At 52.2% G+C, this 70,962-nt stretch overlaps 1 protein-coding gene and 1 long non-coding RNA gene across 6 annotated transcripts; one reads left to right on the top strand and one right to left on the bottom strand.

Moving 5' to 3' along the window:
- The first annotated feature begins 10,917 nt into the window (after positions 1–10,917).
- On the top strand, positions 10,918–14,979 carry RTL1 (retrotransposon Gag like 1). The gene has a single exon (XM_063090176.1). It carries the CDS (start codon positions 10,918–10,920, stop codon positions 14,977–14,979), a length of 4,062 nt encoding a protein of 1,353 aa, XP_062946246.1.
- An 18,035-nt stretch (positions 14,980–33,014) lies between these two features.
- On the bottom strand, positions 33,015–64,435 carry LOC134373329 (uncharacterized). Of its 5 annotated transcripts, none has more exons than XR_010022963.1 (8): positions 64,329–64,435; positions 63,356–64,112; positions 61,665–61,774; positions 57,210–57,338; positions 57,006–57,121; positions 56,764–56,867; positions 48,027–48,099; positions 33,015–33,349 (listed from the first exon to the last, which is right to left on the bottom strand). It is a non-coding gene; the product is annotated as an uncharacterized LOC134373329 (long non-coding RNA). The 5 variants fall into 5 exon arrangements; XR_010022961.1 differs by having other exon boundaries at positions 63,394–64,112; XR_010022965.1 differs by having other exon boundaries at positions 63,394–64,112; positions 64,356–64,435.
- Positions 64,436–70,962: the final 6,527 nt, after the last annotated feature.

The raw sequence follows: 70,962 nt of genomic DNA, 5'->3' as shown, positions 1-70,962 counted from the left end.
CAGCGGGTGTCTGCAATGCACCCATGGGGGAGTGCTTTCCTTTTTGGTCTTTAAGAGGCCCTGAAAGCTAATGCCCTGGCTCATCTTCTCGGGGATTAGCCGACTGGAATGAGAACTCCAGGGGAATGTGACATGAGATAGGTCCGGCCAAGGGGACACAGGCCTCTGGAGAGCCACGGCCCCAGCAGCTCTCGTGCAGCAACAGCCAAGCCAGCTTGCTGGCAAAGAGCCGGGGCCTTGCTGCGTCCCCTGACAGCTTGATTCCTGTGCAGAACACACAACTGCCATGTTTCCTCCCGATTCTAACTCAGAGGGGCTGTGGCTAAATGGTGCTGGTATTTCTAACCTGTCGGCTCCATGAGAAAGGGAAGCTGGTCTTTGCCCATCCTCAACATGCAGGGTAGCACTTTCCCCAAGGCACCCCAACTCCTGCTTGCACACTAAGCCTCAGACCCAACTGGCCAGGCCCCTGCAGCTGTCGCAGGCTGTCAAGAGTCCCCAAGCAGGCATAGGACTACGTGTGCAGCAAGGAGGGGATGATCCCTCTCCCATCTAAAGAGAAAAACATTGAGGCTCAGAGACAGCAGCCTGAACCTCGTCCTATTCTGTCCCCGGGGCAGCCTGAACCTCGTCCTGTTCTGTCCTGGCCACTAATTTCACAGGCCCGTTTGTTTCATCGGTTAACCATCTCTCCTCTCACTGAGCTAATGCAGACAAGACCCTTTGAGAACTTCCCTCCCTTCTACCAGGAGGAGGCCTATTTTCAACCATGACTTTGTGTGGAAGAAATGTGAGACAGGTCAGTTAACCAGTCCTCTGCCCGCATGCCCAGCTCTTAATTGCCTTTCCCGCACATGAGGCTCGGTGTTTATTACATAGCGTTTTATTTGGGACTGGGTTTGGTCCTTGTGAATACCTTGAGGTGACTGTCATAGTTTTGCAAATACAAAATATTTTTTGGATAAATAAAAATAGAATGCTTTACCCAGATTGAGGTTACCTGCATCCGACCTCCAGGCTGGGGTAATTCGACATGGTGACCCACACACCGAAGCCTACATAAATCTAGGCAATGCGAAAGAAAGTTATATCGCTGCCTCAAGAAAATGCCTTCTGGCACCCAATGCTTCCCCCTCCCCAATCCCTCATCTTCTCTCTGAATTCTAAAAAATTTCAAAGGGACCATTGAGGGCACAGGTTTACCTAAAATAAGAGCCATTTTTACATGTGTTGAACACTCCCCAAGTGCCAGGCATTTTAAATTTCATTTCATTTAAGGCATCAAGGCAAAACTTGAAAATTGCTGTCCCCATCCTACAGAAGAGGGAGAGAGTGATTTATAGTCACATGTCTAAGGTCACTCATCTCCTCTAAGGGGAGCCTGCCTTCTGTGCCCTGAGTAGACCCCTGGACCCCAACATAAACACCTCAGTGGATGTCTTTGTATCATGGCGATAGATATTAACGCCTCCCTTGGTTAGGAATACCAGACAAACAAGGGTAATAGGGTTATTCCAGATTTGTAAATTATATTACTGCATTAAAGTGGTATAATCTCCACTCTTGTAGGGCCCTACTTCCCAAAAGATGCTGTTGGGTTTAACAGAGAAGGACGTACGTACCTGGCAGGGCACCAAGCGAGTCCCGGATGTTGGTCTTTGCCAAGGTCAGCCAGGCACTGCCCTGGCCTGGGGAGCCCACCGACTCACTGCCCATCCAGGGGCAGTGAGCCTCAGCTGCAGAATGAAGGGATCAAGTTAGTTCTATTCTAAAGAACCTACAAATTTGAGAGTTGTATAAGTTTAAACATTCGGGGGGGAAAAAAGATCATTTTTCAGACCTTTGATTCAATCCTGGGCCAGGCATCGGCTCTTTCCGGGGAGAAAGCAATCATCTCACCTCCACGCCACCTGTGAGGGGGAGAAGAGAAACTGCTCACCAGGTTTAACAGCCAAGGTGCACCCTTCAGCCCTTGCCCCAGGCCTCAGCTGCTGCCAGCAGCCGTACTGTGTGCTGAGGGAGGATGGGACAATAGAGTAACAAGTGCAGATTGACACCAGGAGCAGTACAACACACAGTGGGGTCCCTGTGGACAGGGGTCCAGGATGAGGACTTACTCAGGGTCCCACAGAGGGTCACAGACTCACATCAACTCTTATGTCCACTTGCTGGAGAGCAAAATAGGGGTCTACCAGGAGCAGGGGGCCTAGCCAGGAGCTCAGGAGTAAGGCTCAAGGACAAAGGCTGGACACAAGTAGCAGAACAGACACTAGGTAGGCTGACGTTCTTTCTGGCTGAGGCTGACAGCAGGTTAGGCCTTGCTCTAGTCCACAGGAGGTGGAGGTATGGCCCTGGTGCCCAGATTCCTCCTCTGAGAAATGGAGATCATAAAAGTAACAACACCCTCACAGCTTGTTGTGAGAATTAAAACATATAAAATGCTTAAACGTGTGCCTGGCACATAGTAAGAACTCAAGAAATATCATGGAGGCACCCAAACATAACAACGTGGACAAAAGAAGCTCGTGATAGCAAGTCATGTGAGGAAAGTAGGCTGAAAGACTGTGTGTGTCCCGTGCTTGCTACTGTGGAAAATGCACGCGTGTCAAAAAGGCTGGACTTTCATAATGAAAAAAACTAATGTATCCCTAACTTTATAGGAAGAAGTGAGGTTCCAGTCAAACAGGACAGGAGGAGATCCACTTGGACACTTGCAGCCAAGGTAAGACTTGGGGCAGGGGTCCCAAGCTGACCTCTCCTGGGGGCATCTGGGAGTGGGGTGTGGACTGTGCTCAAGCAGAAAAGTTAAGGGGCTGTTTGTCTGTGGGAAACCATGCCATGGTGGGGGTATTCGATCCCTCGGTTCAAACACTTGAGCAGCTATAATTAGCAGGTCCTGGGCCAGCTGTCCTGTCCCTCCCTCCACCAATACCAAATAAGCCAAAATGAGCTGGAAATGACAGCACAAGCCTTCTGGGGAGATGGAGGCAGACGCTGAGGCTCCCGGTCCCATGATCTGGCCACCCATCCCATCACAAGGCCGACCACATCTACGTCATGGAATGAAAGTGACCTCTCTGGCTCTGAGGTCCCTCTGGGTCCCCAAATGGCAACTGCCCACCCCACCCTGGGCATCTACTCTGTCCTCGCCATCTCCAAGAGGAGGGGGAGAAAAGCTTGGCTTTGAACCCTGCCTCTGCCTCTCCCTTCCCACAGGACCTAGAGCCAGAGGCAGCACCAAGCTCTTGAAATCTCCATTTAAGTCTGTAAGAGGCAGTAACATACCCCGTCTCATAAGGAGCAAATTTGGTGCTCAGGGCAGGAGGCTAGGAGTGTGCCCGCCACAAAGCAGGCACTTGGAAGATGTCAAGGTGAATAAGTGAGCTCCAGCTCCCCGCCTGGGCCCCACCTTGTGCACGTACCAGCCATCCTCCTTAGCTTCAGTCGTCCGCCGGCCCTGCCCTGGGGGATGTCCAGTGGCCCAGGTCCGCGTGCCACGGCCACTGGTAATTATGGCTTCTGAGCAGTTGCTTCACCCCCCGGGACTCCAATTTACTCACTTTCAAAGCAGGGCATGGTCCCCTCCTTGGGTTAATGGGAAAATTAAAGTTGACACCGTGCATGAAAGCCTGTCTAAATCTTCACCGTGACGATTACAGTGGTGTTCTAAAAGTAACAATCATAAGAGCCATGATGGCAATAAATTGTTCATAGAATTTTACAGTCCACAAAGGGTTGGATGTGCCCGTCTCCCCTGGGAAGGAGCCAGCCTCTGCCTCCCGCTCCAGCTCTGGTTCCGATGGCCCCAAGGCGGGACCCTCCTCACTTTTTGCGAAGTCTCCACGTTCCTATTCTGAGAATCACCCCACTCCCAGGCCTATAACCTCCTGGGCCCATCCACACAGCAAACCAAGCACCAGGCAAGGAGGGGAGCCCACCAGGGACAGGAACCGATTCCACTCTTGAGACCCTGCTCAGCTCAGTTCTAAAATCAAGACAAAGCTAGAAACCAGTCTGTGCTTTCCACCATAGCTTAGACAGGGGACCTCTGTTTAAATGAAATAATTTGAGGACCCAAATTTATAGGAGCAGCTGGTGGAACTGAGGCAGAGACGGGGCCCCTAAGCTCTACCTGCTCAGTGAGTCCCTCCCCCTGCCAGTGCTCCCCAAGTGCAACCTTCAGGCACCTCTCAGGAACCCAAGAGCTACAGGAGCAGATTGAGAAGACCACCGCCTAAGCCCTCCTTGCAGACATGGGGAAACTGAGGGCCCAGGAGAGGAAGGTCATGGTAGAAGTCAGCGCCTGCCCAGGCCTGGAGGCTGGCGCAGGCTCTGTCCCTGCCCACTTGCCTTGAAAGGCAAGAGCGGCCTCCAGAGCAGCTGATTGGCTCCAACTTGGGCAGCCCAAAGAAGGAGGACACACTCCTCCGTGACCCCACTCACAGCCCCTCCCGCAGGCAGCACTTTCCCCCTCCCAGGGTTATTCTGGGCAGAGTGATCCAGCTGCCCCCTGGAGCTGCCAGTCAAGTGTAGAGGGGGGGCAGGGACAGGCTGCAGGGACATTGCTGGTCAAGGGTGCTGCCTGTCACCTCAGTGGCTTAGGGAGGTGAGGGGTTGGGGTCCCTCTCCAGGAGGCCCCTTACCCTGCTGGGTGGTTTAGAATTAGAGAAGCCCTCCCCAGCCCTCCCCAGCCCTACCGTAACTCACTGTCTGCCCTGAGCCATGGCGTTTTTCCAAAGACTCAGCTTCCCCATCACGACAATGGTATCCGGGACCCGCTGAGGCCTGACATTCAAGGGCCTCTGTCGAGAGCACAGGAGAAGACACAGGAGCCCCTCTGAGATGGGGCTTCTCCAGGCCAACATGCAAAGGGCCTCCCATCTGTAAGGCCCAACTTGCCTTGAGCCACAAGGCAGGCACCCCAGGACAGAGGGACCCCAACAGACTCCATGGTCCACTGGGACCCTGGGATCAACCCAGGAATTCCCAAGTCCACCACCTCCTTGCCCACTGGCCCCTAGCGAGCTGAATGTGAAGCATGACCTGTCCATACCACCCATCAACACCAGGAAGCCAGGAAGAATCCCAGCCGTAGCCTGCCAGGCGCCATCTTGACCTTGACAAAATAAATAAATAGCAACCACCTGTGGACAACCTCCCAGTGTCCTTGCAGGCCCAACCCCGTTGTGATGCTGACCCCCATCCCTGCCACCGGCAGGCCAGGGCAATGGGGAAAGGAAATGGGGATCTTCATTTCGAGGCCCCTTAGCCCTAAGACCTGCTGGCTGTTGTCCCTAAACCCAAGGGGCTCTGAGCACCACCTATAGGGAGGCCAAGGAGGACTGGAGTCTTCACCTAGTGCCCATCCCAGCTGCCTGAAAGGCCGGGGTGCTCCAGGTGTGACAGGGCTAGTGTCTGAGAGGCCAGGAGACGGGGTCTGAATGGCACAGCTGAGAGTCCACATTTCTCCCTCGCTTCCCTTTCTGTCCTCACACCCCCCTCTCTTGCCATCTTTACCTTCCTCCTCAGGGACTCAGGCCCCTGCCCCCCTCCCCTGTCCTCACCTCTTCCCTAATTCCACCCCCCTCCGCCCCCCGCTCAACTCTGCTCCTAAATATCCTCTCATCTCCTCTTCCAAGCTCTATTTTTAAAATCAGATTTCCTTTACTGTACAGGCAAGCTGACAGGGGAAGGTATTCGCTGAGGGATTTGCCCCCCCTGCGCCCCCCCCAAACCCAAGCCTTCATAGACACACGTTGGCAGCCCTGACCCCGTGGCACTTGCTCAGAGGCAGGCAGAGAGCTGACCCGACCAAGCTCTGGGCACCAGAGGTGGTGAGGCTGGGGTGTCTGTCTCTGAGTGTTGGGGGGAATAGGGTCCCACTCAAAGACCTCCAGGGCAGTTCGGACCCCAAATCAGGTGCACAACATTCTGGGGTTTTTTGTTTTGTTTTGTTTTGTTTTGTTCTGTTTGGTGGGGTGGAAATTTCCAAATCAGTAGATATATCTTAAAGAAATTGTCATGATCTTACCGAACACTTAGGGAGATGCATTGGAAGGACTGAGAATATTACTTCTGAGGAACCCAGAGGAGAGACAGGGCCTGGGCCAGTCCCAGGCTCTGCGGGTGGCTGGTGGAGGGCGGGAGACAGACAGGAAGCCCAGAGTGACCCTCTAAAGCACAAGTGGGAGGACAGGATGAAGGCCCCAAAGATGCCCAAGTCCTCCCAGAGGGGCAGACATCTGAGCTGAGCCTCAAAGGAGATTCTCACCAGGTGTTAGAGGGATCCCCCTCCCGCCTTGCCCCCAAGACCCCTCGCTCACCTCCAGAGGGGCAGTTGTCTCAAGGGTGTGGTCCTCCTCTCCGCACTGCTGACAGCCTGCGAGGCAGGGCTGCCTCCATGTCTTCAGGGGTCTAGCACAGTGCCTGGCCCAGAGAAAGAATCAGGACATGCTGCTGTATAAATTAATCAATTATGGGCAGAGGAACTTGCTTTTTAAAATTAAAAAGACCTGGGGACAATAAAATCGAGACTGGGATCAGGGACTGAGAAACTCCATCTTTCTAGAGAGAAGCATGAGGAGGAACCAGGAACTGAAGCTGGTTAAAACTGATGGCTTCATGCAAAGGAATTTAAGCTTTATATCCTAAGTAATGACGCGCAATTTCAAGATTTTCTACATAAAAAGTACTGGGTCCAATTTTCATTTCATGCTCAGGCATATAGATTTTATGTTGTGGACATGAAATCTGAAAGGTTTGACACTGAGAATACCATGATTAAATTGGATGCCATGCTAAGATGTTGGGACTTTTTGTCAGTGATGAAAATACATTAGATTTTAAGCGGGAATTTCAGGAAAATGTTTGGGTTGATGGTAAGAAATCTGGACTTTATTTTGAGGAGTGACAGGATCGAAATTTTAAACCATGCTAACTAACGAGTGTGGATATTCACCAAAGGGTTTTAAGAAATGTGATGGTGAGATTTTTGCTTGTGGGAGATAAGTCTGCAGAAAAACATGATAAAATATATTTTATGGCTAACAGCTTTGGACTTTATATAAGAAGCAATGAGGAAACATTGAAACATCGTAAATAGAAAAGTAACAGCCACAAATTTAAGGATCATGCTGAAACGTTTTGACTTTATATGCTGAGGTAGTGCCAGAGTGTGACTTGTGGAGCACTCCAAGGAGATTTGATTAATGTTGACACCAAAGTTAAAAGATTTTAATCAGAGGAGTTGTATGATCGCCATTGTGAATACGCAAAGAAATTGGGCATTTATTCTGATGCTCTGACATGATTAAATTTTTGCACATGCCTAGGAATTTGATTTAGCCAATAAAAAGCTCTATCAGAGTGACATAGTAAGTTTTTTCTGTGTTTGATAAATAGTATGCAGTGAAATTACAAAATAAAATTCACATTTTATGCTAAGAATTTGGACCTTTATTCAATACACAATTAAGAGAACTTGCAAAATTTTAAGGCAGAGTTGCAAGATCAAATTTATATATATATATACATTGTGCTAGAAAGTGTGAATTTTATTTTAAGGGATGACATGATCAAATTTTTATATCATGCTCATAAGTTTGGATTTAAGCCAATAAACGGCTTAAAGGAGTGACAGGGTGAGATTTGGGGGTTTTTATAGACCAGCCTAAAGATAAATTGCTTGGTACAATGTTACAGTTTATGTTAAGCAGTTGGAACTCTGCGTTACAGGCAATGAAGAAACTTTCAAAAGTTTTAAACTGAGGAGTTACACGTTCAAACTTAGGCATTTGGGGATAGCTGAAAGAGTGGATTTTTACGGTAAAGATAATACGATCCAATTTTTATAACATGCGAAGGAAATGTGATTTTATGTGAGTTGAAGCATTCCATTTGAAGGAGGGGGGATGATCTCATTTTTGAATCCTCATGCAGAGGCGTTTTGGATTTTGGCCAGTAAAGGGTTTTAAGGAGTGAACTGATGAGAGTTTTGTCTCCAGAGGAATTAGATGGTAAATACATTTTATGCTAAGGTATGTAGATTTGATGAACCAGCTGACGAATAAGGACACACCGCTCCTCACAGAGGGCACCCCCTTGGCACAAGGGCACGCAGTCTATATGCTGAGGACAGGGCAGGTCTTCTGCAGAGAAGTTATATGATTAAATTTACATAGCATGCTAAGAAGTTTGGACACTATTTCGAGGACTGACGGGATCACATTTTTATGCCATTAGGAATTTGGATTTCGGCCATTAAGAGATTTTCAGAGAGTGACATGGTGAAATTTCTGTGTTGGATAGAGCAGTCTGCAGAGAAACCGTAGAGTAAAATGTATTATTTTACGCTGAAAAGTTTAGACCTCATCTCACAGGTAATTAACAGATATTATAAAGCTTTAAGCAGAAATTACAAGAGCAAATTCACATATCTTGCAAGGAAGTATGACCTTTTATTTTGAGAAATGATATGGTCAGATTTTTATCAGATGCTGAGAGGTATGGAATTGAGCCAATACAGGGTTTCAGGGGTAGTCCAGTGAGATTCTGGGTTTTGTATTGATCCATTGGCAAGTAAATTACATGGTAAAAATTTTTATTTTATGCTAAGTGGTTGAAACTATATATTATAGGCAATGTTGTATGTTTTAAATAGAGAAATTATAGAATAACTACTATTCTTCTTGCTAAAAATGTAAACTTTAATGTTAAGGAGTATCAAGATTTTTTAACATGCTAAGAATATTAGATTTTAGGATGAAGACAGAAAAGTCGGGGGATTTAATCATTTATATAATTAAATTTATAAATATGTTAAGTAGTATAGACATTGTATTAAGAAGGTGTATAATCTAGTTTTTAAATCATCTTGCTGAGGAATTTAAATTTTAGCCAGTAAAGAGTTTGGAGGGAGAGACATGCTGAGATTTTTATTTCTGATACATAAGTCTGCACATGAATTGCTTAGTCAAATTTTGTATTTCAATTAGAATTTTACATTATGACTGAGAATTTACAATAGTATATACCTTAGAAAACGTGTATGAAGAGGAAATGAGTTAATTTATGCAATGTGCTACGTATATGTTGCTATGATGATGATGATGATGGTGATTTTACCTGATTTGTATATTTGCTAAAAAATGTGATCTCTACCTGAGGAATGACATAATCAGAATTTTATATTATGCTAAGGCCTTTAAATTTTAGCCAAAGAATGGTTTTGGTAAGTTTACATGTCAGTTATGTTTATGCTAAAATGTTTGGATTTAATACTGCAGACGGTAAATAAACAGTGAAAGGCTTTAATCAGAAGAACTGCTTGATCAAATTTAAGTGTCATGCTAAGAAGGGTGTACTTAATTTTGAGAAAGATCAGATCTGAATTTTGTATCCTGTTGGAAAGTTTGGATTTTAGTCAATGAGGAGGTTTACATGTGGGAATACATGTTTTTTTGTAGATTGGCCTGGTGGCCAAGAGAAAACTGAGAAGTAGCAAAAGGTGTTAAATTTATAAAGAGCAGTCACTGTGCAGCTGACCTATCGAATAATCAAAGCTCAATTTGCTCTGCTCCAGCAGAGAAACAATGTGAAAATAACCCTAACCAAAACATCTCTTTAAATTCAGTTTCAGCTCACTAAAAGGATCCATCACTAGATTTTCAAAAATCTATTCTAGGACACTCAGATTTCAAGATATCTCATGCCCTCCCTGGACCCCTACCCCCAACTCAATGTCTCAGCTCTACTAGATACACCTCTATGTTGGGGGAAAACCAACCAGTAACATACAGAAGCGGATATTTACTAGAACCAGGAGGCCAGCCCCACCTGAGTAAAGGAGACCTGGTGAAGATAAGACTGGAAAGGTGTACAAATACATTTGCATGTGTGGAGTTAGGCCAGATGTTTGAAGTTCCAGAAGCCCCCACAAACAAGAAGGGCAATCCTGGGACAGTAGAGATTTTAGGAGGGGTGGGAAGATTATTTGAAGATGTCCTCAATAGCTCAGAGCTGGGGAGAACATAACGTTGAAAAGAGATCAAATCGAGAAAGAGAAATCCACAAAAAGTCTGAGTTAGAATCAAGTAACTACCATGCAAGTGTCCAGCACATAGTAGGCATTTTATAAACAATTATAGGAAAAAAATTAAAAATAAAAACCAGTACCCACACCTCTACACCTCCCTCCTCCCCCCCACCCTCCAAATTTTTAACTTTGCACTGGGGAAGGAAGTTAAGAGCTATTTTGAGCTGCTGGTCCAACCAACAGGAGAGCAGCCAAGTGCCCGTTTCCTCCTCTTGCACCGAGCCTGTGGAGCAGTGGGCAGCTTTGCTAGAGATTCCTGCTTCCACAACCAAGGAGGCTGGGCTTGCTCCAGAGCACCGAGCCTGCCAGGGGCGGCGTTGGATGGCGCTCAGATGTGACCTCTGTGATTTTCGAGTGACTAAAGAAGGGAAGGAGGATTGACCAAGTACACGTGCCAGGGTGAAATGAGGCATCCTGCCGGATGCCTGCCTGCCACGGTGGCCACTGTGGGCCAGTCATGCCACAAAATTTATGGGCTGTGAATTTCTCACATCCATGGAGGAAGCAGACAGGCCAGGCAGACTCAGATTTAGACCTGGGAGGCAGGACAGGGGTTGACAGATATTTTCTCCCTGGGGGTGCCCCAAGTGACCAGCCAAGGAGGACCCAAGATGGCTTTCCCCAGTTTCTTCCTGCTCTCTGATTAGCTGGGCATCTGATATGCCCTTGAGAACCTGACCCTGACCTCGTAAGACCCTAAACGACTGCCTTTATTCCCCACCCCCTACTCCACCCCCAGGTTCTGAGCTTCACGGTCCCAGTTGCTGACCGGACAGTCCACAACCTTCCCAGTCTTCAGAAAACACTCCTTTCCAACCGACGAAATGATGGAACCCTCTGAAGACTCATTTGAGACGATGATGGAGCATAAGAATCCATCATCAAAACAAATGGAGTCCTCCGAGGGCTCATCCAACACCACCGTGGCGACATCGGGCAGCGGAGTGCAGGAGGCGAAGGAGCCAGCCAGTGGCCCAGCCCGGGAAAAAAGAGAGCCACCCAGTGGCTCACTCCAGGAAATGGAAGAGCTGCCCATTGATCTACTCCAAGACATGGAGGAGCCATCCAGTGGCCCACATAAGGAAATAGAGGATCCACCCAATGACCTACTCCAAGACATGGAGGAGTCATGCGATGGTGCACGCCAGGCAATGGAGGAGCCACTCAATGAAGCATCTGACAGAATGAAAAAAGCATCAGTAAACTCACGGGGAGCCCCAGAAGAGCAAGAGGGCAACGCTGACCTGAAAGAGTCGGGAAGGGCAGAGAATCCTGAAGAAGTGCAAAACCAGACCGAGCGCTCTACCACGGAAATCATGGGCATGATGAGGTCCATCATCTCGCTGTACTTCCGAATGGAAGACCTCAAAGAACAACAAAGAGTAGCAGAAGAGATCATGGTAAGAGGGATCAATGCAGGCCAACTGCCCACCCCAAAACACTTTTCTGGCGACCGCAGAGAATACCACGAGTTCATTGTGCTCTGCCAACTGATCTTACAAAGCTGCCCAAGAATGTTCTACAGTGACCGCCTGCGAGTTAGATATGTCATCAGCCACCTCTCTGGGTTGGCCTTAGAATGGGCCAATGCTCTGCTGCAGGCAAACAGCCCCCTGATTGGAGATTTCCCAGGCTTCCTGGAGGCCATGTCAGAGGTGTTTGAGTACCGGCAGGCACTGCGTGTGGCAGAAGAGGCCATGTTCAATATCAGACAGGGGAATCGCTCCACCACCGAGTACATCAATGAGTTCCAGAGCCTGGTGCCCACCTTAGGCTGGCCAGATGAAGTCCTGCAGGCCCACCTGTGCCAGGGGCTCAACGAGGATATCAGGCATTATCTATTTCGGGTCCCTCAGCCGGATTCCCTGGAGAATCTGATTGTGCTCATCCTGCAAATAGAAGAAAAGCTGGCAGAGAGAAGAGCCATGCTCAGGCTGCCCCCTGAGTCCCGCCCACGGAACCTGACCTGGATCGACTCACCTGCTCCAGAGAGGTGGATGGTTAACAGCTGGCTGCCCAGCGAAGTCCATCCGGACATCAATCGCGCCCATCTCTTCCTGTTGCTCTTGGTGAGAGTGAACCCCTACCACAGTGTGGCGGTCCAGGCCCTGGTCGATTCCGGAGCAGAAGGCAACTTCATGGATGAGAAGTTTGCCCAAGAGCACTATGTTGAGCTCTACGAGAAGCCCTACCCACAGTCGATCCAAACCGTGGACGGCTCACTGATTGGCGACGAACCTGTCTGGCTCTACACTGAACCCCTGGTGTGCATTCACCAGAACCACCAGGAGTCCATCGAATTTGACATCATACCTTCACCTAACTTCTCCGTGGTCTTAGGCATCCGCTGGCTCCGAGTCCACGCCCCCGAAGTTGACTGGGTCAAAGGTCGCTGCACCTTCCACTCTCCCTACTGCCTGAAGAACTGCTTCCGCCCACCGCCCCCATGCATCGCGCTAGAGAGACACGGCATGAGCCTGCTCCCCGGACTGCCACACCCATACTCAGACCTGGCCGACGTGTTTAACCCGAAGGAAGCAGATGATGAGACTTCCGACCAGCCAAGCTCAGACGGATCCGATGATCTTTCTGAATCAGAGCCCTCTGAGCTTCAGCAGGCTGGAGACAGTGATCACAGCGAGATCTACTACGAATGTTCCTCGACCGCGCCTTGGGAACCTGTGGGTGCCGGGATGCAAGAAAGAGCCAGGCTACAAGATGATTACTGGAACCTGCAGGACATGCTGACCGACAAACAGGACTACACACAGATGATTCCGGAACTGTTTGAGCAGTTACACGGAGCTGCATGGTTCACAAAACTGGAGCTGCGGGGGACCATCGTGGAGGAAAGCGTGAACGTACACCGAACAGAAGATGAATGGAAAGCAGCGTTTGGTTTGGAGCTTCAAGACGACATGAAGAGCTACCAGCCCTTTGCGCTGTCCCCAGACCCTATCATACCGCAGAGCGTGATTCACTTCATCCTAAAGGACATGCTAGGTTTCTTTGTGCTGTCTTATGGTCAGGAGGTCCTGGTCTACTCAATGAGTCAGGAGGAACACCTCCAACACGTCCGCCAAGTCCTGGTCCGCTTCCGGCATCACAATGTCTACTGCTCCCTGGACAAGAGCCAGTTCCACCGCAAGACGGCGGAATTCCTGGGATTCATCGTGACCCCCAAAGGGGTGAAAATGAACCAGAGCGTCATGAGCATCATAACAGGCTACCCTAGCCCTGGCTCCAGGAAGTCCTTGCAAAACGTCATCGAATTCGTCTTCCCCTATCGCCACTTCGTGGACCGCTTTGCCATCATCGCAGAGCCCCTCGTGCGGCAGCTGCTGAGCACCCAAGAGTTCTACTGGGGGGATGAGGAGCAAGAGGCCTTCGAGTGCCTGAAGAGGGCTTTCCGCAAGGCGCCCCTTCTCCACCACCCCAAGCCCCAGAACCCATTCTACGTGGAAACAGGCATCACCGGGTCGGCCCTGCATGCCTCCCTGATCCAAATAGACGACCAAACTGGTAAGCGAGTGGTCTGCGCTTTCTACTCCCGCACCACCTCGCCTATCGAGGACGAGTACTCTCAACTGGAGATGAAGATTCTTCCAATACGGGCTGCCTTCATGGTGTGGTGCCGCTACCTGGAGAACACCGAGGAGCCCATCATGATCCTTCTCAACACAGAGGATCTAGCCTCTCTGAATAATGACAGGCTCACCGTACTTCTCCCCGGGCATTGGGTCTTCTTCTTCTCTCACTTCAACTTTGACGTCATGGAGCTGCCAGAACAAGATGGCAGCCGACCTCTGCCACCCCTGAGAAACTGCAGGCAAAGAGCTTTCCGGAGAGCCGCCGCCACTCGGCCCCTCCTGCTTTTTGCCACAAGAGATCAAACGACAGAATCCGGGGAAGAAGACGGTGAAGACACACCAGACCAGGATGAGCTACATGAGCAGACCCTCCTGCAAGAGCTCCTGGCTATGATACCGATTGACCAAATACTCAACAGCTTCCTGGCCCATTTCAGCAGGGCCCAGATAAGGGCAGTCATTCTGCATTTCTTCCGAGGCCTGCTGTACTGGAAGAACGTCCTGGCCCTGGCAGCCGTCCTGGTGCTGCTGAAGGTGCGGCAGCGCCCCTCCCTGCTGCCAGTGCCCGCCATGCAGGTGGCTCGGCCGCAGCCACGGCGCTCCCTACGGCTCATCCTGGACTCGTCCCTCATTGCGGGCAGTGGCATCGCGACGGCCATCGCTCAGCTGCTCACCCAGATGCCCCCTCTCGTGGGCGCTAACGCCGTCTCAGCCCGGGAGCTGGCAGAGCTGTTCCTGGGCCCTGGCCGCTGGCAGCGAAATGCCCTGCTCCCCCAGACCAACCGAGGCCTGCAATTCACCCCTGGGTTCTGGCTGACGCTGTGTGAGTTCTTCGGTGTCACAGTCACCGGCCCAGAGGGCAGGCAGCCCACCCCACGTGAGAACCGGTACTTGGAGCTGCACGTCGTTGGTGATGAAGATGTCGTCTTGCGAGAAGCCCTGCAAGACGACCTGCAACGTTACCGTCAGTGTGGCCTGCATGACGGCCTGCAAGACACCTCGCAGGACGCGCAGGAAAACGACGTGCAGGACATGCCCACCGGCGTGGCCGCAGCCACCGCCAGCCCCCCACTCCGCCCACGAAGTCTGCTGGACCCCGAGGTCCTCGACTTCCTCAATAACCGCCTGCTCTACATCCACAGCGCCGACGGCCAGCTCCACCTGCTCAGCCGGGAGGAGGTGGCCCGGGCCCTGAGCCGATTCTTGACCATGATCCAAAGGCAGGCCCCACCCGCCAGCGGGGGAGCGACCCTGGAAGAGCTGCCCGATGATGACGGAGATGCTGACCTCGACTGAAATGCCTCTTCTCCAACCACGAGGCTCCTCCACTTCTCTGACCCCCAGCTCCCCCCCGAGTCTCCTGCCACCCTCCCCGTGCCTCAGCCTGCTTCGCTCAGACCCAGCGCCTCCTTCCTGCCGCTCCTGACCCAAGGGGAACCCACTTGTGAAGGGCAAAAAATTCTTCAACTCATCAACCAGCAATGTCATCTGTGCTAATGGACCCAGAGCCAGCTCAGGGCTACCCATCCCGTCTTAATTCTCCAGGTCCCAGGCCCACAACTGGGGTGAGATCAATGAGGAGAAAGCAGTGATGAGCAGGACATGACCCCATGACCCCAGGCCAGATGAAGAAGCAGGCACAGCTGACGCAGCCAAGCAAGCAGATGCCAGGGACCCCCCACCCTGGAGTGGCGAGCGGCCACCTGTGCATCCTGGGACACTGACCTCGGGTGCTCCACTGACTTCTTCTACCTCCACCACCGGTGCTCCTGCTCCCCTGGGCTCCCAACCCCCACCCCCGACCCCCCACCCTCCCGGTGTCTCGTGGTGCGGTGCCTCCCCCACCCCCATCCCACCCTGCAAGCAAGCCCACCCCCACCCTCTGGTCCGCCTCTCCTGACACTGACTCCATCTGACCCTGAACTCTGTTCTTACCTGGAGAAAGCGGCTCCATGGAGCATCCCGACGTACCAGTACCACTTACCGGACTTGTCCATGATGGACAATGAAAGGGCCAACTACACCCAGGGTGGCCTCCCTCCCCGTCCAACACTGACAGTGAGGGGACCCAAAAGAGACCCTTGGGGTGCAGAGACGCCCAGCAGACTGTGCCAAGGAGCTGGGAGTGCTCGGACCAGACCAATGCTTTTTGCCATGGGGAGGACATGCCCTACCTTTCCCCCCCAAACATTTCTTCCCCCCCAAAATAAAGCAAAATAAAAGATTTCTGACTCTGTGGTTTGTTCTAAAAGGTGGGGGTTGGGGAGCATGCAGGATGGTGGGGCAGGACAGGGTGGGGGGCTGGCATATGAGGCCACAGGCCTCGCCTCCAGGACTCTGGGCACCTCCTTCTGCCCTGGGAAACCACCCACCCCCAGAGGCTGCCACTGATACCCATCACCCACAGGCTCATTTCAAGGAAAGCTGGGTGGGTGCAATTGGGGAAGGGTACATGGGGGAGGGCTGAGAGCTGCCTCTTCCTGAGGGCTCCAGAGCAGAGAGCCCAGAAATCCAAGTCCCACCTCTTGCCACATAGGAATGAGAGGTGGGCAGGCTATGGTCTGCACTCCCAGGTCAGAGGGTCTGCAGGCCCTGGTCTCTAGCAATGCCTGTCCCCCACTCCCAGTGGAGAAAGCCTGGGTCCCTTTCAAGGATCACACTGCTCTAAAAGTGGCTACACGGCTGTTTTGAGGGCACAGTGCCCTGGAAAGGGGAGGGGATCCTAAAGGGATCCAGGTAGGCAGGGGAGGGTAGCATAGCCTCACTCTGGGCTCACGCACTCCACAGTCCAGCACACACTGACCCCTCTGACCTCCCAGAGCATCCGCTCCACTCCACCCCTCCACATGTGGAAACTCTGCAAGGAGGCAGAGGGGAAGGAACCAGGAGCACTCCAGTATGACCTTGACCCTCAACTGGGAGGGGGGACAATACTGAGGCTCTGTGCACAGGGGTCCTCACACACCAGGGACACAGGTGGGCGGGGAATCTGCCCCTGACAGCAGCACTGTGAGACCACTGGACAGATCTCAGGTTCAAAGGTCAGGGGCTCTGCAAGGGCCTAACTAGTCTAACCTAATAGTCCCACTCCCCTCACAGGCCCACCCCACTCCCTGGTGGCCTTAGGAAAGCCGTTTCCCTCGCTGACTCTCGCAGATGGGGTTCTCATCTCCCATCTGGCACAGTGTGACTCCCCCTCCTGCTCTCCCACCGTAGCACTAGAAGCTCAACCACTCTCCCCCGACACCTGCCCCAGCCCCACACAGGGCTCATTGAGCCCTCACAGGTCCCCAGGGGTGACTGGCCATCACCCACCACACACCTATCCAAAAAATCTACCCCTGACAGCAGCACCAGGAGACCACGGTCAGGATCCCAGGCTCAAGGTCAGGGGCTCAGCTGTATCTTGGGCTCCCCCTGCCTCTAAAGGAAGTTACTCATGGCCCCTCCCCCACCTGGCCCCCCACTGACTGACTGCAGGAAGATCCCTCCCTGCCTCAACTTCCTTATCTGTCACTCGGGCCCTTGAGGCCTGCTGTGAAGATCGGAAAGGGCCACAAGTAAAGTGCTGGGCACAGTTGGCACACAGAGTCCCTCTTCCCCACCCACCGTGGGCTTTTTATGTCATTTATTCAGGAGAAACGGGGAAATAAAGGCCCAGAGAGGACTGCAAAGGGGCTGGGGACAGATCCAGGACTGGGGTCCCTCCCTGGTGGCCTTTGCCCTTTTGCCCTGGGTCACTCCATCTATGCCACCTACAGTCACAGGGCCCAACAAATGACCCCTACATAGAGCCAACATCATAGCAGCCCCACCGTTTCTGTCTGTCCACCGAGCACTCTGTCCCTGACAGGAGTACGAAGAGAAGACCCCATGGGTCAAGATCAGGGGCTTAGCCACAAGAACTCCAGCATGCCCCTGAGTGACCTAAGGTAGTGGCTGTCCATCTTTCAGCCTGTTGTCCCATCAAATGGGGGATGCAGTGAGAGGGGAGAGGAGTTTGAAGAACACAACACAACCTCCAAGGGCCCTTGGTTCCAAAAATTACTGCTGTTTTGATATGGCACTCTTCTTGGGGCTCCCAAATCCCTTGAAGTGAACAACCTTGGGTGGGAGCCTGGGATCATACTATGGAGACCACTCCCAGCCTGGGTCACCTGGAGGCTACCCCTGGGGGTCCCAGAGGCTGGATCTCAAGGGCAAACCTCTCTCCCTGCTTGGTAGGGGCTTCCCCTCATGGACCACCACCCTTTCCTGCTGAAGGTGGAGGGACACACAGGATGACTTCGCAGGCTAAGCCAGACAGAATCTGTCACAGTCAGTCCTGCACTGCCAGGGGGACCAGACGTCCACTGCAGTGGGCACATTCATCCACACCTCGCACACACATGCCCACATAGACTGGGGGGCTGCCAGCACAACAGCAATCACTGCCCCCACACTCCAATCCAGCCAGAAGGGGGCTGCATCCCTGTTTACAGAGAAGAGAGGCAGCCCCAGGCCAGAGCGTCACTGACAGGGCAAAACCATGGGGTCAATATGTCTCTGCCTTCCAGAAAAGGAATATAAGAAAACACAATACAAACCTTTTTTTCTCCTGAAAAAGAAAAGAAAATTAATGTTAGTGTTATGACATCATGGCTACTACAAAATAAGGTGACAACTCCTGATGAGCCTCTGGTTACTCTGGACAACAGGCTGCCCAGCCTGGAGAGCCCCTAACACACAGGCCCACGGCCCAGATGGCCAATGACTGAGGCCTTCTCTGCCCCACCCCAAGGTCACTAGCATCCCAAGAACTCTGATGGCATCCAGGGGATGAAGGGAAACCAACCCCAAGTTCCACCCCTGTCGAGCGCCCTCCCACCTCCTTTCCTCTCCCAAGGTGCCCAAGCACGCCAGTCTCCAGGCCTGGTGCAGCCCGGGCCTATTTCTGGAACATGAGCATCACATGCTCCCCAAGCAGCTGACGGCTACTCACCACTCAGGTCCGGATTTGCTCCTGCAGGTGGTCGCTGATCCAATTAGGGAGCCCTGACACAGGTCCCTATGCTAAGAGCTTTGCAAGCTCCTAACAATCTGGCTGGAGCAGAGGCATGAGGTCGCCTCTCCACCTACCTGGGTGGGCCCAGTCTGCCCCCAACATGAGAAAAAGGAAGACAACAGACAGAACCCATCAACCATACCCCAAGATGCCCCCACCCACCCAGAGCCCTGCTACTGAGCGACGGGCACTCTTGTCACACCCCAAACCCATCAGAGGTGATCTCAGACACAAACAGTGACCCTCGTCTGGACCTCTGCCCACCTTCCTGAAGTCAACAAGGACAAGCATGTGCATCCTGACACCATGAAAGACGCAGGTGAAAAGGTAGGCAGAGGGAGGGACATCGAGAAGGGGTGGAGGAGGCAGGGTAGGGGTGGGAGGAGCAGGAGAGGGTGGGAGGAATTGAGAAAGGGAACGGGACAGGGTACCATGGCTCCCCCGGTCCTGCTCTAATGGCTTCACTCTGCGGCCAAGGCCTCCCCGCCCCAGTGGCCCGACGCTTGTGCCTGGGCTGGCTGTCGTGGCTGGGTAATGAATAGGGTTAATGGTAAGTATCACAGAGGCTGGTGCTGGTCACCTCCCGCCATGCATAGGACCTGAGTTAGTTGGGAATGCAAGAGGCAGGCCCATGGACCAAGGGGAAGAATGGGGTGCCTGCTGACAGCTTCTGGGGGACCCAGAATTAGGAATCCTTAGGAAGCTGGGAAATGTCTTGGGCACAGGTGTAAAGAGAAAGTAAGAGGCCGCCTGTGAGGGGCCTCAGCCTCCTGGTCACAAAAGAGTCCTGAGTAGAGGCAGAGACCCCTCAAGGAGACCCTCCTCCTGGGGCCCTGGGAAGGGTCAGCCTGTTCTGTCTAAGCCCTGCCCCCCAGGCCTGGGGATAAAGGGGCACCATCTCTCCCACATCTGCCCATCGGTCCTGAGAGCCAGGTCTCCTCGGAGGGCTCCCTGTAGGAGCACAGCCCCAGCCCCCGTGGTGGGAGAAGTCCTGGGGTGCGCCCCGACCCCACCTCCGGCCTGTCTGCCCTTGACTGCAGAGCTGGAGGGTGGCCCGGGCCCAGCCCTGGGGAGTGTCCCACTGGGGGCATGGCCTTCCCCTTCGAGCAGGGGGCCTCGGAGATGGCCCAGCCCCAGATCCTCCCCTCCAGGAACTCGAGGAGCTGCGGAAGCGAGAGAGAGAAGAGTGCACAGAGCATGCCAGGAAGAGGCCTAGGGCAGGGCAGCGGCAAGTGTGAGGACACGTCCCATGCAGCCAAGGATGCAGAGGAGGGTCCGGAGGCTGCGCGTGGTTGAAGGGGATGAAGAAAGGCATCATATAGGAGCTGGATAACTGTGCATCAACTCCTGTATGAAGCCGTTCCCACCCCCCAACTACTGACTACGGGCCGAGACCCTCCTCCCAGAAGTGCAGTGCAAGCGCCCAGATGGCGGTGGGACGCCTGCTGCTAGTGGTTAGAGCAGAGACAGCGAGGGACAGCCAGCCCAGGCAGCGGGGCCCCCTGCGGCACCTGCGGCACTGTGGCAGCTGCCACCCCACCTGGCCTCGCCTTGCCCTGCCTCCTCTGGCCAGTGCCTGGGCCTCCCTTATCTGGGCTCCCAGACAGCCCCGGGGCACTGTGGAGCCAGGCCAGGTGACAGAGGGTGGGGATGCGAGGTGGGAGGCAGGCCTGACGCTGGCGCGGCAGCTGGGAGTGGGTGTCTCTTACTTACTCCCTGGCACTTCCCCAGTCTCTCCTTCTGCATCTGTGAAATGGGGCTACAATAGGCACCTCTGGGAACCCAGTGAGGACTCACAGAGCCCAGCGGGAACTTGGAGAGTTTCCCAGAGACAAAGTGTGGAGGTGAGGCCACCTAAGGAGGGACGGAGGTAGGGAACGGGAGTGACGGCTGCAGGCCACGGGGTTTCCGTGGTGAAAATGTTCCAATGTTCTTAGGAACGTTGACTGTGGTGATGGCTGCACACATCTGTGAATAAACTAAAAACCATGGGTGCATTGTGTTTATGTGGACTGTATCTCAATAAAGTTGTGCAAAAAAAAGACCCTCCCTGGATCCTGCACATTTTTCTCAGCCGCCACTTCTGCCTTCCCCCACTGCCCGCCTCACCACACACAGCTCGACCACCCACACCATTAACACATATTCACACGGATACACAACCTGGCACCAGGTAGGTGTTCAAAAAATACTTGTGAATAAGTGACCTAATAATAACAAATTCCCTGGAAGAGCCCATGGAGGGAAACTTCCAGGGTGTGGGGTTAAGGCCTTAAGAAGTAGAGGGGGGAACAGTATGGAGGTCAGAAAGGGGTTCAGAGTGATCCATGGCTGGGGGAGAGGCTCCGTGTGACATGTGACTGGAGGAGACACTCAGTGTGATGTATGAGTGGAGGTCTTGGTGTGACACATGATGGAGGACGGGCTCAAGGTGACATAGGAATGGGGAAAGGATTTGGTGTGAAACATGGGGGGGTGAGGGGAGGGCTCCATGTAGCACACGAGTGGAGGAGGGGCTCAGTACAACACATGGGTGCAGGGACGTGCTCCATGTGACACAGGTACACAAGAAAGGAAAGAGGCCCAGTGGACCATGTAGGGGCTGGGAGTGACACATGGGTGGGGGAGGGGCTCCATGTGATACATGACTGGAAGAGGCACTCAGTGTGACATATGGGTAGGGGAGGGGGTCAGTATGACACATGTTGGAGGCCCTCCATGTGACACATGGGTAAGGGAAGGTGTGACACATGAGAAGTGCTTAATGTGACATGTGGTAGGGGAGGGACTTGGTGTGAAACATGGGTGGGGGAGATGCTCCATGTGACAAGAGTGGAAAAGCTCAGTGTGACAAGGGTGGGAGAGGGGCTCGGTGTGAGACATGAGTAAGTGGGGGGCTCAGTGTGACAATGAGGAGAAACCTTATGACACATGGATGGAGAAGGGACTCAGTATGATACATGCATGGGGGAAGGGACTCAATGGAACACGCAAGAAGAGGGAGGGGCTCCCAAGTGACACATGAGCGAGGGAGAAGCTCAGTATCACATGGATGAGGAGGGGGCTCCATGTGACATAGATATGGAGGAAGGACTCAGTTCAACACAAGATTGAAGGGCCCAGTATGACGCATGAGAGGAAGAGGGGCTCAGTGTGACACAAAAATGGGGAGGTTCAGTGTGAAACACGGGGCTTCATGTGACACATGGGGGGAGGAGGTCAGTGTGACTCGTGGGAGGGAGAGGGGCACCACATCACACGTGAGTGAAGAGGAGGTTCAGTATGACACATGAGTGGGGGAGGTGCTCCATGTGATGCATGAATGAGGGAAGGGCTCGATGCAACATATGAGGGGGACCCAGTGTGACACATGAAGAGGGAGGGTTCCTTGTGACACAAGAGTGGGGAGGGACTCAGTGTGACACGAGTATGGGAGGGGCTCCATGTGACAAATAGGTGAGGAGGTGCTCAGTGTGACACACAAATGTGGGAGGGGCTCCTTGTAACACATCAGTGGGGTGGGCTTGATGTGACACGTGTGAAAGAGGCTCCATGTGTCACATGAATGAGGACAGAGTGCTACATGAGTGGGAGAGGAGCTCTCTTGTGTCATCTTGAGTCCATCCATGTGATACGAGAGGGGATGGACTCAGAGTGACACACATGTGGGGGAAGGGAGTCCATGTGACACATAAGTGGATGAGGGACACACAAGGGTGCTCAGAGTGGCATGGCTGTATGAGGGCTCCATGTGACACATGACCCTTGGTGTAAGACATGGTTAGGGGTGGGGCACTGTGTGACATATTAGAGGGACTCAGTGTGAAACATGGATGGAGATGAGCTACATGCGACACACGAGAGGGTGAGGAGCTCCGTGGGTCACATGGGTGGGGGCGGAGCTCCATGTGACACAAGTGGGGAGAGACTCAATGCAACGCACAAGTGGGAGAGGGCTCAGTGTGACACAAGACCCTTTGACGTGATACCTAGGTGGAGGAGGAGCTCTGTGTGACACATGTGCAGGGAGTGGCTCTGTATGACACATGAGTAGGTAGGGGCTCCTTGTGACATGTGAGTGGAGGAGAAGTATGATGCAACACAGCTAGTGTGACACATGGGTGTAAAGCAGGGCTTCACGTCATCAGACAGGGTGAGGAGCCACATGTGATACATGGGGGGGTCTCTGTGTGGCATATGGGAGGGGAAGGACTCAGTACAACACAAGAGGGAGGTTGGTGTGACCCATGGGTGGAGGAGGGGCTCCATGTGACACATGGGTGAGGTGAGGGGCTCAGTGCCACACATACTGTGGGAGGAGGGTCTCTGTGTCACACACGGTGTGGGAGCAGGGAGTCCATGTGATACATCAGTGGTGAGGGGCTCAGTGTGACACACGAGGGAGGCTCAGTGTGACACATGACCCTGGTTGTGACACATGAGTTGGGGAGGAGCTCTGTGTGCTACATGGTGGGGGAGGGTCTATGTGTGACACATTAAGGGGTCTCAGTGTAAAACACTGATGGAAGAGGCTACATATGACACATGAGTGAGTGAGAAGCTGTGTGACACATGGGGGGGTCTCTGTCACATGGGTGAAGGAGGAGCTCCCTGTGACACCAGAGAGGAGGAACTCAGTGTGACACACAAAGGGGGAGACTCAGTATAACACATGGGTGGGGTGAGGTGTTCTCTGTGACACATGGGTGGGGGAGGGCTCCTCGTGACACCTGAGCCTGGGGTGCTTTTCACCCTCACAAACTTCTAATGAGGTAAGCCCCTCTCAGGGGTAATGATGGGGGTCCTGGGTTGAAGGGGATAAAGTCAAGGGGCCACCTCATCCCAATAGACCCCAAGACATGACCACATGCCACATAATTCTGATTCAGAATGAAATAAAACATGCAACTAAACCACCCTAACAGTTTACAGAAGCTCACCCACCAACAGTAGCATTCCATTAACAAACCTGGAACAGCTCCCAGAGACCACCAAGGTCCCCATTACCGAGTAACTCCAATCCTTAAAGGGGACCTGTAAGACATCTGAGCCCACCACCCCCTCCCTGAAAGCCCACATCCCTTCCCCCAGGAACGTCCATAGTGTCCACACAGACACCAGAGGATCCTGGACTCTGGCTCAGCAAGACCTAAAAATTTCCAAAATGAGTATTGAATGACCAACACTTGGCCAAGCAAAGACATTAAAATCAACAAGACAAAATCATTCCCTTCCTCAACCACCATCATTTCACAGCACAAAAGTACATTGTTAACAGTCCAATATCCCCCGGCGACGTGGACACAGCAGGAAGGCTGACCCAGAGCCTGGAGTGCAGAGGAGGCGAAGGCGAGGCTCCTGGAGGGGCAGGAATCGCCAGGGGCCCGGGAGCAAGGACCCTGGGAGTATCTAAGAGGGCTGGAGCTCTTGGCACCATTACCACCAGCAGGGAAGAAAGGGAGCGTGAGACCTCTCCTTCCAGAGCCCGCTCAGCAGGGCCACTGCTGAGCCCACCCCTCCACCCCGCCTCCACGCCCTGCAGCCAGCCTGGGCCTCCTCTGCACCGCAGTGTCCACGCAGCCCTGGCCAGGCGCTCCTGCTGTCCGCCGGCTTGCATGCGTCTCCCCGAGGCGTGCACTCCCAAGGGCAATGTCCATCTACACGATGCCTGGCGCAGGGCCTGGCACACAGTAGACCTTCACCGAATGTGCAAACGAATGAATGAAAGCCTACCATGTACAAGGCCCTGGAGGCCAGAATGAGCCCCGAAGCAGGGACGATGGAGGTGAGGCAGGTGACGGAGGCTGGGATGGCCAGAGATGAGATGCTGTGCCCAGATGACAGAGGCCGGATGGAGGAGATGGGAGCCATGACGATGGAGTCCATGGTGACAGACATGCGTGAGATGGACCCCCCCAAAGACGAGAGGGGAGGGGAGGAAGCCAGGGCCCAGTGGCAGGGCCTGGAAACCTCTGAGGGTCGAGGTAGGACACAAAGCATGAGCCTTCACAGTCGCAATCCCACAGCCCTGCCCGCCCGCTCGTGTTAACAGAACATGGACCTTGTGTGATGCTCAGAGAACAACCGCAGACCAGAGAAGCTTGCTGGTGAGGAGGGGTGCGCACCCCGGAATGAGGGTCGGCAGACATTTTTACTTGCAGACCCCGTGAAGGTATTTTGGAAAGCCACCCATCTCCCGCTCCCCCAGCCCATTTTTAAATTGGCAACAAAACTTTCATATCAAGTTTAAAGTGTTGCAATGATGTAGCCTCTGTCGTTTCATATAACATACATGTGGCTGATTATCTGTCTGTCAAAACCTCAGAGCTGCAGATTAAGCTCATTCGGTTTGCCCACCCTAAACCTCACTGGCAGACCAATAGGACAAACAGACTTTTCTCAGAAAACATCTGGTGTCATTTTTGGCATTCTTCATTTCAATCCATGTGTTCATGTGCATCACAAAGACAAACATTTCACCTCTGATTCGGAATCTCAGGTAGATACATCACTGGGATGACAAAGGATGGAGTACCATGGAGCACGACAGGAACTGACCTGGAAGTTGGGGGGACGGTGCAGCACCTGCAGAGTGCACGGGGGCACCAGCATCATCTGGGTCCGAGGGCGTGGTGCAGCCGCCAAGGTCTGGAAGGCACCATCTGGTCCCGAGGTTCCCCAACCAGCACCGCAGGGTGGCAGATACCACAGGCAGCAGCAGAAGAGGCTGGGGGGCGGGGCACACGACCCAGCCTGCACCTTGCTCTACCCATTCCTGTCTCGTGAGCTGCCTCAGAAGCTGGAGACTAGGGGCTGGGGCTGGGGCGGCTGATCAGTACCCCAGGCAAGGGGGTAGGAGCGAGAGATGGGTGGGGGGGGACTCCACTCCAGGACAAAGAAGGGAGAAGCTGACTGGGCAGAGCTGGGGAGGAGGAGGGTTTCAGCCGCTCATAAGGGCAAGGTACCCCCACCCATGGCAGCAGCCCATGTCTAACTCCAGCTGCTCTGCCAAGAAGAGGTAGTGGGGGAGGCAGGGGTGGGACGTTGAAGGGTAGGGGTTGGGGGCCAAGACTGCCACTTTTGTGCCCACTGTGGAGGAAGTGGACAAAGCCACAGGGGTCACGTGGCCTGGTGAATTCTGAAGTGGGTCTGGAGGAGAAGTGGATGTGGAGGGGCTGCACTCAAGGCATCTGGGGTTAGGGAGAGAGCCACTCTGGCTCACTTCCAGTCACACGCCTCTGTCTCTCTCTCACATGCACATACACACAAATGCACTCATACTCTCTCTCTCTCCCTCACACACACACACACACACACACACACACACACACACACACACACACACACACACAGAGGCATGCTTCCACCCCCACCCCGGTGTGAGCGCAGCACACAAACCTAGGCCTAACCCATTCACCGCACACCAATCGGACATCTACCTAGTGCTGGGAGCTATGCAGGAGCTGGGTTGAAGGGGTGGACCAACCCCCAACCAGGGTCCCAAGTTGCAGGAACCCTCTGGAAGAGCACTTCTGCAAGTGTCATGAGCACAGGGATGGATGGAGGGTTTTGGCTAAAAACTGGCTCTTTGGGGAGTCATAGTCAATTCTGGGGAAGGGAGCAAGTCCCAGCCTGGGCAATTAAACACAGGCCCCAGAAGGTCAGGTCTGGGGTGACCCAGGAGCTTCCCTCCTGGCAGGGTAGCCTGTGATTCTTGGAGACTGAGGCCCCCAGCCATGGCATCTCAGGAAAAGCCCTTCCTGGCCCCCTATGGACTTGAGAATCCCCCTCTCTGAGCTCAGGGTCTCCAGCTCCTACTCCGGGTACTAACGAACTCTCAGATCACAGACAGGCACCTCCATTCATTCTTTCCATCATCGGCCAACAGCAAGCAAACAGATAAAGTGCTTTGTAAAGTGCAGGTATATAGGTAAGGTTCCAAAACACCCTGCCAGCTCCCACCCCGCCCCCTCTGCCAGCCCGGCCATCAGCCCTCCTCCACTCAATCAAGGGCCCCGTGCACCCTGCAGAAGGCTGCTGGCACTCTACCCAGTCTATCTGCCTTGCTGCCTGTCTACCCCATGACAGTGTCACCCCCAGTGTATCAGCACACAGTAGGTGCTTTATAAATGTCTGCTGAGCTAAACTGAGCTGCCACCAAAAACCCACCCCACAAGGGCAATCTGGGGGTCCTAGGGGCTTTGCCCAAAGAGGCCCCTGCGTTGCAGGAAGGCAGCTGTGGGGCTGAGGGCTGTGTGGCAAGCCACAGCTATCTAATGAGCCAAATGTACTCCACAGGGTGGGGCAGGGGCTCCCCCTCCTTTGCTGATTAATTGAGTAACATGTGGCTTGAATCTGGCCTGACTCACTGGGCCAGCTCACTGGCCTGCCCATCCCATCCTCCCCACCCACCTCCACCCACCCAGGCCATTGACCGGCCCGGCCTCCACAGAAGGCACCTGCTGCTATTGGGACTGGAGGCCTTCAAGGTCTGAGCTGGATGTCCAGTTCGGTCAAATAAAATGTTCTACAGGATGATTGGGTGCGAAGGCGGGGTAGAGTCCACAGTGTCTTCTGAGAAGCAGCTGGCAGACAATTAGAAGCAGTACCTCCTGCTGGCCGCGGGCACATGGGAACAGCCTCTGTTTCAGGGAGCTTGAGAGACAGCTTCTGTGCACAGCCTGCCCCCACATCACTCCAGCCCCCAGCTCTGAAATGGCAGCCACTGATGAAGAGGGGAAATTACAGTCATCCGGAAGAAAATTGCAGCACAAAGCATCTCCTTTCCCTGATTCTTCTACAAGCTGAGCTGGGAGCATCAGGGAAGTGTGGGGCCCAGTGCAGCCAGGAAGAAGAAAGCCACGATTTTCATCTCTCAGTGCTGATTGCCTCCTTGCTTCTGGTCCGTTTTGCCAATGGCCCCACTCAGAAAGCTCGCCACACCTCGGGGTTAGTCACCCGGAGCCCACGGAGGCCAGGTGAGCAGCACAGAGAGGTGACTCCATACCTGTTGGAGAATATCCCTCCAACAGGTTAGAGAAGCACAAAGTGAGTGATGGGGAAACTGAGGCTGAAGGCTGAGTCAAACTGGCTGGGCCTGGCAACCCAGACTCACAGATGGGGAGGGGCCGTGTAAGAATCTCTGACCTATCAAAAGGCAGGGGGCTCTGCCTCGTGGCCTAGAAGTTCACCCTGTCCTTGTCTCCACTACCCCAGTCTACTTCTGCACCTTGCTCCCTGAGGCTGGTGACTTTCAGAGCAGATTTCACATTTTCTTCGCAGACCTCACAAGCCCAGCTCACCCGTTTCACATTTGGCTTTAGAATCTGTTGTGGGGACTTCTAGGAAATCAGCAATGAGTGATTCTAATAATTGCTCGTTCTTGGAACTCTCCTAAAATAACTTGGCCAAACAAGGGTGGGGGTGAGGCGGGGCAGTCCTCTAAGACAAGGTTTCTCCTTCAGTCCATCCCAGGTCTCAAGTTCCAGTTAGCCGTAAAAGAAGTTCTTGTGTGCATAGTTCCGAATTCTAATGAATTTCAAGGAAATGTCACCAAAATTATGTTGGCATAGTTAGGGTGTGTTTTTCAAGAATTCTTGCTAGCTGCTCCCTTTCCCTCCAGACTCCAGCTGAGTAAAATAAGTCATTTTCTGGTACGTATTATTGTAGCTATGTTGGTCTGACATAACGGATGAGATCGGATTCTCAGAACCCCCAAGTCTAGAGATTTCAGAGTTCACACATGCAGAATAACTTTCAGCACTCTCCCCTCCCAAAGCCTACATTTTTCATTGCTTTGACTCCCTTTCCCCAAGACGTTCTCGAGGTTTGTGAACAAGTCAATACTTTTGGCCTTACTTCTTTCATTGTCATCTCTCTGCAGCTTAGTGGACAGTCTGGTGTCAACCAAGTTCCTGGAGGAAAGGGGTACCACCAAGGTGCTCAGGGCAGGGCTCCAGCCTCAAATGCAGCTCCATCAGGGATATGAGCATCTATGTCCCCACATACTGGGGGGCCTCCTTTGCCATTTGTGCTCTCTTCACACCCATCACAATGGCCTGGCTTTGTATCAGTCCCAATCTTGATGAACTTGCGTTGCTACAAGTACACAGCCAGATCTGACCAGCCCCAAGGTCACGGCTTCTCGCCGGGCTGGTGAATGGGTGTTTAGCACCTTCCGCTGGAACAGGAGCTAAGCCGCAGAAACTAGCTTGGGTTACATTCCAGGGTCCAGCCAACTTGGCAGCCCCATGGGTCAAGGCTGATGTGCAGCCAGCCATGAGTTCAGCACAACTAAAAGGCATAAAACGGCGCCTCACTGCGGTGTTACGTATTCTTTTGCAGATGTCATCAAAGGCTCCCATCTACAGTCCACAATTTCTGCTGCCATGCTCTTCTAGATACTCTCTCCAATCAAATGTCCACTCTCAACATCCTTCATTATGCAACTGGAACTCATCTTTCATGCTAGTGTTTCTAGTGAGGAATGCTGCAGGCCACAGGGGGAGTTCAGAGTGTCATCTGCCCTCTCCAGTCTCAAATAAAACCTTGGTCATACCCAGCCCTTGACAGGCAAGCCCATGGCCTAGAGGCTTTCTCATCAGTTCTGAACTCTTGAGCTTGATCACAGGCTGCAGCTAGAATCCTGGATGTAGAGCACCAAGGAGGTCCTTCTTTCTGGACATCTGAGATTCACTGGAGGCTGAAGTTGAGTCTCAGATCTAGAATGTCAAAGAGGTCCCTCTTTTTGAACATGTGACCTTCACTGGAGGCTTGAGCTGAGTCTCAGTTCTAGAATGTGAAGGTCTATCATTCTGGACATCTGAGCTTCATCAGAGGCTGAAGCTGAGCCCCAGATCTAGAACATCAAGGAGGCCTCTCTTTCTGGACATCTGAGCTTCGTTAAAGGCTGGAGCTGAGTCTCAGGTCTAGAACATTAAGAAGGTCCCTCTTTTTGGACATCTGAAGCTTCACTAGAGGCTGGAGCAGAGTTTCAGATCTAGAATGAAAGAAGGTCCCCCTTTTGGACATCTGAGCTTTACTGGAGGCTGGAGCGGAGTCTCAGATCTAGAATGTAAAGGAGGCCCCTCTTTCTGGACATCTGAGCTTTGTTAGAGGCTGGAGCTGAGTCTCAGATCTAGAAGGTCAAGGAGGCCCCTCTTTCTGGACATCTGAGCTTCGTTAGAGGCTGGAGCTGAGTCTCAGATCTAGAACATTAAGAAGGTCCCTCTTTTTGGACATCTGAAGCTTCACTAGAGGCTGGAGCAGAGTCTCAGATCTAGAATGTCAAGGAGGTCCCTCTTTTTGGACACATGAGCTTCACTGGAGGCTGGAGCAGAGTCTCAGATCTAGAATGTCAAGGAGGTCCCTCTGTTTGGACACATGAGCTTCACTGGAGGCTGGAGCAGAGTCTCAGATCTAGAATGTCAAGGAGGTCCCTCTGTTTGGACACATGAGCTTCACTGGAGGCTGGAGCAAAGTCTCAGATCTAGAATGTCAAGAAGGTCCCTCTTTTGGGGCACATGAACTTCACTGGAGGCTGGAGCTGAGTCTCAGATCTAGAATGTAGAGGAGGTCTCTCTTTCTGGACATCTGAGCTTCATCAGAGGCTGAAGCTGAGCCCCAGATCTAGAAGGTCAAGGAGGCCCCTCTTTCTGGACATCTGAGCTTTGTAGAGGCTGGAGCTGGAGTCTCAGCTCTAGAACATCAGGGAAGTCCCTCTTTCTGGACATCTGAGCTTTGTAGAGGCTGGAGCTGGAGTCTCAGCTCTAGAACATCAAGGAGGTCCCTCTTTATGGACATGTGAGCTTCATCAGAGTCTGAAGCTGGAGTTTTGGCTTTAGAACCTAAAGGAGGTCCCTCTTTTTGGACATCTGAGCTTCACTGGAGGCTGGAGCTAGAGTTCCTGCTTTAGAACATCAAGGATGTCCTGCGTTCTGGATATCTGAGCTTTCTGGAGACTGGAGCTGGAGTCCCAGTTCTAGAACATCAAGGAGGTACCTGTTTTTAAACATCTGAGTTCACTAGAGGCTGGAGCTAGAGTCCTGGCTCTAGAACATCAAGGAGGTACCTCTTTCTAAACATCTGAGCTTCACCAAAGGCTGCAGCCAGAGTCCCAGCTCTAGAACATCAAGGAAGTATCTCTTTTTAAACATCTGAGCTTTATCAGAGGCTGGAGCTTGTTCTCAGCTCCAGAATGTCAAGAAGGTCCCTCTTTCTGGATGCCTGAGTTCCTCAGTCACTGGAGCTGGGGTCTTGACTCTGGAACATCAAGTGGGTCCCTTGTTTAAGTATCTAAGCTACATCAGAGGATGGAGCTTGGGTTCCAGCTCTGGAAGAGCAAAGAGCTCCCCCATTCTAGATGCCTGAAGTTCATCAAAGGCTGGAGTTCCAGCTTTAGAACATCAAGGAGGTCCCTCTTTTTGGACATCTGAGCTTCAGTGGAGACTGGAGATGACATCTCGGCCCCAGAATGTCAAGGAGGTCCCTCTTTCTGGATTCCTGAGCTTCCTCAGAGATGGGAGCTGGGGTCCTGGCTCTGGAACATCAAGTGGGCCCCTCATTCAGATAGCTTCATTGGAGGCTGGAGCTCAGGTTCCAGCTCTGGAACATCAAGGAGGTCCCCCATTCTAGATGCCTGAGGTTCATCAGAGGCTAGAGCTGGAGTCCTGCCTCTAGAACATCAAGGAGTCCCTCGATCTTGACATCTGAGTTTTGTCAGAAGCTGGAACTGGAGTCCCAGCTCAAGAACATGTATGAGGTCTCTCTTTCTGGAGTCCCGAGGTTCATCAGAGGCTAGAATTGGGGTCTCAGCTCTGGAAAATCAGTGTGAGGGCTCATTCTGGATGGCTGAAGTTCATTATAGGGTAGAGCTGGGGTGCTGGCTCTAGAATATCAGTGAGGGGTTCATTCTGGATGGCTGAACTTCAGTCCAAGGCTGGCACTCTGCTCACCCAACGCAGGAGTCTTCTGGACTCTTGGCTGGGCACGGCCTCTGGAGGCCATCTCCTCCTCTTCTCACTGATTCTCGGACCATTGTCAGTCAGCACCATCTGTGTCATCTCCATCAGCGGCTGGGGTCAGGTCTCCTTGTCTGAGTCGTGGTCATGGTCCCCAAGGTGGTTCTTTCACTCAGCAAAGAGGCCAGGCTCAGTCCCATATACTTACCATTGGACCTGCCTGCTCTTCTCCCAAGGCTCCTCCCTTCAAGGGGGACAGAGGGGGAGAGAAAGAGGAGGAGGAAGGAGGAGAAGGAAGGGGGAGAAGAGAAGGAGGGAGGAAGGGAAGGAAGAGGAAGAGGAGGAGGAGGAGGAGGAAGGAAGGGAGAAGGAGGACAAAGAGGGAGAGTCAGAGGGAGGGAGAGGAGAGGACTGAGGGGGAGGAGAAAGAGGACAAGGAGGAGGTGGCCATGGCAGTGGCAGTTGTGGCCACAGTGGTGGTGGCTGTGGCTGTGGTCTTGTGGCAGTGGTTGTAGCAGTGGCAGTGGTGGCCGTGGCCACGGTGGCAGCTGTGGTGGCCATTGCAGTCAGCCTCTCCCTCGTCCCGGGGAGCCAGGTGTGTGGACTGCAGGATCCATCCAGACTCGGGCCCAGCACCCCTCCCTTGCTCCCCAGCACCTCCACTCACCTGGAGGGCTGCTGCTCACACAGACTCACCCTCCTCCGTGGGGAACGGGGCACAGGCTCCTCCCCAGGCCTGGCCCGCACTCCCGCCACCAGGCAGGGGCGTCTGAGGCTCTGCCTCTGTGGACCACATGGCACCCTGCTCAGGCACCATCTTGAGCAGTAAGTGCTGGCCCCAGGGTCCCGACCATCCACTGCACATCAGTTCCAGCATGAGATTGCCCAGCCAGGCCCCTGACAAGACCCTGGGGGACGTGTGAGGAAGAGGATGACTCACAGCCCCCGGGGCATCCCCTCTGGGGCTCCAGGGACCAGGGTGGTGAGCTCAGCCCAGAGCCTCTCTTGGCCTCCAAAGCCAGACTTCCTCTACCTACCACTCTATATTTCTTTCTGGAAAGAAACCTGGCATCCCAAGATCATTAGAAGATGGGGGCCCCAACTGGGGCTAATTCACCCAAACATGCATCACCCCAAGGACCTCCACGAGGCCAGCTCCAGCTTTGCTTTGGTGCAGCCCCAATGGGCAGGGGACAGGCAGCTCTGTGAGATTTGCATTGGCTTCCCTGCCCCTCCCCACCCGTCATGTGCCCGGAGGGGGGGAAGCCCCAGCAAGACAGGATGCCCGGCATTCACCATCCTCATATTAGGAGCACATCCACCACTGCTTTTGTTAAGACAAGAAACACATTTATTGAGAGCACAATGGGGTGTGCCAAGCCCTCTGTTTTTGAATCACGTCACAACGCTCCTCACAACAGCCCTGTGAGGTAGGTGTCTGCGCCCATTTCACAGATGTGGACAATGAAGGCTCAACAGCTCCCCCAAGTCTTGGGGTTCATGGGGGGTGGGCAGGGGTCAAGCCCACGTGTCTGACCCCCAGGCCCGCGAAGTCCATCAGTCACAGGGTGGTCTCTACTCAAAGGGAGGCCCCGGGTCCAGAGTCTTTGGGTCCAGCCTGTCCCGTGGGAATGTATGCAGGGCGTCCCCGTGGCTGTGGAGGCTGAGAGAGACACAGTTGCAGATGAAGGCCACCTGCTCCCGGTCTCACTGGCTGACCAGAGTTCACATGCAGACAGGCAGGCCAGGGGAGGGAAGAGGAGGCCAAAGACCTCTTGCGCAGGAGATTGGGGCAACAAGGGAGAAGGCCCTGGCTCTGGAGCAGCCGTGGGGGGGGAGGGAGCACCCAGCCACCTGCTCAGCCCACCCACCTAGCACCTCCCACCTCTGGTGCCCCGTGTGCTATCCTGCACTCCTCCTACCTGCAGACCAGAAGCATAACTCTAGCCCACACACACCATAGCCAGGAACCTCTGGTTTCCTTCACCTCACTCACCCAGAATCTAGAACTGATGGCCTTTCTAAAAACTATCCCAGCTCTCCTGCCCTACCCACTACCTAGTCAATTTAGGTGATTTTCTTTAAAAAATCAGCCTCATCCTTTTCTGGGGATTTTCCAAAAGTTCTCCCTGATCCTCCCACTTCTGCCTCAACCCTCTCCCCTCCAAACCTGCTGGCCCTCTGCATTTAAAAGCAAACCCTTCCCTCCACTGTCACTACCTCCCCGCAGCAGGCTGGGTACTCCCCATGCCTTCCCTCTGCCCCAGAGCCATCTGGGCCAGCACAGCTCCAAGGAGCACAGGGGTCTATAACCAGCACCCGCAGGCAGCAGCCAGGCCAGGCCTGCCAGGAGGACAGGGGTGAGGGCACCTGTGGGCCAGGTAGCAAAGCACCTATTTTCACATCAACAATCTTGTTGAATCCCACAATCAAGGCGCACCAGGCAAGTGTGACTACTTCTGGGTTACAGGTGAGTAAACTCACCCAGGCCACACAGTCAGTCAGGAGCTAGGAGGGCCTTGACCCCAGACCCTGATTCCGACGAGGTACAGACCTGGCGTTCCCACTGCCTGCAGCATTTCCACAGATGGGAAAACCAAGGTGCAAGGTGGTTCTAGTCACCTGCCCAAGGCCACCAAGTTGGCACATGGTAACACCAGAACCAGAACCCAAATGTATAAGACCTCTGGAGCCCACCCCTGGGCTTTGCCCATGCACTGTTCTTTGGGGGGGAGAGAATAAATAATGAAAGGAATCACTGTTTGGGGTTTGGCACGTGCCTCACAGGTCAGTGCTGTCACCAATGGTGGGGACAAAGACTCTTCAGGCGGAACATCCTCCCTTCCCCTAGGACACAGGCTTCCAGGACCCACAGCCAGCCTCAGAGATGGCGTGGAGATCGCCAAATGCCACACTATCAAAGTCACCCAGGCCACAATACCAACCCTGAAGAAGTTTTATTCTAGATATAAATATTGCCAAAATTGTGCTTCCATAGGGAGGGGCCCTCCAGTGACCACAGTTTCCCTGGAGGTGAGACCTCAGTGCGGGCTGCCTCCCTCGGTTTCCCCTGAAGAGCCTTTGCTGAGCTAACACACCTTTCCTCTTAAAGAAAGACACGGACATCAGCCAGGCGGTCCATTCAGCCCTTCTCGTCCACTTCAACTTGCCCTTGGTCAGTGAGCATCTATTAGGTGCCTACTAGTGCAGGAAGACAGACTGTGAAGGGTCAGAGCAGTAAAGGCCTCAGTGCGGGAGGCTTAGGACCTCCCTAAGCCTCTGCTTTCTCACCTGCCCTCAGGAGACAAGGCCCAGCCCTGCCCACCTTGAGGGACACTAGGCCCCTGAGAGAATCCTTCATCCCTTGGTCTCACGCAGGCCAGGCCAGAGGCCCATCGAGCAGCAGACACTTAAACACAGACTCAAAATCCCCTGAGAGGAGGTCCCTAGGTACCTGTCCCTACTGCGGGGCCCCAGGGAACAGGAAGTGGACATGGTGCAGACACCAAAGGCTACACTGCAAGCCCACTGAGCAGTGCCTGGGGAAGGCACAATCTGGGAGGTTATGCTAGGGCTCCTGGGTGGCAGGCAGGGCAGGGGGAAAGGGGCGATGACCAACACAACACTAGAGGCTCAGATGGCTGCTGGAGAGACCAGGTTGACAAGACCAAGAGCCATAAAGGCTGGCCAGAGCCTGGCCACGGAGGCGGTGAACACCAGAGGCCAAAAGGGGACAGGGGAAGCTTTTGTGGGGTGGGGGTGGGGAGCAGGATGGATACCCAACTCAATCCGCCACCAGCTGGCTTTTGGGGCTGTGAGAGCAGAATACTGCTTCCCCACATGCCAGAGACAAAGGCCGGAAAAGGAAGTCACTAGTCTAGTAAAGAGGCCCCCATCCGAATGGGATCTGCATGGGATGTCCCATGTGACTCTTGCCAGAGCAGCAACCACATCCCCACATCTAACTAGGCACTCCGGAGGGGCGTGGCCTCCTTCCTCATCCCTGCATCCCCTCTGCAGAGCGTTGCTGGGCACACATGGCGACGGGGACACACTGGGGTGCATTTGCTGAGCTCTGATGGGCTGAGCCAGAGTAACTTGTTTGGTGGAGTCCAAAGAGCACAGGCCACTCACACAAGACTGTGATATCCTAGCTCTGATGCCCATATCCCTGATTCTCAATTTGCTCATCTGTAAAATGGGCCCACAGCCCAATTAGCATAGGGTAAAGTGTCTAAGAGCCCCAAGCTTGGCACCAAGCTCACGGAGGATGTTGAAGACTGATTTCTTTTTGTTCTAGACAGGGAAAGGAGGAAAGGCAGAATGAGGACATTAGGAGCACCAGGCCTCTCCGCTAAAAGGTAGACGGGGTTTTAGCCCCCCAAACCCTGCCTCATCTTCTCTCTAAATTGCCCCCCCCCTTCCTCCCTAACAAAGTAAACCAGGGGCCTATGGGAGTGTTCGCAGAAGTGCCCACTGACAGGTGCAGCAAACCCAAAGCGTAGCAAGTCTGGCAGCTCCAACCTGCGCAAGGGAAGTGACGGCCTGTGATGGGGGGCGGGGGACCTCCGAGGAAGGGAAAAGCCATCTCTCGTCAATCAACCAAATATCTACCCTAGGCCCACATCACTAGACACTTGCAGAGGGCCCTGCCTGTGTCGTACAAGATCCACTGACTGTGGAAACGCAATCTCAGGATAAAGTCAAGGCTGTCTTTTTATTATTCACTTGGGACTAGGAAAGGCATTGCTGATGCTTTCGAGACAAGCCCCAGCGTACGACCACTCCAAACGAAAGCCAGCATCCGCATAGCAGCTCCTGGCCCTCACAACAGCCCTGTGAGGTAGGCTTTCTGGTGACCCACAGCTTAGAGAAAAGGAGACCAAGGGTCAGAGAGGCGAAGTGATTTGCCCAGCATGGCACAGTTAAGTGGCCCCAGGGCCTTCCATATTCTAAAGCCTCGGATCTTCCTAACACAAAACACAGACTCTCATTGGACAGCTGAAGTTCCATCACGTGATACCCAAAACAAGAATCCTGGTTTTCAATCAATACATGGCATACAAAAGTCCGTAAGATACAATATAAATTGTTAACAGGTTAATTAAGAGCAAAATACAATCTCGTAGAAAAGGCTGTAAACACCTGCCGCTTGCAGTTGGTTACAATTTCGTTAGCTATTCATCCATTCAGAAAAATAGAACGAGCCCCTACTGCTCCATAGGCACGTGTTAGGCACCCAGACTGTTGGCATTGGAGCCCAAATGTCATCAGCGGGGAGAGGGGACATCAGGAAGGGGACAATGCAGTGTCTTTGATTGACCACTGGTACCTAATAATTTTTTTTGGGGGGGGGCCACCACTGGGAGGAGCCTCTTGAAAAGGGACACATGTAGAGGCCGCCCACAGGCCAGACACGGTTAAGCACTGCCCAAAAGCCAGAGAGCAGGGCCGACCTTTCGTAGAGGTGAGCGGACACGTATCCTTGGGGTGTCCAGGGGCATTGCCCAGAGTCCACCAACCCCTAGCGTAAAAGTACCTGCCCAGATTACTCCAATCCAATCTTAAAATGGCATACAAATTTAGCATTCTATCCCGCAATAGACCCCTGCAAGTTTAGAAAAAGTTATCTCCCACTAAGCTGCCTGAGTGAGGCAGCCCCTCCCAGCCTTGTGTCCTCACTGCCCTGGAGCACCCCGGGGACACGCACATCACCCTTTCAGAATCGCAGCTGAAAGTCATGGTTACATTAATCCTCACAACAGCCCAGCAAGGTGGGTGTCGTGGTCCCCCAAAGAGACAGGCTCAAGCTTTCACAGTAAGTTAAGTCACACAAGTTTGTCCAGCTCCAGGGTCCTGGCTTGCCTGTCACACTTCCTCTCCACACAATGTAAAATTCATAATTCCAGGTAGAGCCCCCAGGACACTGTGTCCTCCCACCCAGGCAGCAGGGGGCTCAGGGAGGGTCTCACCTGGCCTGGGACCTGCATGAACACACAGGGCTGTGCCCAGAGTTTGCAAAGTGCCCTGTGCTTTGGACGCCCAGAACTGCCAATGGATTTTTCTGTGCAGACTCCTGCCCAGGACGTGATCCTTGTCCCCCACATGAACAATCATTCCCCCAATTTTCTCTAAATGGAGCTAAGCATTAACTATCTTGAAAGGGACAGGAATGGCTCTAAGATCGCCTCCGGGAAAGGTCAGAGTGCTGTAATGACTTGAAAGCCTGCTCACTGCTGGAGTCAGCCGCTCATCCAGACCCCCCAGCTCTCATCTGGGCCTCCTGAGGATATGGGCTATGATTTCTGAGCACCCAGGGAGCACAGTCTGCTGATTACTAATCAACCTCATTTTACAAGGAACAAAGTTGGAGAGGGTAATCAAACTTGCAGTAGGGCTCAGATCTAGAAGTCTGAGACAAATCGAAGATCTCATCTTATTACCAACAAAGAAACTCAGCCCCTCTGCAAACACGTCCACCTTTCCTTTCAAAAGGCGATGTCAGGATGAGTCCTTGCGAGCTGGCTCCAGTATAGCACTAGCTAATTTTTTAGATGTGTGTTGACTGTGAGTGAAGGAACGGAGGGAGTGGAGGGATGGACAGATGGGTGACAACCACAGCCATCTGCTGGAGGATACGGCGAGGCTGAAGGCAAAGCTTGCGGTAGGGACCAAGCGCCAGGCAGGGCGGGGCCTTGGGAGACATCTCCACTCATAAGTGGGAGGGCTCGGCCCCAGGCCGCTCTGGGACCCTGACCCTGGGTCACAGTCATGGGGTGATGCATAGGAAAGCACCAGGGGCAGAAGCCGTGGGAGTGACAGTGGCAGATGACATCCAGCTGGGACGTGCTCCGAGCGGTGACCCCAGAGGAGGAAGCGACAGATAAGGGTATTCCCTTCATGACCATAGCCCATGGCACTCTACAGCCCGCCCAAAACAGATAGGTTTGCTCTCAGGAAATGGAAAGGCCAAAAGCACCAGGTCGAGAAATGTAGGCTGAGAGTATGGACGGATGGATGGATTCAATTCATGTTCAGAATCATGACTGGCCTCCCAGGCTCCAATGCCGAGATAGACATGGGGGTGAGGAATTCGACACAGGCAAGCAGCACTTGGTGCTATAGTAAAGGGTCAGGGGAAGAAGCCCTCCACCCAGAGAGGAGGGTGTTCTGGAAGGCAGGGGCGAGCCCCCCTGGGTAATGTGCCCTCCCCAGATGGCTGTGACTGACTGTTGAGTCCTGGCTAGCTGTGGGGTAGGACATGAGGGGAAGGACATGAGATCCATTCTGCTCCTAAGATCATGGGATTTAATTGCCCCAGTTGAAGAAAAATTGAAGGACAGTCTCCATGAGTCCTGATCCAAAATGTCCCATTTGTCAACTAAACCTCAAAGACCACCATCAAGGCACTATGTGCAGGCCAGAACACAGGGACATCTGACACATCGCAGGGCCCTGGGAACCCAATTCCCCGAAGAGGTAGGAAGAGGGCCTGGCTTTCTTGAGGTACAATAGGGTGGTGACTGGGCTAATGAGAAGCCACCAACTAACTGGACAGGGTGCTGGGCGTGGGTGTCTGGACCTCGGGGGAATCAAAGAGCTATTCCTGTCCCACAGATGAACACAGGGTGAGGTTAGTTTATAGACCATAAGTGCACGAGCACACCCAGGGGATACAACCTCAAATGTCCCCTACCTGCCAATGCACCCATTTCCCAGGGACGAGCAAACCCTAAAGTCAAACAGACATGAAAGCCCAGCTAGTCCAGCCCCACACCACTACTACATCTCCTTCAGGCTGCCCTCTCTGAGGGGCTGCCTGCCTGGTTCCCTGAATGCCTCCGGTGACAAAGGGGCTCACTACGCCCCCAGGACACCCTTGACCATTCTTTTCAGAAAGCCATGACCCGGTGGACTTGGACAAACAGTTCACAGAAAGTAAAATGCAATTTGTAAACAGACATAGATGAAAATGTTCAATCTTCATTAGTAATCAAAGCAATGCAAGTTAAAATGCGACAGAAGCACTTTTCAACAGCGATTAAATGAGCGATAGCCTAATAAAATACTCATACATTGCTGGACATTGTAAAATGCTCTAAGCCTCCTGACATTAATCAATATCCATACAAAAATCCCTGGCCTTTCTTTCAAGAAGCCCAACCATAAAAAATTCATTCATCCATTCGCCAATCCATTTATCCATCCATCCTTCCATTCTCTCATCCGTCATCCAACACTCAGTCACCCACTCACAGCTCCATCCATCCTTCCAGCTGCTCATCTAACAAACATTTATTTAGCATCTACAACATGTTGGGCATTGCAGGTGCAAAGGTCAACTCAACAAGCTCCTTGCCCTTATGGGGCTCACAGTCTAGCAGGAGAAACTGACACCTAATGAGGCAGTGATAATGTCAGCATGTAAGAAAGTAATTCATAAGAATAAAAAGAAAACGTAGGTGAGCTAAGCCATTAGTTGTGGCATAATTTATAATATTGAAAAAAGATAATTTATGCATAACAATAGCAAAATGGTTTTGCAAATGACACCATGGCCACTCAATAGGATGCAGCCGGTGGGGTTAGGAAGACTGTGGAACAAAGAAAAATGGTAATGACAGAATATTAAATGAAAAGGGCCGGATGCAAAAAAAGCATAGTGGTGAATAACGGCAATTAGGTTGAACAAAAATGGATGCTAATAAGAAAAAAAAAATAGATGCCCATTTTAAAAAAGAAGTGTACCCATAAGACAAATTTGAAGGCAGAACAAAAGATGGGACATGTCGTGCTGAGGTGCGGAGCCATTTCCTCCTGCTCTGTGTAGGCCATGTGCTGTCCACGCCATTTGCATTAGGAACACAAGGGGGACCTTGGCCCATCTGTCCCAGAGGCCCATCCTCCACTCCATCCTCGGGAAGGGTGGCCCTGAGGCCAGACTTCCTGAGGAAGGAGATGGGGGGTCGCAGGGGGAGGCCAAGGAGAGTTACAGCTCCCAGTGTCACCAGGAAAAGGATTTGCGTGTGAGGTGTAGGCAAACATCAAAGTCAAGAGAGAAAAATCTGTCCTCATTTTTAAAAGTTCAAAAAAAGAAAGAAAGAAACCCACACTTAAGACAGGCCCTGATCAGGCAGGAGTGCTGCGATCCCAGCTCAGACCTCGTGGGTTATGAAAAGCAGCAGGTGGGGAGCATGGCAGAAGGTTCTAGCCCTGGCTTCCATGCCATCAGGAGACCTGTCCTAAATCGCAGAATCCTAGAACCCTTTGAATTCCCAGAGCCAAAGCCCCTAAGAGCCCTGATCTGCCCCTCCTGGTCTCAGCATAGAGAATTCATCAACCCAAACCCACCAGCCCTCCAGGCCATTAGTGGGTCTCTCTGGAGCTTCTCCCATTGGCCGGGTTTGACCCACTGCGACCCCTCGGGGCAGCCCCCCGACAGCCCCTGATGTTGGGAGAAGGCTCTCCTGGATGCTTGCTTGTTTCCTCTCTCCTCTTGGAGCATTGCCATGCCCCCTCTTTCTCCCCTCTGCACCCCATTCTTCATGTCTTCTGGGTCTTGTCTGACTTTTCAAACAACCGCACATGGGTTCTTCCAAAAGACTCTCCTGGTGGCACTCTGCCCTGAGCCCCTCTGCCCCACCCTCACCCAGCAGCAACCTTTGGGCTCATCAGGGAGAATCCTCAGAGACCCTGTGTTAGCAGGTGCCCCTAGGGATAGTAAGTGCACCCCCAGGCCCCAGGCCAGCTGAGGCAGAGCCCAAAGCTCCCAGATTCCAAAAGAGGTGGCACAGAAGAGTGCTCCTGACTTGTGAATTTCATGCCATTCATATCCTAAATGCTGTCGCCATCCATTCAGGACCTGTGCTAGAAGCAAGAGAATCATCCCTGGTCTTCCTCCCTCCCTGCTGTCTACAGACCCTGTAGCTTTGAGTCCCATGCCCCCCACTCTGTGGCCCTCAGCTCAGCCCTTCAGCATCTGCACTAGAGCAATAGCCCCACCTGCACCTGTGCTGCCACTCCCTGCTCCCACCCAATGCCTAAAAGTCACTCTGAGCATTAACCCCCCACACCCGACCCTCCTGGTCTCCACATGCTCCCTGCCACATATCCTGGGTCAAGCCAAGCTGTGCTCCTCCTGCTCTGGGCATTTGTTAAGAATCCAGTTTTTTAAATGTCTCAAATAGGGACTGAGCTGTCAAGGAGGACTGTTTTTACAGACACACACAGGCACCTGACACACAACTGCACATGACACACACAGGCACATGACACACAGCTGCACAGATCCTGTTCATTACAGAGAGAGGGGACTCGACCGAAGTGGGAGTCCCTCAGGGAGGAACATCAGGAGCAAACAACTCTCCAGGTCTCCCCACACAGCCCCCGGAGAAGACACCTCAACACAGTGCAACGCACTTTCTGTCAAAATACAGAACACATCATGAACAGTTGAGAAGACAGAGAGGCCTTGAAACGGGCTCTGGGGATGCCACGTCAAGGGGGCCAGGATCCCAGGACCACTTGTGCAACCCTGGGGGCTGAGGTGCACTTGCCCAGGAGCCCTGAGTTGAGAAGGGTGGGCACCCTGCCCCATGGAAGATCAGGTTGGAGGACACCAGGGCACACTTCAGGGAGTTGAGAGAACAAGGCTCCTGGTGATTTGCCCAGGGCTCCTGGGTCCCTGGGTTCCTGGGTCACATTTCTCATGCACTTCTGGCCACTTTTTCGCCTTTCCCCTGCACCAGCACCTGGATGTGACGAGGCGCCACCCAGGATGGCAGGCAGTGGGCGTGGCCCATGCTCCACCCAGGGCCTCCTGCTCCCTAACCCTCTGCTGCCCCCTGGCGGGAAAAGCCTCCCTCACAGGGACCCCGCAGGTGACCCATGCCCAGGGAGGGGCAAGATGCCCACCGGGCTTCACACCACTTGTTCACGCAACCTTCTACGGGGCCCAGGACCTGGGCCCTTCCCGCCAATACAGGGCTATGCATAGGGCACTGCCAACAGAGATGAGCATTTACCCCCATCATCAACCCAAGCAGGGAGCTGATGCCATTCCAAGTTTACAGAAGGGGAAACTGAGGACGAGAGAGATGACGTGAAATGGCCCACATAGCTAGGATGTGGCAATGGCACTCCAAGGTCAGGGTCTTCCCGAGCCAGCTCCTCCCTGCCAGGTAAACTGCCCATGACAAGCACATGCCAACGGCCCTCCCTTCCTGGTAATCGCTTCATTCAGCTGGCTAGAACACAAAACTGGCAAGAAGGTTCCTTCCTCCCTTCTGTCTTTCCTTTTGTCCTTTCTTCTTTTATTCCTACCTTCTTACCATCCTTTCTTCAGTCAGTCATTCATTCATTTAGATTTGATTCCTTTGAGTACGTACTTCAGTAGTGCAGTTCTAGATTAATCGGAACCCTTGGTTCATGAAGCCCTCCCTTCACAAGTCCTATTTATTTCTTCGTGTGCTGTTTTTATTCCTTATTCCTGTCTTCTTTCTTTCTTCCCAAATTTCACCTTTCTCCTTTTACTCTTCCTCACAGTCTCATTCTTAGAAACTCAGGTGCACAAAATCAGATGAATCAGGACCCGCGTACAACAGCCTCAGCCCTGGTTCGGGAGGCACCGTTTCTCTCTCTCCTTTCATTCATTCACTCACTCATCTGTCTTTCCTTTCTTTCTTATTCTGGGTAATTTTGTCACTTATTAGTCTCCTGTGAACATAATTGTATCAGTCAAGATCCCACGTGCAAAACAAACATTGCTGGAGCATGTATTTATTTGCATTTTGCAACCTCTCTTCCCTGCATCTAGTCACCTTTTACAGTTAAGCATTTATTCTTTTATTTATGGACCTCAATTGCGTGCATTTTATTTTATTGTTGGAAGATGCATGCAGCCGTGTTTTGGGGGCCAGGTATGTTCCTCTATTTTTTATTTATTCTTTGAAAGGTGTAATGTATTTATCTCTTTAAGGAGTATGTATGTGAACCAATTATAACCCCTGTTCAGACAACCTCTCTCAGCCATGCATTTATCACTTCGCTTGGTTGTTCACTGCATTTCCTTTTTTCTCTTTTGCTTCTTTTTTTAGTCTCTCCATTTTTCCTCCCCCTAGGAAAACGGGGTCTGGATTATCTCATCAATCTTTAGGATTAATGACAACCTCATTACTAATCCTAACAGATCTTTCCCTTACAGATACACCCATGTATGGGTTACCTTTTACAGGTTTTTTATTTTTCCTTTCCTTTTCATTGAGTTTCATTTTGCTTTTCCTTATCTCTTTTTTTTTTTTTTTTTTTTTTTGACAATGACACCTTCTTTCTTGCATCTTTTTTCTCTCTTAGGGACCTTGGGTGCCCTGGGCAACACTTCTCTGCCTGTTCCAGGCATTTCCATTTCTAGTTCAGTTGCCCATGTGCCCATTCATTCTTTCCGTCACCCTTTTATTTCAATATTTATCCTTTTATTTGTGGACCTCAGGTGCACAGAATTGGATTAACCGTAATCTGTGGTTCCCGGAGCCTTCTCCACACCGGTCCATGAGGGGCTGCTCTTTTGTTCATTAATTCCCTGAACTGCTGATTAGGTTTGGGATTTATTTCACTATCTCAGGAGCTCAATTTTGAGTTAGTCATAATTCTTGCTGCCTTCCCTCATTCTTTGTCCTTGCATGGACCTCTCTCTCACATACTTAATGTATTTATTTATTCATTCAGTATGTTTTTATTGCTTATGTCCATCTTATCGTGATGTTCTATATTCCCTCTTTTCTTGCTTTCTCTTCTTTGCATTCTTTTATGTCTATGAGCCTTAAGTGCTAAAGTGAATTCATTAAAATCAGTGTTCCTCATTCACCCATTCATCCGCAATCCCTCCTCCACTTACGCTTTCTTTTAGGAATTCGCTCTTTTATTGATGAACCTCAACTTTTACTATTTATTATGTTTAATGGACAAAGTATATTCATTGTATTTAAGTACTTATCCAGGAAGTGCCTTTTCTTCCATATGTCTATTTTAATTTCTTTTCCTACATCTTCCTTTCTCCCATTCTTTCAATTTTTCCAACTCATTTTCTTACATTCTTATGGAAGGCATCCCCTCATTCCCTCATTCATTCTTTTACTGGTGGTATTTTTTATTATTATTTATAAACTTCAAGGCCGCAGATCTGAATTCATGTGAACAACTTGTGTGAACCAGCTCCCTTTCATAGATTTAATTGTTCCCGCTAACTTATTATCTGTTTCACTTTTGCCGTTTTTTTCCGTTTTTATTTTCCCCGCCTGATTGTTTGTATCACTCTTTGTCCTTTTCTCTCTTGCAGTCTCATTCTTGTGGAGATCAGCACACAGAGGGATGACCCTCACCCTCTCTGCGACAACCTCCTCATCGGTCAATGCAAATCTTTTTCTCATTCACTCACTCATGCGTTCACACATCCATTCAGTCTTTCTATTTAAACACTTACTTTACACTTCTAGAGGGCAGGTGCGCCTAATTGGATACATCACAATCTGCAGTTAATGGCCCCATTGAAGTCGCCCCTTGTATATTTTTGCTTTGAACCATCTCTTGGTTGAGTGGGTATTTGTCCATCTCAGAAACACAAGTGTGAATTAACCAGTGTGCTTGGTTCACACACCCGTCCATTCCTGTTCCCAGCATGGCTCTCTCTTACGTCTGTATTTATCTATTTGTTAATACACTGCCTTTCTTCTTTTTTTATCTAATGTTTACATTTTTTTTCCCCCATTTTTCACGATTTCTCTTTCACTCTCTCCCGCTTTCTTGCATTTTTTCATTCTTTGGAGCTCGGTTGCCATGGACTGATAGACCAGAAAGCCTCCCGTAAACACCCGCCTTTGGCCCCTGCAACTCCCTGTCTCATCCATTCATTCATTCATACCTCCCTTCCTGCTTTCTTTCTTTCTATCAGGTATTTGTTGCTCTATTAGTGGAATTGGGTGCTCAGATTTTGAACCGTTATTATGAGTCCGAACCTAAGCCTCTCGTGGATCTACCCATTTAACTGTTTGGCAGTTTTTGCCATTTTGCCATTTCTTTCTCTCCTGTTACAACTTGCCATATCTCCTCTCTGTTCCTTGCCTTCTTTCATGCTCGAGGAGCTGGGGTACCCAGAGGGGACTAATTACACCCCCAACACCCTCATCAGGAGTGCCTGCAGGGCTGGTTTCTTTAGATACCGATTGACTTGCTCATGTACATATTTATTATCTTATCGATAGAAGTGTGGTTTTAGACATAGACTACCCATAACTTTTAATTCATGATGCTCTTTAACCATTACCCCAGCACTGCTTTTTTTTTTACCATTAATGTAATTCTGTACTTAACATGTTACCTTTTTTTCCTTGTTTCTTGGTTTTTATTGATACTTTATTTTATTCTCTCTTTCTCGTGTCCTTTCATCTAACAGACCTCAGTTCCCAAGACTGGATGACTCAAAACCCTCAAGGCCCCTCTCCCACGGCACCTGGGTCCACAGACTTCCATTCTTCACCTTCATTCATTTATTCCACCAAACATCTGTTACTGTTTTTTTTTTTTTTTTTTTTTTTTTGGCTTTCTTTTATTTAGGCATTTATTTATTTATGTGGAGACTTCAGGTGCCCAGACTTAGATAACTTTGGGTTAAGAAGCACACTCTCATCTTTGGCTTACTGGGTCCTACGTCTTTTTTCACTGACCTTTTAACTCTTTCTCCACTGTTTGTTTATTTTTCTATGCCAGGAGCACATATTAATTAGGATCAACTCGGATTAATCCTTTGCTTGGCTTCTAACAACCTGACATGGTTCTCCTTACATACTCATCCTCCAATTGTTTTGTCTTTCTTCCTTTTAATTGTTCGCCTGCCTCTTTCCTTTTTCCTTCTCCCTTGTGATCATTTGCTCCCCTGTCTTGGATCTTGTCACTTCAATGGGCCTCAAAACCCATCGTCATCATTGGTGTGCACATTTCCACTTCTCACTGACTCTTTCATTTGGCTTTTATTCTTTTACTGACAAATGTCAGGAGCATATATTTGAATTATACATATCCCTTCGTCCATGATGACCTGACATTGGTTTGTGTGTTGCTCTATGTACTTATTGATACAATATTTTGTTGATTAATATACTGATTACTCATGCATCAAAGTGGATGAGCCACAGCCTTGCTCAGTGTACACTTTCGCCCTGGCTCGTTTACTTCTTTACCTATTTAGTTGTTTGTTCATTCCTCCTTCCTTCATTCATTCACTCATCCAATTATTGATTACATAATATAATAGATACCAGTGAAGCAACCTCCCAGCAAGAACACCAGAACATTCACGATATCTTAGACCTGTCTGCTTCCTCCCGATGAGTTAACCACCAAGATATACAAACCCACAGTCCAGAAACACATACAATGGCAGACGTAGAGCAAAGACACAGTCAATTAGTTTACTATCAGATCCATCCGGGGCTCCCGCCCTACACACCCTGAGGTAGATCTGAGGTTAGGGCTCACATTCCCCAGGACCCCTCCACAGGGCAGGCACTTCCCACCCTGCCTCTCTGGACCCCTGTGAATGGCCATCCCCATGAGAAACCTGTTTCAAGACTCCAGAATACATAGAGACACATACACGGTACAGAGCCCCCCCAGTGGGAAATGACGGACATGGAGCTCATTTTTTAAAAGGTGGCTTTGTCTGTAGCAATATAAAAATATTTTGGCCTTTCAAGGCCAATACAAAAGGAACCGGCCATTACCATCGCTGAGTGTCTCAGTCCCAAACAATACAGAATTTGAAGAGGTTTAGCCGGAAACTTTGAAGACAGAAAATCTGCCCATTATGTTTTCCAGACATTTTGAGGGGGTGAGCGAAGGTCATTGGAGCTCGAAGCCCATTTGAGAGGCTGGTCCCTTGGCCCGCATTTTCTACTTGGCCCTTTGAAGGGCCCCCAGCTCACAGGGCAGTTCCATCCTAGTCTGCCCTGCGGCACAAGAGCCAAAGGGAGTCTCAGTAATGAAAGGGCCATTCATTTAGACGAGTTTTGAAAAAGAAGAAATTCTTTGGGGGTCCGACACTCGAAGCCGTCTATAGAATTCTTTTGCCACAGAGACAACACAACGAGGCTGGGGCCCCTGTCTTAGAACACAAGCCTCCAGGTCAGCACTCGGCTTGGCTCACTGGGCACCCACCTCCCCATGAGCAGACCACCAGCCAGTGCCTGCCCGTCCCTCCCACCAGGCTCACTGGGCAGTGTGCTCTGGGTGGCAGCCCCCAACCTGCACAGCAAGGCCACAAATGCGTTCTTCATACTCTGGCAACTTACGATTTAGAGCTGGGGATGCTAGGGTCCCATGTCCAAGGTCCTGTCCCATGTAGAATTCTGAGTGAGGCTTCAGCTGCAAGAAGAAAGCACTGTGTCACTAAACAGAGCCTCGCCCAGGCCGGCGAGAAGGAAGACGACAGTGGCTGAGGGTGAAGCAGGTGCTCCCCGACCTCCAGCAAGTGGGATGGGTGAAACCAAGCATTTCTTGTTCAGTTCACTTACACACTCAGTCACCCTGCTCTCTATAGAACAGATGGGACAGGTGAAGGGACATGGGACATGGGTCCTGAGCCAAGAGCCTTGGGCGGGTGCTGCCCCTGGGGTTAAGTGCTGCTTTGTGGAACCCACAGGTTTAGGGCCACTGCACAGGTGACACCTAAAGTGTGGATGACCTGAAAGGCATCCCTCCTTGAACACAGGGCTTCAGCCTTTGCCCTGGGAGGGGCCCATGGTCCAACAAGGTGCCTATTGGGCAAGCTGGTGGCTGACCCTGGAGGGTTGTGGCCAGGAGGACCAGGGCTGTGGGCTCTGCTAAGGGCTATGGGGTTTTCGGTGGGTGTTTCCTCAAACCGTGGCACATACTTCATGGGACACAAGACAATTTCAGGGATGCCTGAAAAGACATCTTCACTTTAACAATTACATAAAAATGTTAATAGAAACCATGAAACACCATGACCAGGCACATCAAGTCTTTGATGTCCCTCAAGCATGTGCCTTAAATTTTAAGTTTAAAAAAACCAAGTTCAGCAAGGGTGGACACATGACATTATACCTGTCAAAAACCACAGAATGAACGACTCACAGTGTGCTCTATGTACTGTAGTTACTAATCTCGCAACAATATCAGCTTCCCAATTGTAGCAAAGGTGCCCTCGGAATGCAAGACGTTAATGAGAAGGGAAGCTGGGGGTGGGGCTGGATACGGGTCTTCTCTGTACTTTTCTATAAAATGAAAACTGTTCAGAAAAAGTCTATTACTAAAAAAATACATTTTTTAAATGAGCTGATTTTAAAGATATGTTCATAGAGTCTAGGACAGGCAAGCAGGTGGGGTAGAGAGGTGGTCTGCAATGGGGGAGGTCTGAACAGCACTGTGAGGGGTGGGGGACCCAGGGATTGGTCAGGGCAGGAGAATGAAATAGTCCCAGTCTGTTTGAAAACACTCTCTCTGGGAATTATCTTCCCAGTGAGGCATGGGTGGAGGCAGGAGGCCAGGAGAAGACCCCCGTGGGGAGCCCCTGAAGCCCTCCAGGGAGACAAAATGGCAGTGAGAGAGGGACATAGGGTTGGGCAGGGGCACTGGGACAGATCGCAGACTGCAGAGCCACAACAGCACAGGTGCCTGCACCCCAGCCCTCCAGGGACCCCCAAGGCAGGAGGAAGCTCTCCAACTCCCCCTTGCCCTGGCTTAGGCCATCTGCCTGCTGCTGCCTTCGCTTCTCCATCCCTAGGCAGGTCTCTCGCTGGGGCATCCAAGACCCAGCCGGGGCATCCAAGACCCAGCCAGGGCATGGGGGCAGGGGGAACATCTCTTGCTTCCAAATCCTCCTAAAAACTCCTTCCCTGGCCTTGTGCTTCCCAAACACTGTTTTCCCATAATTGGTTGATTTGATAAGAAATGAGAGATCTTGCTAGTAAGTGTTAATGAAGCAGTGATCAGTGTGGGAGACTAAGGAGCAGACCTAGGCTACCTAGAAGCTCCAGGACCACCCCTCAGGCACAGGACAGTTTCCAGCCCTCCCCGCCAGCCTGTGCATGGCTGGGGTGGCCTCTCATCATCACCATGGTCCTAAGATGACAACGGGACTTCAGACCAAGAACACACAGCAAGACCAAAGCCACTGCCATTTCCCAGAGGAGTAAGAGCAGGGTACTTTGGTTTGTTGTCTATGTTTTGTTCTGTTTTCTGTTTTTAATAGGAGCGGGGAAATCAGAAGCAGCACAGAGCATCTGGGTTTTTTCCTTCTTCTGATCCAGGGACCCCATGAACCCTCGGTGCTCCTGACTGTCCTTAATTAACTCTGCATGCAGACCCCAGGCTGCTCTGCTAAGACACAGCCCCGACAAAGTCATGCCTTGGTTGAAAAGCTGCGTGTACCAGCTCTAGGTTTGCCGTGATGTATTAATAACGTGGTGCTGGGCTAGAATCTTAACAAATGTCAGAAAAGCTGCAGAGATGAGTCACTGTCTGGAACCAAAGGAAAACACGAGTCATCCTCATAGAGTCCGAAGGAACAATTGCCAAAAGCATATTTGATCGAAGACCTCCTAAGTGCGTGCACTAAGCCCATGCCCCATGCAGAAAGCGTTGGTGGACATGCCAAAAACATCCTCCTCGGCTTAACAGGATTAGAAAATTCTAGCTCTGCATCTTGAGATTTAAAAAAACTTAGTCTTTTCTGGAGACAAATGGGACCTAACTGATCTGTCGTGTCTTTGGTACAATAACTTACGGATGTTCTGAACAGAGAAAGACATAAAAGGATTATTTTTATTAAAATGTTGAATTCAAGAAATAGAGCCTGTAGTTACACAATAATCAGGCTTGCCTCTGATCTCATATTTCCTACCTATTGAGTAAATACCACTCTCTTACAACTTCCCTGACAAATGCAAGCTCTTTGCAGAGCTAATTTCCTGTACCTTTGTGAAGCCGGAGCCCTGGACATTACGGGCCCATTTATGAAAATGGGAGAGGTAATTGGGACATCTTTTGAAATCATGTCCCCTCTCCCTTGCCGGCCCCCATCAGCCCTCTAATTTTAGTTGGTCAGGTTACAGAGGATGTTTACATATGCCTCTTCCTGGAATTTCAACTCTTTGCTTTAGGAGTGGGCAATTAGAGAGAATTAGGGCCTATTTGGCGCGTGTTTACCGTTAATGGATAGAGCGGCGGAGGCAGGCTTGGGAAAGGCAGTCTGCCAGTCTAATTGAAGCTGGCAATTTTTTGATTCCTCATTTCAGCTCACAGGTATTGTAGCAACCAAGGTCACAAAACAAAAGCCCCAGCCCACCATGGTAATAACCAGGGGCAGGCCTGACTGAAGGTTTCGTGAGCTATTTATTACCACACACTGAAGCACAGAGCAGTAGCTGGAGATGTTTTTCAAGCTGGGTCTGAGACGGGCAGCCAGTGCAGACAGGTTACTGATCACTTTTCCAGAAGTTGCCATCCTGATGGCTTTTTCAGGAAATTCTCAGCTGAGCGGGCCAGGGTGCTAACGGAGGTGTTGCCGAGGGTCTCGTGACCAACAGGCCCAGGGTGAGCCACACACCCTGGGACTGAAGCCCTGGACCCAGTCCCATTACACAAGAGTCACCATGCAGCCCAAAAAGGTTTTCCAGGCCTGGCCAGTGGCCCACCTGTTTGGAATAACGCCCCATAAAATGCCATCCCTACTCCACAGCACACAGGGCCGCCCCTTGGAGCTGCCTGCAGGCATGAGCTCTGACCTACAAGCTCTGTGTTCACACCACACCAATGATGAGGAACTGGCTTAAGCCTGTGACCCCACTGACTGTGCTGGTCAAGCAGGAGCTGGCCACTGACATTGGACTTCCCATCAGAGCCTGCCACCAACTCACTGTGCGGCTTTGGGCAAGGCACTGACCCTCTTAGATTGCTAGTGTCCTTATCTCTAAAGCAGAGAGTCAGTAAAACAATGATCTCCAAGGTCCCTGCAACTCTAAAGGCCCAGCAAACAAGCAAGTAAACAAACTGCAGATGGCCACCCAGGATGCCCCAGGGAACCCAGAGGCCGGCAGAGTTCCCAGAGCCCTCAGATGACCATAGGCCTGCCCTCCCCCGTTTTGCAGATGGGAAAATTGAGGACCAGAGGGCTAGAGGCAGGGGCTGAGGTCACACCCGTAGTCTGGGCTGAGCACTGGCTGGACCCAGCTCTTGGAAGTCTGCTTTCAGGGCCCATCTAGAAATCTCTCCTCTGCCATCTGACAGGTCCCAAGCAGCAGGGAGTATGCCCAGCAGGAGGAAGTGGGTACCCAAGCTAGGCACTTGGGGACCCCAGTCCCTTCCTCTGGTGAAGGGGTCTTGCATTTCCTGCTCTGACATTCTGGGCTTCTTCTGACGGAAAATGTCTAGAACTGACAGGCTACTGCCTCATTTTACAACTGGGGAAACTGAGGCCCAGAAGCCAGCAGCGACATAGTAAAATACAGGCCAAGACAGAGACAGGGGACTTTGCCCCTGGTTCCTCCATGCGGCCCAGGGCCTCAGGGCAATTTGGGGCAGTGCTTGGTGCAAATAGCTTCCCTCCAACTCAAAGGGTCTGCTCACCAGGGGCTGCCCACCCACCAACCCGCAGGCCTCTCTGGTCACAAAAACCAGACCCCTGGACTTCTGAGCCCCCTGCCCCCAATTTCTTAATGTGGCAGGGATGACTCTATGTCCAGCCACATGACAGCCCAGAGAGAGGGCCAGGCAGGAGGAAGGGGTGGCCCAGCTGCGACCTGAGGACGGGCACAGCCGCATGGTCAGCCCCAGCCTCTTGCTCCAAGCTCCCTCCTTCCCTAACTTTCTGTCCTGACATTCCGTCTGCTCAGCCCCATTCTGTCTCTTTGGCTCTGTTTCGGGCATCAGGCCTAGATTGATCAAATTCTTGTTTACAGGCACAGACACTCTGATTCTTCTTTCCTAAGAAACATTTAAAACTCAAGCCCTCGGACCCAAGAGCGAGCACCTCCGGGGTCGCGCGAACGGGTGGCGGGCTGGGCGCGCCATTGTGCAGCTCCGCGTCTGTGCCTCGGAGCTCCCGACACACACACAAGGGCGAGGGGCCCCACGGCAGCCCCCGGGAGGGAACACACACACACTCCATTTCAGGGAAGGTAATTGAGGTTTTCTTCTTTTCATCTGAAGAAAAGGCACCTTCCATTGAAAGAGCGTATTCAGGGAACCTGGGAAAACTCATCTGCACTCGGCCCTCCCAATTATCCCCAGGTGGCTGTTCTCCATGGGGGGCTCCCCCACATTCCTTTCTGCCTGCGTCTTTGTTTCCATCTGAAGCGGCCCTGGGAGCTCCCAGGCTAAGAGTCTCCTCCTTAAGCCCCTGCCAAAGACCCTATTCACTGCGCACAGAGAAGCCAGGCAAAGGTGGTGGGCAGCCTCCCTCGCTCCCGGGGTAGAGGAGTTAAGAACTCTCCATCTGGGTTTTTTCTTAAGCCCAAAGAAACTGGAGAGCAATTAACAAAGTCATGACTACACCCTCTACCACCATCCTCTCCCTTAATTAATTCCTCTCTCACCCACATCCCCCTCGAGCTGGGGGGCCTGCACCGGCCTCCGTTCCCCAGCACCTGCTCTGCACACTGGCCCCCCGTCTGTGACTGGGGGGGTCGAGGGAGCTGAGAAGACACATAGATATGTCTGGAGACCTCATTTCATTCAGCTCTGAGAAGCCCGGTTAGAGTTCCCAGTTTTTCAAAGTGAGGATTGGGGCCCTGAACTCAGAACCTCACTAAAACCCAGAAGACACTAAAGACTCCAGGATCTATGGGCACCTCAAAGATGGGCCTCTCGGGCACCAGAAGCTTGCCTGCCTAGTGGTCTCTGCATATCTGCTGGATCCAACCAAACTCAGGACCCCTCTCCTGTTGTGCTGTCCCGTTGCAGCTCCCAAAGGGTGCCTGGGAGGGGACGTCGTTGGGGCAGACCCCCAAGGCTCCCTCTACCTGCACCTTTCCTGGCTCTGAAACGATGACCCGCCCCACACCAGGGAGGCACCTTTTCCCTCAGACGCCCCCAAAGAACCCAGCTTCTCAAAGGCACTTGCAGGCAGCCAAGGCTTGGGACTACCCCACTTGAACCGAGAACCATGAGGGCCTCTCCCACCCATACTTGTCCTTCTCTGTCAACCTGGGATCTCCACACTTCAGATGACCTCATTTGCAAAAGTACAACTCTTTTCCAGAATTTTCCATCTGCTCAGACCAGGGATGGGAGACCAGGCCAGCCTTCCTTATTCCTCCTTCGGGAGAGGGAATGGGGCTTGAAGCAGCAGAGGGGAGGAGGGCCCAGTTCTTGGGACTGATTCACAACTCATTAAATTCCAGTCTCCTAAAAAGAAAATGCTCCCAGCGCCCCAGAGCTTTTGCAGTGCAGCTGACAAGGTCTACGTTGTTCACTGCCCTTTAACCCTTTGGGACCTGAAATTGTCTCCTTCCACACCCCCTTTTGTGTAAAGCTCCCTTCCTCTTTTCAAGGAAAAATTCATTAGCAAGCTCATTAAAGACGGGTAGATTTTTTTTTTTTTTAACATTCTTTCTAGAAGTCAGATGTGCTCATAAAAAACACATTTAAGTTACTTCATGTAAATGAATGAATAAGAAACACATGCATCCTGTTGCCCTTAAGTCTTGCCAGGTTTTGACATTATTTGGAGAAATGTACTTGGAAATACATTTGGGGTTTGAATCACATCTCAGGAGGCATGAGGTCAGGGCCTGAAAGCTGCAACGAGCAACGTGCAGGTGGGAGACTGTGGGGGTGGGAGAGGGGCCACTTTTTGTCTTTCCATGAGCACAGAGTCTGAGTTACACTCTGTTTTCTTTTTCTTTTTGGCAGCTGGCTGGTACAGGGATCGAACCCTAACCAACTGAGCTAAGCAGCCAGCCCTAAGCTCCATACACTCTCGGTTCCCTTTCCCATCTACCCAGAGGGGGCAGGTGGGAGATGAGCCACCTTCAGACAAGACCACCATCTCTTCCGTGACGTCTGTGCCCACCCAGAAACAGTCAGCTAAGGGAAGCCCCTGGGGAACTGCTTAGCATGATGACAAATGGCCAGAGAGCTCCATCCAGCCACCGGGATGACAGGGTCCTCTGTGCCTCATGGCCTGTCCGGTCTGGGCCTCGTTTCCACCCATTACTACTCAGGAATTGGCCAATGAATCAAAAAAGAATTTTCCTGAAAATGATCATTTCTTTCAATACTTAATAATGGCCTTTCTGCAATTCCTGAGATTATCACCTGTGGGGCTGATTATGCTATGGTTCAATGTCCTTAATAGAGAACTCGATATATTTTTATCTATTTTTTTACCTAATGACATGCAAAACCCAAAATATGTGTTTGCCTGAGACTTAACATCCATGAGTACCTGAAACAGAACTCGGTCCAAAGACAATCCTATCCAAACTCCTGAGGGGAGCGGGGGTTGGTAAAGTCGGGGACCATCTGGGTGAACGGGCAGAGTGGCTTCCTGGGCTTCTCCCGTGTGACCTTGCCTTCACTTTGACTCTGCCCCTGAACTCAGCCCACCCTGAGAAATGGGCCTAGAAGCCGGATGCTTCTCCTAAGCTCCAGACACGATGCCCCCAGGAGTCCAGCATGCTGCCCTGTGTAAAGCTCCCCTCCTAGGCCTCTTCACGTCACTGTGTTTGCAGGTGGCTCAGCAAATGCCAGCTATGGAGTAAATGTCACAGGCCAGAGCATTCCTGGTGCCCCTCCCTGGGCTGAGCCCTGGGCACACACTCCCCCTCTCTCCAGCCTACTGAGCTCTCCGGAGAGCGGACATGAGCCAGCAAAGGCAGCAGGCCCAGTTTTGGATACCTCTGCCCCCTCTGCCCACACTGATGGGTTTTGTTTAAAAATAATATCCTCATCCCATTTTAATTTTAGGGGAGAAGAGTAGGGCTGCAGAATTGCTGTTTCCAAATCCTCTCTTTGATTAAAGAGCATTACGGAAGATGCACCAGAGACCGGAGACTCCAAGAGGAGGGTGGGGGCCTGCATACCGGCTTGTGCATTTGGGGGACTAGAGGCAGGGGCCCGGCCCTGGCACTGAGCTGGTCATCAACTTCCCTCTCACAGAGACCCCATTTGTGAGGGTCGAGGGGTTGGAGCAAAGTGTTGCCATCTGGTCCAAGGACAGTGCTAGGGCCCATGCGCATCTCTATAATGTCTAGGGAAATTAAATCAGCTTCACCGCAGTATGCAGACCTTCCTCATCTCCCACCTGGACCACTGGGGCCCCAGAAAGGAAGGTGCTGTCAGTGAACCTCCTCTCCCCCATCCTCCCAGGTTTCACCCTGGCCTGCGTGTTCAACATGCAGTCCTGAGCCAGGCACAACTGGAGGCCCCTCCCCTCCATGCCACTGTGCTCCGCTGACGGGAGGCCACACCTCTTGCTCTGGGACCTCCCAGGGCACCCAGCTAGACCCTCTCATCCTCAAGGCAAAGACTGGCTAGACACCCCAAGTATAGCCCCAACCCTGAGCCTCGATGGCTCTACTAATGCATCTTGAATAAGTGAACCACAAATAAACACACGATGAGTCCTGGAGTGAATTGTGTGGCCGTAATCCTGCGCTCTCTTCTTCTCTACCATTATGATTTTATTTAAACAAACAAAAACATTCCCATCTCATTGCAATTTCAGGGGTGAGGAAAAGAGGCCAAGAGAAGAATTCACTCAAAAACCACCATTTGATTAAAGCACATTATCAAAGCCTCATGTGCGAGAAACCTCAATTCTCACAGGGAGTGACGTTACCATGGCTGGCGGGAGCCATGTTTTCCTGGCTGCAGAGCAGACAAGTGTTCCTACATCCACATCTCCACACAGGCCTGCAGGCTGGCTTTGGAGGGCTGGGGAGGGCAAGGGCACTGGGGATCCATTTGCTAACATGTTCAGCTAAGTTTTCTGGAGGACCTACAGTGTGCCTGGCCCGAGCTGTCCCCAGGAGTCTAGACCAGAGTTGGACACTTCCCACTTACCGTCCCTGGCTTGCAGCCTGCAGTCGACCAGGGTGGACCCCCACACGCGTCAGCCAGGTGTGCCAAGGGTCTCCGCTCCAGGCAGCTTCCCGGCCCCCAGACCCCTGGCGTTGAGGTGGAAAAAGATTTACCTTGGTAGGTTGCCCCCTCCCCAGAGTAAATGTTCCCATTCTTGAAAAGAGAGGAGAGACCTGAGCTGATGCTAATGAAATCATGGTGTTGCAAGAAAGCAAGAAACTCACCCCAAACCAGGCAGGAGGCAAGAGGAGTGTTAGGAGGAGGGGTGGTCCAGGGCGGTGGGCCTCATCGGGGTCTTCCACTGCTTCCATCCGCAGTTCTTCAGCTGATCACAGCCAGCCTTGGGGAGGGGCAGAGAGAATTACGGTGAGGCGAGCACCCTGGACAAGCCCCTCACACACCCCAAAGCGCACAGAGCACAGTCTCACCTGCGGCTTGCTTTTGGGTGGAGTGGGTGGTTCACGTGAGATGCGCGAGGACAGGAAAAGGTGCGGGAAGAGAAGCAACAGGCCCAGGTGGTGGCTCCCAAAACCAACAGCGAGTCATCAGCAAGGGACCTGGCCAGGGCAGAGCGGTCACTGGGGCCAGTGGGATGGGACATAAGTCTGGCTACACAGCTGGCAGGAGATGCAGACACCAGCAGAGGGTTGTGCCATGGCACCGAGGGGGCAGCAGGGCAAAGGGCAGCAGGCAGCCACAGGTCTGAGCTTGGCAAGGAAAACCAACCCCTCAGGCAGAGGGCGGGGCAGTGAGCCCAGAGGGTCATGAGCCCAGGACTTCAGGCAGAGAAATGGGTCAGGTGGGCACTGTGGCAAGAGACTAGTGAGCAGCGCACCAGGTGGAGAGGTGACCTGGCTGCTGGAGAACGGGAAGGAGCCGCCAGGTAGAGCAGAGTGGTAGACAGTCAGGCAGAGGTGTAGCCTACAGACACTCCCTGGAGGTTCCCAGCCATGGGCCTTTTGCATGGGACACAGCCCCAGCAGCGACTAGGGGGCAAAGGAGCTGAGTTAGCCCCAGGGGGAGGAAGGAATCATGGCGAGGGAGAGGTCCAAATCACAGACCCCACCTCAAGAGGGAGACCTGTGTGGCCAAAGCCCAGGACACACACCACAGCTGTTCCTCTGTGCCCACATCGGTCCTGAGAATGTCAGGTCCAGGGGTCCGGAACAGCTAGAAACACTCAGCTACAGCAATGGGGTGGGGGAGGCCGAGAGGGGAGGCAGAGCCCTGGGGTTGGGCGGGTTTGAGAGCTCCTCCAGGGTTTGGATACAGGAGGCAAACCAAGCCGCCCCTGGCACCCTCTTGCCTGCCCTCTGTGGAGGGAGCCGGAGTCCACAGCTCCACACCTGGGGCCACAGCAACCCCCCGGTCCACCCTCCCAGGAAGCAGAGGCCATCAAGGGTCACGCTAGCAGGGGGGTGCCAAGCCCGATGCCACGGCCGTGGAAAAGCTCAGTCAGGATCAACTGTTGGATGAAGTAATGGACGCGAGGGTGAATGCACGGACGCAACCAGCAAGGCCCACTTTCAAATGGGGCTGGGGATGGGAAGCTGCCCACTCTCCCCTTGAGTAGAGCGAAATGCACACTCCACCCTCTCAGCCTAAGCTCCCGCGTCGCCCGCCTAGCTGCTCAGGGTGGCAGTCGAGTCCTTTCATTCACTCACCTGCCCAAACATACATCCCACATACTCTCACTGAGCTCCACTCTGTGCCAGGCTGGTGCTGGGACACCCAGAGAAAGGGCGGGGCTGGCCTGGGGCACCCAAGAGGGCCAGGTTAGAAATTGGGGAGGAAGGGAGTTTGAGCGAGGGAGAGATGGAGATAGAAAAGGACAGAGAGAGAGAAGAGAGGCAGCAGAGGGAGGGACAGTAAAAGCAGAAAAACCATAACTCTTTGAAGATGGGGGGGAGGGCACTTCCTGGTCCAACCCGTTCTTTCCCATCTGGTTTAAGCTGCACCTTCCCCTCAACTCCTGTGCCTCCAAGGTTGACCTGATAGATGTGAAGAGATCCGCAGGCTCTGGGGATCACCAGAAGGGCCAGGAGAGGAAGCCAGCTGGGACCCCTGGATTGGAAAGGCAGTGGCTTTCTTTTCCCCGAGCACAGGTGGCTGAGAGCCACGTCCCTCTGAGGCCCAGAAGTGTCCTTGAAGACTCTTTTAAGTGATGAGGAAACCAGGAAACAGGCTAAAAAGGGCCACCCCTGCACTCAAGGGAGCAACTAGCTTGGACCCCTCTGCTGGTGGCTTGAGAAAAGTTTAAGAAATCCAAACAGGAGTTGGATGCGGGGAGTTAGCCTTCGCTGGTTTTGTCATGTGCGAACCTCTATTAGGGTTCCAAGAGCCTTAGGCACAAAGCCCCAAAGATCCTGGAAGACCCTGGTTCCACCCTCCCCAGGTTCTCAAATGTCCACAGAGGCTGCTAGAATATTAACAGAAGTTTGGGGGCCAGTATTTTAATTACCGATATGTATTTGAGGATGGGACGGCTCCTGTGGATTTTTCTTTGCTACTTTAAGCCCTCTCATTAGGAAACATCAGAAACTGTACTATTTATTATTCGATGCTCCAATATCTGCATGGGGAAGAGGGATGGGTTTCTGTGTGACCCGCATTTTCAGAGATCTGCACCCTTGTCCCAGTCCCCTAGTCTCAACATCCTACTAGACAGGGTGGGCAACTACATCTCAGTCATTCAGAAATTCTCATCCCCACAAAAGGGGGTGGAGGGTCACCTCAGGCTTTTGCCCCCAATCAGCCAATTGGACATCTTTCAACATTCTTTATATTGGGGTGCAGGGCTACAGCTCATTCTGCTAACTTGGAAAGAGCATCTGATTTTGACCACCCCATGATGCCAGAGAACCTTTAGCCAAACAGATTCATTCAGGGAGGGAGGCCCCTTAAGGTTTTAACTATTAACATTTTCTTGCTCCGATCACCTCTCTTCTCCCAAAGTTTTTTCCATTTAGCTGAAGGTCTGGCTAGAGCCTTAAGTTTAACTGCAGTGACCTAGTCTTGACTGATCTGCCTTGGGGTGAGAAATGTGCAGAACTCAGGACAAATAAGTACAAGTTTCAGACTTGGGACGTATCTGCTCTGAAGATGTTAAGGGGCTCTACAGAGCTAAAGGATCAGAAAAAAAAGGGGGGGTGACGATTTTGGTGGGGTCGGGCACGTGGGTGAGGCGGGCATTGAGATGGCAGGTTCTGATGCTGGATCTGAGTTTCAAGCTTCCTCTAGCACTTGGTTGATCAGTCCTGACAAGTCACTAACCCTCTGAGTCCCAATTTCATCAGTGTTCTGGAGCCAAATGTGAACCCCAAACTATGCCTTTTTCATAGGGGGGCCCTCGGGGGTACCAATATATATCCATATCTTGTCTCTATGCCTACGAAGTGGCACTCTCCTACCACTTGTTCATCTGGAGTAAGTTCTGAATGCTCTCAGTGGGTCCTGACACACATCGGATGAGCGCTAGAGCTGGAAACTGACCACTGGCGTAATCCCTGGTCCTCGGCTATTGGAGAGGGCACGAATGCCCTGGCCAGCTGCATGTGCGTGTAGGGTTGAACAAAGAACCTTTCTACAATGCAGCCCTAACTGCAGCCCTGCTTCCCAAAGCTGCCTTCAACTTTCAGCCCACTCAATGGACTCTGCGCTAGGACAGAGGCAAAGACTTAAATGGAAAGCAAAAGAAACGTCAGCTCCAGCACCAGAATTAGAAGTGTGGCTTAAGAACCCGCGTCTCCCCTGCCCTGCGGTCACCAGTTCACCTCATTATGATAATCAGTGTGTTTTTCCTTCACAGACAAAGAAGGCTCCTTACGAGAAGGAGTATTGGAATCCAGCAGCTACCTCATTAACGTCTGCGGCCTCTTCCTTCGACAAGGCCCAAGACCAGCTCTGTGTTCATTAAGGGAAAAGGAGGAAAGTGGAATAAAACTGAAAAACACAGCTGGGGGGAGGGGGAAGGCTCTTTTCTGCTGGCCATTCATTCATTGAAATACTTCTCGGGCACCTTCAGGATTTAATCACCAGCAAAGCGGGTTGTTGGGGGGAGGGGAGGTCAGAGTTTACCACGATGCAGGAGGTAAAGAGGTTAAACTTGATGGAGTTAAAAACCCAAACTGGGGCGATTTGATCTGAAAGCTTCCTGGGATTTGTCATTGGGTTAATCAATTTAAAACCTTCCTGTTTGCTTTCTTTTAGCCCAACTCAAGAGGAAACCTTTTCTCTAAATGTATTTTGGTGGATTTTAATATTTTCTAAGCCTCTCTTTCCTACTTTTTCATCCTTAATGGCATTTTTAATTCATTCTTTTCTGCTTTCTCTCCGACGTTTGTCCCCCCCTTCCCCTTCATTTCCTTCTCCTCTCTTTGGTCCTCGTGGGAACTTAATGTGTAAGAAAATCGAGTGTTGACTACAATTGTGTTTTCTCTTGAACTTCTATGGATTTTACTTCAAGTCCCCCAAACAAAGTCTGGTGCTTACCTGTAGGATATCCCACCTGACCTGCAAAGGTAAAGATTATTAACGCTGTTTTCCAACTGAGATAAAGGTGGCCTGGAAAAGTTGACCTACCCCAAGTTTTCCACACTACGTAGCTTGACTAGGACTCAGGTCAGAGAACTCCTGAGTGCTTAAGGCATCATGGCACGACAGCAAGAGGAAGATTCCAGAAGCTGGAAGACCTGGGTATGCAAGTTCCTAGGGAGGCTAAGAAACACGGAGGTGGGAGCAGGTGTCTCTGTGAAACCGACGGGAGGGTGTGTAAAGAGAAGTGACCCGGAGCCGCAAAGCCATGTGAGAGAAGGAATGGAAATGTGTCCACGTGTCGGTGAGCCAGACACATGTCCAGGGTGAAGCTACAGAAAAGTCTTTACCTTAGTGAGAGCCGTTCGACGGAGCAGAGCGAGTCAGGAAGCAGTGGGTTGAAGAGGAAATTGGAGGTGAGGGAGGAAGACAGTGTAGACAGGCATTTCAAGAGGCTTGGCTGTGAAAGGAAAGACAGAGGCTGAGAGGCTAGAAAGGAGGACAGGAGGAAGCCGGAAGGCTCTGGGCTGCAGGAAGAACAAAGTTGGAAATTCAGAGGGTTGCCGCAGTGGTGGGCCGGTGCTGAGACAGGTGCACTTCTTCTAAAACTTAAGAGGCAATGGGTGCAATGTACAGGTGCCCAAACTAAAGAACCACTTGACAGCCTCTGTGTCCCTGGGAGGTGGCAGGCCAGTCCTGGGTCAGGACAGGGAGTTGTGAGGATCAAATGAATGGGTAGTTGCACAAAGGGCTCTGCGTCTGCAAAGGGAGACGTCAGTGCTCACTCTCACTGCTCTCTGGTAGCAGGACCCTCAATTTTACAGCCCACTCGAATCTCACTGAGGCCTGGATTTTTCACTGACCATAAATTATTCGTCCTGAACATTAAGGATATAAAGACCAGTGGCAAAAGCTCCTGCCAGTCTCTGGAAGACAAAAGGTCCCCTCCTAATAGCCTGGATTAACTCAAAGCAGGTCTCCGCCCACTTCATTTGTCACCTTCCGAGTCATCCCTGCACCTCCATTTGCCACCTAATCCAATCAGCCCCTTTCAGATGCCCGGCGGCTATTGTCTACACCAAGCCGGGCTTCTCTAAAGCGGCCTCAGTTGTTTTTGTCTTGTCCGGACAAAACTGGTTGGCTTGAAAGGGGACGAAAGAAAGTGCTGGTCAAATGAGGACCCCAATTAGCTCCCAAGAGACTGTTTTCATTATCTTTGTAGCACATACCTAGCCTGGTGCACTGGGCATATTGCTGGTGCTCCAGAAAATGTTTGTTGAATTAATTCTTCTGTTTTTATTTATTCTGGAATTTATTTACTGAACATAAACACACACAGCACCTACTGGGTGCCGTTATTACTGAGGGAGAACAGGGCTGAACACGGGAACAATAAGAGACAAACTCGGGCATTAAGTATCTTGCAATTTCCACAGCAATTTACAAAGCACTTTCATAGTAGTTACATCATTTCAGCTTCAAAAGCGCCTTGTGGGGTAGATAAACGCGGGTATGTTTTTTTGGGGTTTTTTTTGTTTTTTTTTTTTTAATCCCCATTTAGACCATGAAAGGAACTGAAACTTGGAGAAGTTAAGCAACTTGTTTAAGGTCACACCATCATTAAGAGGTGAAGCCAGCACATGGTACCAGCATTGGGGCCACCCAGATCCCCAAGACCACCCTGGGCAACTGGGATTTCAAACAGACTGTCCCATTGTCAAATGTCTGGTTTGAAATAAAAGGACTCTTAGTACACAGCTCTGGGCCAGGGGGCCACAGGGGCTAATGGGTAGCTACAATGGCACCCAGGGTCCAACTCTGACCCCTTCTCTTGCCAGCATCGTAACAACAGACTTACATTCCTCCAGCTTCAGTTTCCTTACTGCAAATGGGAACAAGTTCTACCCCATGGACAAATCAACACCAAAGTCATCCTCACCTGGAAATGAGGATGCTTTAATTACATTTACACAGAAAGAACATAGTCACATTACATAGAAAGTGCTCTGGAAATGGCCACATGCATAACTCGTGCGCTTACTCAGGTCAGACTGCCGGTCACTTTTGTGAAGCCCCTACCTGGTGCGAGGAGAGCCCCGTGGACAGGGGCTGTCTTCAGTGCTGTTGGAGAATAAATAAGATGAGTAAAACAAGCAAGAGGGGTGGGAATGGACGGACCTGCCGAACCTTTTCAACAAACATTTGCTGACCGCCTTGTCTATGCCCGGCCCTGCCGGAGGCTGCTTTAGCTCATTTAATTCTCACAACAACCCTAGGAGGCTGCTCCTACTGTCCCCATTCCCCGGAAAAGGACAGGGAGGTTTCAAAAGAGGTGGGGCATGCTTTTAGAGATTCAGAAACATGCTCATTCCAGAAGCCCACCCAGGGCCTTCGAAGTGCCAGTGAGAAGCTGGTTGAGCCCTTGGCCCAGGTCCCCCTCCTGAGAATTTCCCAAAAGGATCCTTCCATTCAGGGCATCATAAGGGCAGCAACAGAATCAGTCCAGTCAAGAAAGACTGACACCCCCTGGGGAGGGAAACACTCCAGTTCGCTAGCAGGTGAACACAAGCCGAGAAGTACAGGACAGTATTCATAGAGTCAAGGCACAAGCATAGCAAAGGTCAGGGGTTAATGACCAATGCCCCCTCACTAGGGCATTGGTTTAAGTCTTTAGCCAAGATAAACAGCTGATGGGTCAGTTCTGATCCTCTTCATCCTTCGTCGTCTTGGTCCTGGGGGTCTGCGGGGGGCTGCTTTGTCTGCTGGTGGGGTCCAGGAATCTGCGCTCCTAGTGCCCTCTGCAACCGATCAAAGGTTAGAAGACCTTCTTAAAAGCCCGTCTAGACATTAATTACAATTTCAGTTAATTAATTATAATTAAAACTAGTTATTTAAAATTTAAAATTGTCTTTTAATCATGAATGGGTCTGGGGATGGTGCAAGGAGGGTGGCAGGTCTGGGGGATTCTGCCCACCATGTTGTGTGTAAAGTGCCACAAGGAGGGGGTGAGGTACCGTAAGGTGGAGATGAGCAGCAGGCACCTTGGCAGCAGCTTGGCATGGAGAAGGTGGTCCTTGAAGACGAGGAGGTGAACCATGATGTCATCCCTGAAGAAAGACCCTAGGGCATGGGAGGGGGCCAGATTAGAAACCGTCTTGATGACCTCTAAGGGCCAGCACAAGAACAGCAGGGGGGGGGGGGCAGTCAGAGGGAAAGGGAGGGGGGAGTGGCAAAGGGGAAGGAGGGGTGTGGGGGGAGGCGGGAGGGGTGTGGGGGGAGGCGGGAGGGGTGTGGGGGGAGGCGGGAGGGGTGTGGGGGGAGGCGGGAGGGCCAGGGGAGGCGGGAGCAGGGAGGGGGAGGTGGGAGGGGTGTGTGGGGAGGCGGGAGGGGTGTGGGGGAAGGAGGAAGGGGCGGGGGAGGAGGGAGCAGGGAGGGGGAGGCGGGAGGGGTGAGAGGAGGCGGGAGGAGCGGGGGAGGAGGGAGCGGGGAGGGGGAGGCGGGAGGGGCGGGGGAAGGAGGGAGGGGCGGGGGGGAGGGAACAGGGAGGTGGAGGCGGGAGGGGTGTGGAGGAAGGAGGGAGCAGGGAGGGGGAGGTGGGAGGGGTGTGGAGGAAGGAGGGAGGAGGGAGGAAGGAGGAGAAGTGGGAGGGGACGAGTGGGAGGGGAAAAGAGGAGTGGGAGGGGGTAAGGATGACTTGATTGACAGGTCACAAGTGTTCCTTGTGTGCGCATGCGCAACTCCAAGGACGGTTTAGCGGGCCAGGAACCATTTGCAGTCATAGACCGCTAGGGGGCGCACGGCCCGCAACCAGAGATCAATAGCACAGCCACCTGCGGCGCCCCCGCCCGCGCCAGACTTGCAGCTGCCAGGCGCAAGCCTGGCGTAGGATGGGCAGGGGGCGCCCAACAGGTCTCAGGCTTGGAGGGGGACACACAGTCCACTCCAGCCCATCGCGCAGGGCCGCTATGTCTCCTAAATGCCTCGCCAGCCACCACCAGCCAGAGTCCACCTGTGGCCATCCAACAGCACCTTCGCACATACGCCCACGGGGGACTTCTGTACCCCGCACCAGGGAGACGTGACGATCTCAACGAGACCTCTGCCATATGGTTCTTTCCAGAGCAAGATTCCACTTCTGATAAGCAAAAATACAGATATCTTGCCTCTAGCCTTCAGTAAATCCAATTAAACATAAATTAATTAAATCTAAAAGGCCCAGTTCTCAATACACCATTTCCACTCATTTATGTGGTCTCGGGACACACGATATAGAATATGATATCGCTAGAAAATAATTACGCGGCGGACCACCCGCCCCTCCCCTCCTTCACCCGCAGGCATCGACATCCTGCACCCCCAAAACCTTGCCTCCCCCTTTCGCCGCAACAACAATTTCAAGACCCTGCACGGTAGCGCCTAATTAATCTTTTACAGCTCTTCATCCTTCTCAAATGAGCCACACCTTCCTAAGACCCCATAAACCAAAAACCAGTGAAAATAAACTAATCTGCGTCCGCGCTCTTCCTAAGTCCACGACACCCTAAGTCACACAACCATGCGGATCACGGCATCACTGCCCCCTGCGAATCCTGCAGCTGCTCCCCAGTAAACCCAGGGATCTTAAAACATTCCCCCCGTTAGGTAAATGAATCCAGAATCCTCCAGTAAATCCTGCGCCCGACCCCCTCCAGCAGGAGAACAAAGGCCACCTCCCCTCCCCACCCCGCCCCCCAAAATTCCGCAGTGCTACCAAGCGCCCTCTTGCGGCCAGCAAAAAAACCTTCCAGAAACCTGCCACGTAGCAACCCGCTCGCGCGCGCCCCCCCCCACCCCCACCCCGCGCCAAGCCCGCCAGCCCAGAGTAGGGAGGGGGTGGCTTGGGGGGGCTTGACAGGGACAAAGGAAATGGCGAAAGGCGACTTTAGCAAAAGTGGGAATCCCGCAACACGTCAGAATCTTCCAGCGACCATCCTGCAACGCCGAGAAGACCCCCGACCCCCAATTCCCAGCTCCCAGCACCCAGACCCCCAACACACCCCCTTTTCTGCATTTCTCTCTTCCCTCTTACCAGACCCAAGGACACGGCCTTCTCTCCACCCTAACCCACCCCGATTCTCTTTTGCCTGTGCGCCCAGTTCCTTGACCCTCTCCTCAGCCCCCCCTTTCTCTACGGAACTGATCCTAGGGGGGCTCCTGGCAGGTTTCCACTTGGGCGCCATCTCTCTCCACTATTAAAGGGGTTGATCGGGGTAGAGCCGGTGATGTTGGTTGGAAATTTTACTCTCTGCATGTTGACTGGAGTCCCCTCTGCACTCAATTCAGAATTCCTCGTGGATGGGAACCTCCAGCTCACGCCCACGGTCCACCAGAAACCCGACCAAAAACTAGGCGTAAAATAAGCCCGGGAGACCCTTCTTTTCGGGTGCTTTCCCCCCTAATTCCTGGGGCATGCAGAATGCATGGCCGCCATATCTCCCACTATTAACGTGATCCCAAAGGCCGCTTCCAACACAGAAAATCTGGGTTTTGGCCCCCAGTGACTGTGATACCCTGGATTCTAACAGGGATTGGGTCTGATGCCTCCTGCTCCGTCCACGTCCCCGCCACTCAGCCTACCCTAAGGACTGGACGAGAAAGGGGCCCTGATGTCCCCCCAGGAAAATGTGCCTCGAGATCTTCCTTCCTGACAGAATTTCGTGGCCGATGCTCGAGGAGCAAGCCAAGTGGCCGCCTTCAGGAGAAGGTCCCCGGCACTGGTCTTTCGGCATGTCCAGCAGGACAGAGCTCAGCTCGGAAGGGGGTGTCGTCTTCCTTTTGCACATCCTTTGAGGAAGGATGGCCAACCACTCACCAAGTGCGGATCGTCGCGTGGGCGCCCCGGGTCCCCGAGGAGCCGCAGCCGTGGCCAGCGAGCCAAGGCGCGCTCCGTGTCCGCTCTCCGCCGTCTGCGCTAGGGGCTGGCTGGGTGGGGTTTATATGCAGGCGCAGAAGGGGTGGTCTCTGACGTCAGCACATTCTGCTGCAATGCGCTCATTTCTCTAAAAATGATTGGCCGGAAAAATGAGCCCCCCAGATTCTATGACAAATTGCTCCAGCCGCACCCAGATTGCAGCAAAGAAGGGAGGAAAAAATTCTGCCGCAGTGCCCCTGGCCGCCATGACCAACACCCTGTGGTCGCTGGTGTTTTTTTCCCTCCATGAGCCCTGCTCGCGACGCAGGGGGGATATGTGGGTACAATTTATGGGGAAATCACCCCAAGAGATGGTTGGCCTTCGGCGGGCCGAGGGTAGAAGGTGGGGTGCCGGGGGTGGCGGATCACACACTTGGCTATGTCAGAACCTCTATCAGAGGCTGCGGGCTGAGGGGAAAGAAAATGATGCTTTCTGCTTATTGTTCTAGAAAATAAAATGCCCCGGGAGAGACAACAGGTTCCCAAATGTAAGCCGGCGGGTGTCACCTCCTTCTAGCTCGGTTCTCGGAGGTGTGTTCGACACAGGAGACTCGGCACAGAGTCTCGGAGTCAGAAAAACCCGGATTGGAGTCCCGGGTTCTGCCGCTTACAACCTGTGCACCCAGAACCCTGCAAAGTCCCTTCCTCTTCCAGGAGGTGCATTTCCTCCACATTAACAAGGGTGTACCCCCTCGCCGGGGGTGTCATAGGAATCTAGGCACAAGCCACGTCCCTCTGAGGCAAGGACTTTTCAAAGGAGGACTGGGTCCCATGTAGAGATGCCTGGAGGACCCCCATACCTTGGGGGTGATTCCCCCCCACATGCACTTTGAAAGAGGTCCCCGCCACCCCCCTCCCACCGCCCCGGGAAACAGGCAGCGACACATGTTGCGGCAGAGCATAGCTGCACGGCCTCGTGCTCCGGGACTTGGCACATGAGAGTTAATCCCTAACAGGTGGCGCCTTCGGCAGCCCTGCCGGGCACTGAGTGGCAAAACGGGCAGGGCCGTCAATCAAATGTCCTCTCGCAAAGGTCAAAATGCTGTTGAAAGGGACTAAGGATCTATCTTAGGGTGACAGGTGGGTGGCAGCCGGGGGGACAAGGATGGACGGCTTGGTGACAGAAAAGGGGTGAGAATGAGCTATGAGCCCCAAACGGGAAAGCAGAGGAGGCCCTACAGAGGGTATCAAGTTAGGACAGCTTCCTGCACTCCTTTGGGGGCTTCAAGCAGCTTCAGGGCGAGCCCCCCACGCCCGGCGATCCCATGAGGGGCTGGAATACAGACGGGAGCTCCGGGGGCTGAAATGAAGGGACAAGGGCGACTCTCAGCCCAGGGCTACCGCCAGGGGAAGGGAAAACTGACCATCAGGTCACGAGAGATACGGAGCCTTGGGCAGGGGGCTCGTTCATATATGAGAAGATGAAGATTGGGGTTTGGGGGGGCATCGTAGAAAACTGCCTTCATGTGTCAGATGACATAGGGAGAAAGAAATCACCCCATTTACCGCCTGTGGAGCGTGCAGGAAGCCCCAGAGACCAGGGCCCCACAAGCAGCCCTTGAGACGCAGAAAGGCCTGCACCAGCCTCAGACGTCATGAAAGCTTCAAAAAATCATGGCTCCGAGAACCCACGTCAACAGGAGAACGTTTATTAGCCACGGTATTAATAGCTAGGAAACAGCCGGAGCTGGCCGGGGCCAATCAGCGGCGAGGAGCCCCTGTTGTCAGGCCGCTGTGGCCAATCAGACGCCGGCAGGCCCAGTTGCTAGCCTCTCGGGGCAGAGGCGAGGGGTGCGCTTTGTCATGGGGGCTCCGTCTCGCCCTGGGCACGCATGGAACAGAGGCGGCCACCAGAGAGCATCAGTAGCCGCGCACTCGGGGTCCCTGGGGACGGTTTTAGAGACAGTCCCCTCCCGCGTCAGCCCTGCGGCCCCAAAAGGACACGAGTTGATGCTCTTGGGGGGAGCTCAGGCCTTGGCTGGGGTGCTCCTGGGGAGCCCTAGAAGGAGAAGGTTCCAGACACCCAATGTCTGATCTCTCTCCTCAAGGCCTTGCACCCATGAAGGCTGGGCCTCCCAGCGTTGAGTCAGCCTCTCTGCTTTTTCCTTGGGATCCCTGGCTCCTAAGGCTGCTCCCTAGAGTTTAACAGTAAACCCCACTCCTCTGTTTCAGGGCCTTATCTACAGGCCAGTTTAAACGACCTGGGAAATTATGTGTTTCTGAAAAAAGCTATGTGGGTTTGAATCCCATCTCTGCTCCCTGCTAGCTGAGAGGCTGAGGTCCAAGCCCTTCCCCTCTCTGGGCCCCTATTTCCTCATCTGGAAAAAGGAAAGAGTTGGACAAGATGGTCCCCAAGGAGCCTTCCAGTCCTGCTTTGCTTGATTTGAATGTATACATCAGGCGAGTCAAATGTCTTCCAGAACATTCTGCATGACAGTAATTAGTATCAGGTGTATCCTGCAGCCCATGTGGTTACTTCATCATGTTGCTTTGCTTTCCATTGTATTTTATTTTAAACAGAACTCCATGGCAACATGTTTATCCTTTTGGCTTCCTAAAAGACAGAAAGAAAAAAAGAAAAAGATAGAGAAAAAAAGGCACAGAGAGAAAGAGAAGACTGCTGTAAACTAATCTCCACAGAGCATGGTTTAACCACAATAAAAAAAAAATCCATATGTTTAAATGTTTTTGTTGGCTTTTCTGGAGCTCAGAACCTAACTTTTTAAATATTTATTGGTCCAAAGCTATGGAAAAAATTCTGGAAGAAGCCAAACCTATGGTAATATTTGGATCTGAACAGTTTCTCAATCTGAGCAACACCGTACATGTTTCCCTTACTCAAAAAAGACATTTGAAGGCTCAGATTCACATCTATAGGGGAAAACAGACAAGGAAATCCACGTTTGAGAAATGGAGCACTTTCCCCCTGTACATGCTGAAACCCAACTCTCCTGAAACCCTGGAGGAGAGCCAGTGTCCCAGACGCATGGCTTAGCTCGCCGCTTTTTTTTTTTTTTTTCCACATAGATCTAATTCAAAGCACACATTTTTCTTTTTTTAATTCATACTTGGGAACCCTCAAAAGCCATGTGAGTGGTCTCCTATCCACACGTACATACTTGTGGGCACGCATACAAACACCCTAAGATTCAGACTGGAAATGAAGACAAGGTCTTCCTATACTCATCTCCCAGGCAGGAGTAAATGAGCTCTCTTCTTGAAAACCATACTGACAGCTTTTACAAAACAGCATACCCCAAATGCCTGCCCTACTAAGTAGGCCTTTCCAGTGTTCCAGGTACCCCTAAAATGTTAGTGTTCCCCAGAGATCTCTTGGGGCCCTCTTTGCATCGTCATGGTGGCTGCAGTGGTAGATGGTGCTGCTTCTACTACCCCATGCACGCTTGCTGCTGCCACCTTCTCAGTTCCGGTACCAGCCTCTGGCAATTCAAACCCCCTAAAATCACATCCCTAATCCCCCTCCCATTCCACCATAGACCTCAGCCAAAGGTTGGGGAAGGAATAGAGCGCAAAACATAGGGGGTCTTCCAAGAGGCTGGTATTTTGGGGGTACGGGGGGTACTGTTGTCAGGTACAACCTCTATGCCTCCCATAATATGCAACACTGGGCATCAAGTAGTCAAGGATTTGGAGGAAATTATCTTAAAAAAAAAAAAAAAAACAGTCCCATCTTTTGG

The sequence above is a fragment of the Cynocephalus volans genome, chromosome 3 (genome assembly GCF_027409185.1).
Source record: "Cynocephalus volans isolate mCynVol1 chromosome 3, mCynVol1.pri, whole genome shotgun sequence".
NCBI lineage: Eukaryota > Metazoa > Chordata > Mammalia > Dermoptera > Cynocephalidae > Cynocephalus > Cynocephalus volans.
This window is presented reverse-complemented; position numbering and strand designations above follow the sequence as displayed.

Excerpts from the sequence above, each read along its gene's own strand:
- RTL1 (XM_063090176.1), top strand. The coding sequence starts at position 10,918 with ATGATGGAACCCTCTGAAGACTCATTTGAGACGATGATGGAGCATAAG.